Raw genomic sequence first — 72,089 nt, forward strand, 5'->3', positions numbered from 1 at the left:
GATACCCTCATTTAGCCCACCAGCAGTTCGAGACAATAAACAGTTTGAAACAACGATATATACAACATTCAAACACTGACTAGTGACTACTACTGACATAAACAACAAGACATGATACTCCCTTCGTTCCTAAATATAAGTATTTCAGGAGATTACACTATGGACTACATACGGATGAAAATGAGTGAATCTACACTCTAAAATGTGTCTATATATATTTGTATGTAGTTTGTAGTGGAATTTCTAAAAAAGACTTATATTTAGGAACGGAGGGAGTAGTCCATAAGAAGTCTTGCTACACCACCAAAACGCACCCATCTGCAGCGCTCAGACTCTCATGATCCAGACGAGAATGACATTCTAAATAGAGGCAACTATTACATAGTAAGAGTGACATACACGAGGATGACCAAATGACAAGGAATGTGTATAACAAAAGAGAGAACTACCCATCCAGAACAAGCAGCAAAGACAAGAAGTCATTCGAAGAGAGATGATCCAACACCATCATAATTTGCAGCCCCGGATCAGCCACCAGTGATCCGGAGACACCAGTACTCCACCCTTTCGATGCAAACAGCCCAATTACCTATCAACCTAAACGCTTGAACCACATCACTGCCTGTCGGACTCAACACATCCAAGGATCAAAGTTAATCCAGATGCCTTTGTCATTCTCACCTTCTTTTGGCTGCAGGCTGTATCGTTGACAATCAGGGGAGTTTGCTCCCAAACTCCTAGGGCTCGCCGTGTAGAGACAGTTTTCCATAGCAAACAGAGCCTCTCTGCCATCAAGGTCCTTGCCAACAGTGATCTCCTGGTAATCGGACGATTGAGTCCAAGAAACAGAGAGTGTGAACCAAGGCTGTTTACCCGCCTCCAACTCAAAAATCCTGAAGGCCACAACAAGCTGGTATCCTGCTCATAGACATAACAGCCACTGTCCAGATACTCACATATTTCACGGTGCTTGCATACAGTGGGGTTTTCGCAATATAACTTTTCCGGCTCATCTGTCCGAATGGTCATCAGTCTTTTGCCGTCCTCTGATCGAGCGAGGAACCAGTTGTGCTTCCCTGTTTTTGGCAAATGTGGTGTGATTAAAAAGGGTAGTAACTGTAGGGACACTGCATCGTATCAAAAAGGGTAGGCATTGTTAATGTAAGATCAGCATTGTTCAGAGTATGAGTAGGATAATGCAAGAAACAACATTGATATGTCCCTGTTGGAACTAGGAGGAAAAATACAAGGAAATGTATATTGGGTTCGAAAATATTGAAGTGCCATGCATGGTTATACTCATGTTATCTCACAATCGATTCTTCACAGGAAACTACCATATCATGCATGTTATGTAATCATGTTCTGTCCTCACAAACAAATTCTTCAAGGAACCTAACAGACCATGCATTGTTATATACTCATTTTCTGTGGGCAAAATTTTTGTGAGCATATTATTCTAGCCATTGATTGCTGAAGGGCGAACATAGGTATGTACACATGGTAAGCATTACAAGATTTCACTACTTCCAAATATTGAGTTCTCCATATGCACATTTACTTCCCTAATGTGTGGTTAGATGAAATCAACAGTGTGATGCATGTTTCTACATCATGAAAATGAGGAAACTAACATGGCCATTGATACACACTCATATTTAGTAGTATATAGATTACTATAAAATAAGGAGAATATCAATATCTTCCTAACAGTTTGATTATTCAGGGGTACAAATTGGTTGTAATGACATGGTCACAATTGCATGAATTAACTCATTCCAAATATAGCTGATTTACGGTGTCTCTAATACATTGCCATAGTTCTACTCAAATTCTGCTCAAACAGGGATATGTCAATCATCACAAAAAGTTCAAACAGTGTCATGGCGTCATCATTAACATCAGACGGAAACAACTTACACGCGCCGTCCCAGCAGTACGTGGTGCCATCTACTTTGTCGATCGCATAGATGATGCCATTGTGTTCAATAGCATAACAGAAGTGTATATCAGCTTTGACGACGATCCACTGCGAGCTGAGCTGTCTCCAGCTAAAGAAGGCACCGACGGAAAGATAGACGAGTCCCTTGTCGAACAAGGCAATTAGCTTGAAGTCTGCGTAATCCGCATGTCGTGTGGGCACTTGGCAGATTACAATCTTCGGCAAAACAAGGTGCGTCCAACTGACGACGTAATCTAGATGACTTGGACCGCGACGGTAAAACTCTATATCATCCAACGGAGGAAGGATAATCTCAAGGGAGGTCTGGAAGTTCACGAGCACCAACTTTTTCCCCTCTTCTCTGACGGCAGCCATCCAGTGGGAGTTCATGTCGACCCAGTACATACCTGTAAGAAGTTTTGGGCGATGGTGATCGGGTCAAAGTCGAGGGAAATGATGTACGCGATCCACTACATACCTGCAAAGAAGTTTCGGCTAATGGAGGTCGGATTGAAGTCAAGGGGCATCATGTACGCCTCCGTATCATGGTGAGCAAATCACGCAAGACCAGATACCAGCAAGCAGGGTGTCTTGAAAAGCTTAGGCCTCGCTTCGACGATGGCCGTGTGCATGCCCCTCGAGCATGCAGCCAGCTGCAGGGCGCTCAACATATCCATACACGAACAACAGAGGTCGAGGACGTCACTGGGGAGATTGCTCCAATCGCGGCTCATATGGATGCTGCACGGTTCGCGTTCAGCCATGGTGGAGTTTGGAAGGTGGGGTTTTGGGGGGCTTGATTTACGGGGGAGAAGGCTCTCGGTGCTGGATCAACTAGGGAGGGAATAGTGGTACTGGGGGAGGCAGGCAAGGCGAGGGTACGCGGGGCACAATGAGATGATGAAGAGTGACCTCAGGATCTTCGGCGAGACGGAGATGGAGATGGAGTGGTGCTAGGGGAGAGCAAGACGCCGCCTGGACTAGTGTCACCTCGGGCGCAGGGTCTTATCACTTCACTGTGAGGACCGGATGAATAATAGTATTTTGACCATCAAGTGTACCACAGTTGTACTACTAGTAGGAGTAGTAGGAACATGAGTAGTACTCCCGTGCTAGCATGCCTCTGGGTTCACTTCATCCTCCAGGTATCATCCATATTGCAAGCAGAACCAAATTCTCGTGCATGCGGAAGCGCGAAGAAGGACTTTTCTTTTTTGAGGATAATCGCATATTCCATAACTAGAGAATGTTGTGTCTCCCACGCACGCGCCAATATCCATCCGAACCAGCTATGGCACATTTTTTATCCATTTGCATAGGTCCCACCTGTCAGGAGGGGTGCAGAAATAAAAAGAAATCATAAAATGTCTCGCCACGGTGATTCGAAAGAGTGACCTCAACTAGCCAGTGGCACATGTAGCGCTAGAAAGATGGGCACGTACAGGGACAGGCCCCGCTCCTCAGTCTACCCACGTAGCCTTTTCGTTTAGTCTACCTAGCCGTCTAATCAACTGCCTGCAGGCCACTTCTCCCATTTACTTCTCCATCGGGAACCGATTTTCCTCGGCTTCTTCACTAATCCTTGATCTTCATTTGCATCCAAACCACACCGCATTCACACTGTTTTATCCTCTTCACATCCTCCTGGAGTAATTTTGAAGCCCCTATAAATAATCATCTTCTTCAGTTAGACTAGCCATCTAATCCTAATTCTCCAAACCATAGCCCTCCGGTCCAGCGGTTCCAAATGGCAAAAGAGATCGAGATGCAGGTTTTTAGCGTCCAACATGTCCTCGTCGAAGGCTTGTTGAGCATAGTTGTCATAGTCACCGACCACCCAAGGGTTGTTCGGAAGTGGATCAACAATGTATCCAACTCCCTCCAAAAGGTTGAGATGAAGGTCATCGGTCTGGACGCAGAGTACACGGAGCGTGCCACTGGGAAGATCCAACGCGCCGCCGTCCTTCAGCTGTGCCTCGAAGATGATGTTTTGGTGTACCACAGCATACACGCGCCCTCCATACCAGGTGAGCTTCACGATTTCTTGTCTCGGGAGGACATATACTTCTGTGGGGCAGCCATCGCAGGGGACAAACAGAAGTTGGAGCCGTACAACCTTGATTTGAAAAGCATCGCTGACGTACAAACCAAAATAAAAATTCCTGTAGAAGATTGTGATAAACCGACACCATCCCTATTCGACGTACGAGCGGATAAAATATGCTGCCCTCGATGCCCGTGTGAGTTTCGAGATAGCTGCAAGGTCCAGCAGCATGGCATTATGGATGGATGAACTATTTCCTCTCTTGTAAAAAAATATTCCCTCTCTGTGTATATTGATATAGATGGACTATTTCGGTGGTGTCCATGTCTTTGGAACAAGTAGTAGCGTGGGTCCGCTTGACTATAAGGAACTATTTATCCGCCTAGCTTTCTCTACTACTCCTTCTAGTGATCAGTATGCAATGCATGTGTCTGTAGACATGACAACTTGTCCACGGAAGTTCAACTACGATGACCATCACGTTTCATCCACTGCCACTCGCGGTCCCCACGACGCCGCTCCAACCCACGGCACCACATCCCCCGACGTGCGCCTCACCCCTCTCGGCCGCACCGCCCCTTTGCCTTTGTGCGCATGACATGTGGGCCAACTGAAATGCGGCGAGCATCAAGTTTCTACCATAGCCACACGCGATTCCCATGACGCCGCTCGAACCCATGACACCACACGTCCCCCGACCTGCGGCTCACCCCTCTCGGCCACACTGCCCCTCTGCCTTCGGGAGCATTACATGTGGACCAGCCACCTATCGGGTGCACATGTTATTGACTCAAAGGCAGGTGTCGTAAGGCGCTGAAGCTCAGACCCGAGGGGCCCGAGAGGTAAATGTAACTCCTGTGCCAGGCCTTGTGGTGCTACCGCTGCACGAACTCGAGGCAGACTCGAGATTTGTTTCTTTACTATACATGCACACAATGATTTAATGGACATTGTAATCTCAACATGTGATGGGGAGCTCTAAATTTGAATTCGAAACTTATAAAATGAAAAAATTCAAAACAAATAAACTGGGAGAGAGGGAGTATACTGTAGGATGTGTCCCATACGAAACAAGTCCCCTGGTTTGTCACCGCGAAGATGCGGTTAGAAAGGAGCACAGCGTCTTCGTACTCGTACGGCAACAAATCGGCCACAGACAGCATCGTCCACCTTTGACCGCCATGCCCATGTGCAACGTTCGTGCTATCTTCTTCAATCTCACCGTGGTTCCATCGTACCAATTCAGGCGGTGGTCCGTTGCATGGCTGATCCCAATGTTGGACAAAGGTTATACGGGAACGATGTCACCATTGTAAATGTTGTGCAAATTGATGTTGGTACCCTCCCGTACAAATGCAAACCAATCTCCACTCACACCGAGCCTAACCTGTGAAACAGTGGGCATGGGGAGAATTAGGAAATGGACATGGAAGTAGTCTTTAGAATGCATTTACTACGTGATGAAACTCATCTTACCTGCTCATCGGACAAAATCCGAGTGCCCCTCAACGTCGGCATCTCTAGGGGCGTCAACTTGCAACTACGGCCACGATGCGCTGGAGAGTCCCCCAAGGAAACATCCTCGTGCGTTGCACGGAACATCAAGATGCATTTGTATGAGTAGTTTATCTTGTGAGAGAAAAGGATGAACGAGGGACAGCCTTATTTGCAAATGTGGAGAGGGGTGTAGGTTTCTTTTTGTAAAATTGCCATAGTTTTCTTCCTATCCATCAGATATAAATCGGACGGCCTATACTGCAGGATGGCAGGCACACCATCATCAACAACTCTATTTTTTTATAAGAGTAGAGTAGAGATAGAGACTACTACTACCAATGTGCTGGCCCGTGCGTTGCAATGGATCCAAAGTAGTAGAATAATACTTGTTCACGGGCTTGAAATATAAACACTCTAGTTTTGATATACATATATCAGTAAAAGTAAATCATGCGTCACTCAAAATATATTCCTCGGGCTGTTTTGATGGTTTGAAGATAACATGTTTAAAAAAATGGAGCAATTGTGTTTTACATTTTGTAGCGTGGCACGGCATCCGGTGCACCTAAGCGTCTGAAAAAAAATTGAGTTTGGGCCGGTGGAACACCCTCCGGCAAGATGCCCGTGTGGGCTTCTTCTATAACTAGCAAGATGCCCGTGCATTGCAGGGAACATCAAGATGCATTTTTTTTACAAAACACCTGTTGTGATTGACCCTTGCAGGAGTAATCCCATGTCTAAAAACTAATGATATCTCGAGAATTTTATCGGAAAAATGGTATCTGTGGAACAAGTTTTCTCTACTACTGCTCCTTGCAGTGAGCGGTATGCAATGCATGTGTCGGCAGACATGACAGCTTGTCCATGGAAGTTGAACCACGGTGACCATCACGTTTCTTGTTTCTACCACTGCCCCACCCACACGCGACTCCCACGACGCCGCTCCAACCCACGGCACGACGTCCCCCAACGTGCGCCTCATCCCTCTCGGCCCCACCGCTCCTCTGCCTTTGTGTGCATGACATGCGGGCCAGCTGAACTGCGGCGACCATCAACTTTATACCATAGCCACACCCGATTGGACACGGTTTGCCTTCTCCGATCCTTACTCCGGCACCATCGAATTTTCATCCAGTGGCTGTGACACATTTCGTCGTGGGCATCAATCCTCAGCTGGAGTACTTCTGTACTACAAGTAGTACCCGCTGGTGTGTCCATCTACGCCTCGTAACGCCTCGACGTCCAGTTGTGGCACCCTCGCCACGGCCATGCCACCACCGGCCAGTTCATCTCGAACGAGTGAGTCGCGAACCACGCCACCACCATGAGAATGACATGTGGGCCAGCCGCATTTAAGGTCCGCATGTCATTGACTCATATGCTGGTGCACTAAGCCACCGAAGCTCGGTCCCGTGGGCCCCGAGAGGGAAATGTAACTCCTGTGGCAGGCCTTGTGGTGCTCCCACAGTACGAGCTCGTGCCAAAGCCGGATGAGATTTGGTAACCAACTAGTAAGCTCCACATGCATTGCACGCATGAGATTTGGTAACCAAATCTCTACTCTCTTATCTATATCTATATCTATATATACTCTTATAAAAAACAGAGTTGGTGATGATGGTGTGCCTGCCATCCTGCAATATAGGCCGTCCGATTTATATCTGACGGATAGGAAGGAAACTATGGAAATTTTGCAAAAAGATACCCACACCCCTCTCCACATTTGCAAATAAGGCCTTCTCTTGTTCATCATTTTCTCCCACAACATAAACTACTCATACAAATGCATCTTGAATTTCCGTGCAACGCATGAGCATCTTGCTAGTTATGAATAAATAACACTCTATCAACGAGCCCCATCAGACACCAAATTTCTTGGCTTCCGTGCTACAGCTAGATCTTCCCCTCGTTTCTGTTTTCCAACCCGATGGCAGGCGGGGTGCGGTTTGCCAATAGTCGGTTTGCTCAACGGCGGTCCCACATGAAAGTGAAAATGCTAGGCAACACGCCTTCCCTAGCTATGTGGCGTGCCGGACGGGCCGTGGAGTACTCCCGATTCCCGGGCATGTGGGGGTGCGACGCGAACGCGGAAGGCCTTTTCCTTTTACTCGCAATGTGCCCGTGCGTTGCGACGGATCCAAAGTAGTAGAATAGTAGTACTTGTTCACAAACTTGAAAGAAATCACTCTTGTTTTGATATACTCGTAATATATTACTTTTCACTCAAAATATATTTCTCAGGCTGTTTTGATGAGGTGAGGGAGGGATGTGGTTGCTTTCAAGATAATAAGGGGCTTTCTGCAAATTGGAGCAGAGAAGTGGGCTATTGTTGCAAAAATGCCACAACTCACCTCACAGCCGTTAGATGCAGATCTAATGGTCACAAACGACGGATGGCAGACACACCACCATCACCAACTGAGTCTTTTATAGGAGTAGGAGTAGAGAAACATGTATAAATTGTAACATTTGGTTCTGCTCCTTGGCAGGATCGATAGATAGAAATAATGATTGGAAACGTTAGGGCGGGGCTATTTCCGCCAGATAAGCAGGGTACGTAGTAGCTAGGTTGGCGCATCGTCGGTTTGGTCACATGCGGTCCGACATGTTCTAGTGTTTCTAGCAAGATGCCCGCGCGTTGCACGAAGTTGATGGAAAAGGTAAGCACAACTTATAAATTGACAGATGGAGTACTAATTACAGTGATGCACATAATTAAGCAAAGGGATCACACATGTCGGTATTGACTGGAACGAGAATGCAATAGCACAATAAGAATTAAGGCCACGATGATGCGATTGGAGTGGTGGTTACAGGAGGCAAGAAGAAAGATGCATCCATCAACGTACAACATCGTCCTCCTCAACTTAGTGCACCGGGCCACTGAACGGCGGCTAAGGGGCGGCGGCTTTTGTGGCGAGGTCAAGGTGCTTCTCAGCAAAGGCATCCAAGGCTTCCAGACGGTTGAGGAAGGCCAACGTCGTAGCGTCCTCAATGGCCTTGTAGATTGATGTCTACTACGCAACCTTCTTCTCGTAGACGTTGTTGGGCCTCCAAGTGCAGAGGTTTGTAGGATAGTAGCAAATTTCCCTCAAGTGGATGACCTCTCCAAATCCACTTTCATAATTATCACAATAAGATTCAACACCCTCCAAAATAGTGGGATCATTACTTCCTAAAGTTGACACTCTTCCAAACTCACTTTCATCAATATAATCATCATAAATAGGAGGCATGCTATCATCATAATAAATTTGCTCATCAAAACTTGGGGGACAAAAAATATCAAATATAGCATCCCCAAGCTTGTGGCTTTGCATATCATTAGCATCATGGATGTTCAAACAATTCATACTAACAACATTGCAATCATGCTCATCATTCAAGGATTTACTGCCAAACATTTTATTGACTTCTTCTTCTTACACTTTGGTACAATTATCGGAATCCTTATTTTCACAAAGATATTAAAAAGATGAAGCATATGAGGCACCCTCAATTCCATTTTTTTGTAGTTTTCTTTTATAAACTAAACTAGTGATAAAACAAGAAACTAAAAGGTTCAATTGCAAGATCTAAAGATAAACCTTCAAGCACTCACCTCCCCGGCAACGGCGCCAGAAAAGAGCTTGATGTCTAGTACACAAGCTTCTTCTTGTAGACGTTGTTGGGCCTCCAAGTGCAGAGGTTTGTAGGACAGTAGAAAATTTCCCTCAAGTGGATGACCTAAGGTTTATCAATCCGTGGGAGGCGTAGGATGAAGATGGTCTCTCTCAAACAACCCTGCAACCAAATATCAAAGAGTATCTTGTGTCCCCAATACACCCAATACAATAGTAAATTGTATAGGTGCACTAGTTCGGCGAAGAGATGGTGATACAAGTGCAATATGGATGATAGATATAGGTTTTTGTAATCTGAAATTATAAAAATAGCAAGGTAGCCAGTGGTAAAAGTGAGCGTAAACGGTATTGCAATGCTAGGAAACAAGGCCTAGGGTTCATACTTTCACTAGTGCAAGTTCTCTCAACAATAATAACATAATTGGATCATATAACTATCCCTCAACGTGCAACAAAGAGTCACTCCAAAGTCACTAATAGCACAGAACAAATGAAGAGATTATTGTAGGGTACGAAACCACCTCAAAGCTATCCTTTCTCATCGATCTATTCAAGAGTCCATAGTAAAATAACACAAAGCTATTCTTTCCATTCGATCTATCCTAGAGTTCATACTAGAATAACACCTTAAGACACAAATCAACCAAAACCGTAATGTCACCTAGATACTCCAATGTCACCTCAAGTATCCGTGGGTATGATTATACGATATGCATCACACAATCTCAGATTCATCTATTCAACCAACACAAAGAACTTCAAAGAGTGCCCCAAAGTTTCCATCGAAGAGTCAAGACGAAAACATGTGCCAACCCCTACGCATAAGTTCACAAGGTCACTGTCGTGGAATTGTCACGGCAGATGTCCTCGTGCAAGGACTTAGTCGTGGAGCCATCGCAACTAGGAAGCTTAAAGGGGTTTAACGGGACAAAGGACACGAGGATTATATTGGTTCGGCCCCTTACAGTGAAGGTAAAAGCCTACTCCAGTTGAGGTTGGATTACTTAGGGTTTCGATGACCAGGGAGCTAAACCGCTATGCCTGGCTATCGATCTAATCTTCCTTATCCTGAACTGCCGCTGGGTCGTCCCTTTATATAGAGAGGTTAACGCCCAGCGGCTCTCAGAGACCCGGCCGGCTTATAAACAGTGTCCGGCTCGGACTCTTAACTATTCTTGCCTTACACTACAAGTCATGCCTTAACGGCGGTTTATCACTACGGGCCTTAAGCCGCCTCTAGGTCTTAGGCCCATTATTGAACCGCCATCCTCAAGCTTGATATTGGGCTTCATGTGATGATCGTCAGAACATGACCCGGCCCCTCCTGGGCGGGTCACTCCAGTAGTTAGATCCCCAACATTAGGCCCCAGATTGATTTGAACCGGTTCATGTCAATCTTCGATACCTTAGGGAAAGATCTTCTGGCTTCTGTTTGCGCAAAGGCTATAACCCGCCGTGGCGTCATCTTTTGGATTCTTTGTAACCCGCCGTGACGTCAGCCGCCATTAATGCACGTTCTGCCCAACGTATTTCAATGGATCCTTATCTTAATAATTGTCCCAAAAATCAAGGCGTCTCTGCAGCTGGATAATCATGTCTTCAGCCTCCTCATTTCTCGCGCCCATTCATCAGCCGTCCCTTATAAGTAGGCCCGGCCCTCAGGTCTTCGTCATTCTTCCCTTTCCATCGTCTTCCTCCTCTCGACACCTCAGAGCCCGAGCTCCGCCGCCACCGCCGCGCACCCCGTCTGCACGAACCAAGGCCGCTGCATCAACCTGTCTTGACCAGAGAACCGCGGCGCCCCTCCGCTGCTCATCAGCACCAGTAAGTCCTCGCCGTCCCGTATACTAGATCTGCATTAGGGTTCGCGAGTTCTTCTGTGTTCTTCGTGGTTCCTCGCGATTCCTTCACAGTTCTTCCACAACGGCCTCCTTTGATCCAAGAATAGCGCATAACTTTGGCGGTAGTCGTTTCACGCCCATTTCCAATACTAGCAGATCCCCTTTGCTTGCAAAAAGACCTCATTTAGAGCTTATGAACTTCTCTGTATTAGTTTTTAGGTCTAGAAATTTTCTTTTCTGGACGATCGTTTGATCCAAAATAATCCCTGCAATCTGTGAAACTTGTTTGTGCAACACTTAGGCAAAAACTGCATCTGTTAGCCATGGCGGCTCATATCGCCGGCTTAAAAGAGGCCACGCTTTGTGAAATTTCTGGATCATTCATAATAGAGTTAAATAACTTAATTGCTCATGATATCCACGGCGGCTTAAATAACCTAACACAAGTAGCCATATATCATTAGGCCCTTTCATAAGCCGTCATCTTGAATACTGAACTGAAATTTTCCTCCGGCTTAAATTTGAACCGGAATTTTCATTTTGTCATAGGCTTCCATTTTTCATAATGCCGCCCAAGGCTCCCAAAGCACCCATCACATGCAACTGGGCTAGATCCAACATCACCGACAGCATCTTAGCTGATTTCGTGAAAACGGGTTACCTGCCAAAGAAAGAGGTCATGTCCTATCGTGCTCCTGACCCGTCAGAAGAGAGGCCTCAACCCAAGGATGGGGAAGTTGTCATATTTACTGATCACATGAACCGGGGCTTTGCTCCTCCCAGCTCAAAATTCTTCAGAGATGTCCTGCACTTTTTTGATCTGCGACCTCAAGACATCGGACCCAATTCCGTGTCAAACATCTGCAACTTCCAAGTGTTCTGTGAGGTGTACCTCGGAGAAGAACCCAGCTTGCTACTCTTTAGGGAGTTATTTTACCTGAACCGCCAGAATGAATGTGCCAACGGGCCTAGCTTGGAACTCGGTGGAATCTCAATCCAACGACGGAGAGATTGTCTCTTCCCTTATGCTGAACCGCCAAGTCACCCAAAAGATTGGAACCAGACATGGTTCTACTGCCAAGACACTTCTCCGGCTAACGAGAACCCTCTGCCCGGCTTTCGCGCCGTGCGTCTGGAGTCAAATCACCCCTTGCCAGACAAATTATCTCAAGCTGAACGTCAACCACTTACTCCCACCATCAACAAAATCAAAGCTCTTCCGGGGAACGGTTTAAATGGCATTGATCTGGTCCGGGTCTGGGTCGCCTAGCGGGTGATTCCTTTAAGCCGCCGCCCCGGTTTGATGTGGGATTATACGGGCCAGAAGGATGATCCTCTTCGACACAGTCCAGATGACTTACCTGAGGACGTCATTGATGATACAACCAAGTCGCTTCTGAACAAGAGCCTGGCAGATTGCGGGAGAGTGGGCTTAAGCCCTTTCTGCAAGACTAACCCGGCTCCAGCGGTAAACCATTGACCTGAATACTTCTCCTTCCATTTTAACAATTTTGTCTTAACTCACTAACCTTTGTTGCATTTTACAGGCTAATCATAAATTCTGGAGGGTCAAGTATGACCACGAAACCGCCAAGAAAGCCGCCAGGAAAGCCGCTCCCCGTAAGAAGGGGAATAAACCTAGCGTCTCGGACCTGCTTCGTCTGGAAGACACCTCCGAGTCAGAGGTAGCTCTTGACTCTTTAGGCTCCTTTTTTAACCATCTTATTGACACGGATTATTAGCAGGAGGACACCGGAACGAGTCATGAAGTGAATGAAGAGGTAACTATAATTTCCTCCGACTCCGAGCATTTGCCGAGACGGAAAGTCCGAAGAGTAACCCGGAAAGTAAGATTTTCACATCCTTTAGCTTATCAAGACCCTCAATTTCTTTTGAAGCGACAGATTTATGAGAGTCGGAGGCAGACCCGGACTAGCAAAGATGCAGACCTCTCCTCCGGCTTACCCGAACCATCAAGGAAGCGCCGGACTGAGGTTATCTCCGACTTATATTCTTTGTATCCTTTGGCAGGCGCCACTCGTCAACCCCTTAATTCTTCCGATTCAAACTACCAGGGAACTTCGCCTTCCTACGGCGACTCAATGCAGTCCAGCTTGCCGGCTTTCAAAACCGCTCCCGGGTAATGATGATCAGTTTATTTTATGCTTATCTTACTCATGTGTTTGCACTAACCTTTTGACTTACAGTGTACAAGTGAAGCCCAGCAAGAGGGCGAAGAAAAATAAGCCGGCCGAAGAGCCGGTCCTGGCTGAGCCAGAACTCAGAACGGCTGCTCCTAATGTCTCTGCTGATGAGTCGCCGGCTGTACCATCTCCTGATGCCACCGCTGCTCCAACTGTTGAACAAGCTATAGAAGGTTCTGAAAACCCGGAGATCCCCAGCCCGGCTCATCCAGATGATCCGGACGTTGAGATCACCCGGATTGAGTTTGTCGAACCGGGCCGACCTACCGTGCTGGCCAAGTGCTCTGCCAAGGAAGAACTGCTGGAGCGCCGCCAGGCCAAGTTGAACATCACTGATTATGCTCATCTGAGCATTGAAGATATTGTCTCTGGCTATGTAAATCAAGTGCACAACAGCCGGGATCTGGAGATTGACATGGTGAAACAAATACAGCAGAAATCTGAGGTATAAATCTCTTTCTTACTCCATAGTTATACTTACCATGCCAGCCCCCAAGTCTATTACTTATGATAAAATATGTTATAGACTTAATACCGGCTGAATAATTACTGCAAGAAAACCGGCTTACCTGGTAACACTCAAGGTCCGGTTTAATCAGCATACCTGAACCGGTCCTTACCTTGTTTTAATCAAGTAGTTGAACAGCAATATGCATTAGCCCCCAAGTGCCAAGTACCTTTGCTTGCAAAGTGCTTGGGACTTATTTGCATGAACCGCCACTGTAAATAGAGCTCTTCAGCATACATTAGCCCGCAAGTGCCAAGTGTCTTTGCTTGCAAAGTGCTTGGGACTTAATGTTGCATTATAATCACGCTAGCTGTGACCCGGAATTTATACAGGCCGCCGTCAAGCAATTTGAATCGAGGATCTCTGACTTAAAGAACCGCCTGAAGACTCAAGAAAATTGTCGGAGCAAATGGCCACGGGTAGCCTAACCGACTCCCCCTGGCTCTTCGAAAAATTACCAGGCCCTTCAAACCTTCAAGCATACAAAGCATAGGGCCGCCTTCCCCCGGCCGGCCATCGCCTGGGCCGACTCCCAGAAGGCGACCCAGTCTCAGAAACCTCTCCCAAGGAAGATACGAGATAGCCGACTCCAGGGAGCCGGCCCCAAGAGGACCAACTCCCAGAAGCCGGCCATGAAGAAAGCCGACTCCCGGAAGTCGGCCATGAAGAAAGTCGACCCCAGAAGCCGTCCAAGACTGCACCCACAAAGACTGTACCCACATAACGGTGATAGGATGGGGCGTGGCCGCAGTACAGCCCACTACCTCCGAATGCCGGAACAGGAATGGCCACAGGGCGCCGCACGGGCTAGCCATCCCCCGTCCGGCGCGGCACTGTAGCCATGTTGGCCTCGATGTCACCCATGACAGGTGCCAGTACGGCCCGTGGGCGGCGGGCCCCTTTGCCAGAGAGACATCTGAAGACGGCCCGGCCTCCTCTAGTTGGCCAGGGATGTGGCCGGCTCCCAATAGCCGGCTACCTCCCTCCCTCGAAGCATGCGCCCCATTAAGGAGACAAGACGAGGTAAGGCTACAGTGAGAGCCCGCAAGGCGGCGACACTGTAGCCACGCTTACCTCGACAAAGCCCTCGTCATCAGAGGCGAGGCAACAGTAACCAGCCGCCGACAAATCCCCCAAGAGGTGGGGCCGGCGTGCCGGCCAAGAAGCCGGCAGCTGGCGGGACCCACCAGCCGGCGGGCCCCATTGATCGGCGGAGAAGACGGCGAGCATAGACACTGACGGCTGGGACCCGCGCCCAGCCGGATTACCATTGTACCCCTGGGGGTAGGCCTACATAAACCCCCCGGGACACCCATGCAAAGGGTTGGTCTCATAGAGTTTCACACACCATATAGAGAGAAAAGGAGAGCTAGCCTTGCCCTTCTTCTCCCTCTAGCCAGACAGCTCAAGGAGCACTTGTAGCTACTTGTATTGATCTAGTGATCATGCGGAGACCCCGCAGAGCAGGACTAGGGGTGTTATCTCCACGGAGAGCCCCGAACCTGGGTAAGATCCGCCGGCGTGCATGTCTTCGCCTCATCCCGTTTCCTGGAACCGGCAACGTCTTACTGGCTCCCACAACGATAAGCCACCCGTTGGCATATGTCGCACCTACCACCCGACATTTGGCGCCCACCGTGGGGCCAGGTGCACCGTCGTCCGGAGACCTGTTCTGGATGGGAACCCTCTTTCTCCCCCGCGAGCGCAGCCAGCCTGCTGTGCCCGATGGCGCTTGCCCCGACGCGTTGCAAGGCGTTGACGACACCTACGCTGCGAGCTGCCTCGCCGATCTTCTTGGCGAGACTCGCATCTCCGATGAGCTCGCGTCCGACGCGGGCACGGACTACCCCGAGAGTCGCCTCGTCAGCCTCCTCGACCAAATTCACGTCTCCAGCGAGCTTGCTGTAGACTTGGAGTCGGTCGGCTCCACCAACCCGATGCTTGTCGACTCCGACACGGCATCGCTCGACGCCTACCCCTCCGACGTGGTAATCTTCAACGACCCTCTCCCTCGAGCGAACAGCGGCAGCAGCGCTGTCACTGAGGTGCTGGTCATCAGCCACGTCGCCGACTCGGGCGAGAACGCCCACGACGCCCCGCAAACGGCGATGCATGACTTGTCCATCCCCATTCCGGCCGACGCCGACGCCGAGACCCTGGAGGCACGCCGCCTGGCCCTCATCGCGGAGGGCCAGAAGATAGCCTGCATGAGACGCCTCACCTAGGGCCACTAGCGCGAAGTCGACCGCGCCGCCTTCGGTACGCCGCCTCATGACGGGCCGAGCCGAGCCGGCTTCGTCAAAAAGCGCGGCGCGGCCATCGCCAGCATGCTGGGGGTAGACCGCCCCGTCTATGCCACCCCGCTGAATCTGCGAGCCGCTCAGGCGGCCGCTGAAGAGCTAAATGGGCTGGGGGCTGATGAGCTCCCCTACATGACAAGGCGCATCCAGCAGCTGATCGACGCGGCCGCAGAACGGCATGAAGCCGGCGCCCGCGCTGAGAGTGCTCCCCCACGCCGAGAGCACGCCACGACATCCCGGACGCCGACTGCGAGCGGCGCTGGCGCAAGAAAAGACAAGGAGCCGGCTGCTAGCCGCAGTCGGACTCGGATCACCATTGAGCGCGACGCGGAAGGCCACCCTCGAGCGGTGGAGCGCCAAGGCAATCCGCCTCCACCCCCGCCTCGAGGGGAGAGATATCCCGCCCCGCCACCTGACACACATCCGTCTCTCGGCGGCCGACTAGGTCATCGCGAAGGAGTCGGCGAGAACGACGCCCGCCACCAGATCGAGCGCCTAGCTCGATCCCTGGTGCTAGAAGAAGAAGACGATGTCGGCCCGCCATGCTTTGGGCCCCGCATCTGCGACGAGCCCTTCCCCAAAGGGTTCTCGCTCCCCAGAGACACGCCCAAGTACAACGGCTCTGTGAAGCCGGAAGATTGGCTCATCGACTACTCCACCGTTGTCAGTATCGCGAACGGCAACAGGCGCGTAGCCGTGAAGTACGTCCCTCTCATGCTGCAAGGCACAACACGCACCTGGCTCAACAGCCTCAAGCCCTACAGCGTCAACAGCTGGCTGGACTTCACGGAATTCTTCGTCCGCAACTTCACCAGCACGTACAAGCGGCCTCCCAAGCCCCGCCAGCTCTCCCTATGCGTCCAAGGGCCCAACGAGTCGACCCGCGACTACCTCACGCGGTGGGCCGAGCTCCGCAACTCCTGTGAGGGGGTGCACGAGGTTCAAGCCATCGAATACTTCACCGCCGGGTGCCAAGAGGGCACCCTCCTCAAGCACCGACTCCTCTGCGACGAGCCGGCTACCCTCGACGAGCTGCTGGTCATTGCAGACAAGTACGCCATAGCCGACTCCTCGATGAAGACCGAGCTCCGAGTGGACGCCTCTAGGAAGGTGCTCGCTCCGGCTCCTAAGACGCCGGCTGGCGACTCCAATCGGCGCCCCTACCAGAACGACCACAAGCGCAAGGCCCCAATGCCGCCTTCCACCAGTCGGCAGGTGGCCACAGTCGAAGATGAGAAGCCCGAAGAACGGCCCGCTCCCAAGAAGAAGGGCGGCGGGCCGGCTTGGCAGCCGGCTTTCTCCTACGAACAGACTCTCGATGCCCCCTGCAAGTTCCACAGCGGCGCAAAGCCGTCCAACCACACGACCCGAAAGTGCCACTGGCTCACACGGATCTCCAAGGGCGAGGGGCTGGTGCCGCCTCCGCCTCCCAGCCCGCCGCCTCCAGCCCCCTAGTAGTCGGAGCCATTCAAGATGAATTCCGTGATGAGCACGCCGCCTACGTCGTCTTCACGAGCCAAGTCGAAGACAAGCGCAGCCGGCGCCGACAGCACCAAGAGGTCAACGCAGTCGCCTCCAGCAACCCCGAGTTCATGCATTGGTCTGAAAGACCTATCAACTGGAGCCGGGCCGATCACCCAGAGGTGATGCCGTCCCTGGCTCCTACGCATTGGTGTTGGATGTCACCCTCGCAACGGAGAGGCGGGCTGCCCGATTCTCCCGCGTTCTGATTGATGGCGGAAGCAGTATCAACATACTGTACCGCGACACCATGGAGAAGTTGAACCTCAAGGCGAAGCAGCTCATGCCGAGCCGAACCGTTTTCCATGGCATCGTACCCGGCCTGTCCTGTTCCCCGATCGGCAAGATCAAGATGGATGTTCTCTTCGGAGACAAGGATCACTTTCGCCGAGAAGCAATCCGGTTTGAGGTAGTGGATCTGGAAAGCCCTTACCACGCCCTGCTTGGCCGAACTGCTCTGGCCAAGTTCATGGCCGTGCCCCACTACGCCTACCTGAAGATGAAGATGCCGAGCTCGAAGGGGATCATCACTGTGGCCGGCGACTACAAGAAGTCCATCGAGTGCGCTCCGGCCAGCAGCCAACTGGCCGAGTCCCTCGTAGTGGCAGAAGAGAAGAAGATGCTGGATCGAGTTGTGGCCATGGCCGGCAAGCAGCCGGCGTTGTCCCCCAACCCCAAGGAGAATGATGCGCAGGGCTCCTTCCAGCCGGCCAAGGAGACGAAGAAGGTACCTCTGGACCCGGAGAACCCGGAGAGATTCGCAGTAATCGGTGCAAACCTGGACAGTAAATAGGAAGGCGAGCTCGTCGACTTCCTCCGTGAGAATCGAGACATCTTTGCATGGTCCCAAAAGGACATGCCGGGTGTTCCGAAGGATTTCGCCGAGCACAAATTACACGTCCGAGCTGACGCGAAGCCGATCAAGCAGCCTCTCCGCCGACTGTCAGAAGAGAAGAGAAGAATCGTGGGAGAAGAGATAGCCCGGCTCCTTGCCGCCGGCTATATTATGGAAGTGCTTTTTCCAGAGTGGCTTGCCAACCCAGTCTTGGTGTTGAAGAAGAACAACAAACGGCGTATGTGTATAGACTACACTAGCCTCAACAAGGCCTACCCCAAAGATCCGTTTGCTTTGCCATGGATTGATCAAGTGATAGACTCCACAGCCAGATGCGAGCTGTTGAGTTTCTTGGATGCCTACTCAGGATACCACCAGATTAAGTTGGACCCAGCAGACCGCCTGAAGACCGCCTTCATCACACCATTCGGAGCTTTCTGTTACCTGACTATGACATTCGGCTTGAGGAATGCCGGTGCCACTTTTCAGCGTTGCATGCAGAAATTCCTCCTCAAGCAACTCGGCAGAAATGCCCACGTCTACGTAGACGATATTGTGGTGAAGACGGAGAAGTGCGGCACCCTGCTGGAGGACCTCAAAGAAACATTTGCCAACTTGCGCCGACTCCAGATCAAGCTCAACCCCGAGAAATGTGTGTTCGGAGTACCAGCCGGCCAGCTTCTAGGCTTCCTGGTCTCCGAACGCGGCATTGAGTGCAACCCTATGAAGATCAAGGCCATTGAGAGAATGGAGATTCCCACCAAGTTGCGAGACGTGCAGAAGTTCACTAGGTGCCTGGCCTCCCTAAACCGCTTTATCAGCCGGCTAGGAGAGAAGGATCTCCCCCTGTACCGACTCATGAAGAAATCCACTAATTTCGAGTGGAATGACCAAGCAGACCAAGCCTTCCATGAGTTGAAGAAGATGCTGACCACTCCACCTGTCCTGGCGGCGCCGACTGAGAAGGAGCCCATGCTCCTCTACATTGCCGCAACTAGCCGAGTGGTCAGTACAGTCGTCGTGGTCCAGCGCCCAGAAGAAGGCCGAGCTCAGCTAGTCCAGAGGCCAGTATATTATCTAAGCGAAGTACTATCCAGCTCAAAGCAAAACTACCCGCACTACCAGAAGATGTGCTATGGAGTGTACTTCGCCGCCAAGAAGCTGAAGCCCTACTTTCAAGAGCATCCCATCATGGTCGTATGCACCACCCCACTTGCCGAGATCATAGGCAGCCAGGATGCATCCGGCCGGGTGGCTAAATGGGCCATTGCGCTGGCGCCTTACACAATCTTCTACCAACCCCGCACCGCCATCAAGTTCCAAGCATTGGCCGACTTCCTCGTCGACTGGGCCAAGACCCAGTATCTACCGCCGGCTCCCGACTCTACTCATTGGCGGATGCACTTCGACGGGTCCAAGATGCGCACCGGCTTGGGAGCCGGCATCGTACTCACCTCTCCCAAAGGCGACAAGCTCAGATACGCGCTGCAAATCCACTTCGCCGCCTCCAACAACGTGGCCGAGTACGAGGCGCTCATACACGGGCTCCGGCTAGCCAAAGAGCTTGGCATACGCTAGATCCTGTGTTATGGCGACTCAGACTTGGTGATCCAGCAGTCATCTGGCGACTGGGACGCCAAGGATGCAAACATGGCGAGCTATCAATTCCTCGTCCAGCAGATCAGTGGGTACTTCGAAGGGTGCGAGTTCCTTCACGTGCCACGGGCCAACAATGACCAAGCAGATGCCCTGGCACGGATCGGCTCCACCCGACAGGCTATACCAACCGGTGTCTCTCTCCAGCGCCTCCTCAAACAGTCTATCAAGCCGTCTCCAGAGTAGACTCTATCTTCGTACCGCCTTCCCCCGATGCAGCTGGATCCGACTGGAGGAACCTAGCAGGCGGCTCGGGGACTTCGACAACCGGCCCGGGGACTGCCGTAGTCGCACCCGGCTCGGAGACTTCAGAACCTGGATAGGGACAGCAGCAGTCAGCCCGGGGACTGCAGCAACACAAGAAGCGGTGGCCGACTCCAGTTCCCCGCCACCCAACCCACCCACCCGAGTCACAGTGGCAGTACTGACAGTAGAAGAAGTCACAGCTCCATCATGGGCCCAGCCCATCCTCAACTTCCTAGTCAACAGAGAGCTACCGGCTGATGAGATCTCGGCCAGACTAGTGCAACGCCGAGCCGGAGCATATGCAATAATAAACAGAGAACTTGTCAAGCGCAGCGTCACTGGAGTCTTCCAGCGCTGCGTCGAGCCAGAAAAAGGTGTGGCAATCCTCAAGGATATCCACCAAGGCGAATGCGGCCACCACGCAGCCTCAAGATCACTTGTGGCCAAAGCCTTCCGCCATGGTTTCTTTTGGCCGACTACTTTGGAAGATGCCAAAGAGATAGTCAAAAACTGCAAAGGATGCCAAGTCTTCAGCTCCAAGCAACACCTGCCGGCTTCGGCACTCAAGACCATCCCCCTCACCTGGCCCTTTGCCGTCTGGGGGCTGGACATGGTGGGCCCATTCGAGACAGCCCGCGGCGGCTTGACACATCTGCTCGTCGCCGTGGACAAATTTACCAAGTGGATCGAAGTGAAGCCGATCAAGAAGCTGAACGGACCGACTGCCGTGACATTCATTGCCGACATCACTACTCGGTATGGCGTGCCGCACAGCATCATCACGGACAACGGCATGAACTTTGCCAAAGGAGCACTGGCACGTTTCTACGCGACGCAGGGCATCCGACTGGACTTAGCGTCCGTTGCCCACCCGCAGTCAAACGGCCAGGTCGAGCGAGCAAATGGACTCATCCTCTCCGGCATCAAGCCCCGACTGGTCATACCACTGGAACGATCGGCCGGCTGCTGGCTCGATGAGCTGCCGGCTGTCCTCTGGAGTCTGCGTACCACCCCTAACAAGTCAACCGGCTTCACTCTGTTCTTCCTTCTATATGGTGCCGAGGCTGTCATCCCAACTGACATCGTGTTCGACTCACCTCGGGTCACCATGTACACGGAGGCGGAGGCCAAGGAAGCGCGAGAAGACGGCGTCGGCCTGCTGGAAGAGGGCCGGCTATTAGCACTCAGCCGGTCCGCCATCTACCAGCAGGGTTTGCGCCGTTACCACAACCGCAAGGTCAAGCAAAGATCTTTCCAAGAGGGCAACCTTGTGCTTCGGCTGATCCAGCGAACAGCCGGCCAGCACAAGCTCTCGGCCCCTTGGGAAGGCCCTTTCGTCATCAGCAAGGCACTAGGCAATGACTCCTACTACCTGATCGACGCACAAAAACCAAGAGCACGCAAGAGGGATGATTCCGGCAAGGAGTCGGAGCGACCATGGAACGCGAACCTCCTGAGAAGATTTTACAGTTGAAAGCAGTATGTATCACGCTACCTTTTTGTATTAAGTACGAAACAACGGGCCCCCCGAGGAACACTCGGGGACTGCCCTCCTTTACCTATGAATGACGAGTGTCATACTCATGAATGTATTATTACATTTGATTTTATGTCCGGCACCGGGTTCGACTAGTCGGCCCGGGGACTGGCCGCCTTAAGTCATATTAAAAGTTCCACCTGAAGTCAGACAAGTAGTGTGCCGGCACCCGAGCCCTCTCTTGTTGAAAGTCCTAGCACGAAGAACCGACTGTCCGACTGGCAAGAGCCAAAGGCAGGAAAGGATGCCCACACGAAAAACGGCTAAGGACTAACGAACTTGTATAACACAAAGACGGCCTCCAACCACGCCTACCGGCTGTCAAAACAGCCGGCTGGCCGGCCTCCCAGTCACTTTGCTAAAATCCAACAAAGCTAGAGTACTTGCCCTCCCAACTGGCCAAGCACTTCTCCAGCCACAGATTGCAGAGCAACTGTCCGACTGGGGAGGCGGCAACCAAGGGAGGGCGGCAAAGGAAACAGCAGAAGGATGAAAAGCAAAGAACAAGGGAAAGCCAAACGCATGCATAATTATATTTACACATAAGGCCCCAAACCGGTCGGCAGTCAATATAGTTCGAATACACCCAGTGGGTGGAATTGTGCAAACTTAACAAAATATTGTTCCAAGAGTGGTAACACAGGAAAATAGAGGCATTAGACTAGACTAAGGGCGCAGTGTGGGAGCCGGGTTGGTCGGTGGAGACGGCGCCACCGGCTGGAGGAGTGGCCGGCTGGCGGGTCTCGGCTTGGTCATCGCCGGCTGCAGGCAGTGCACCCGCGCGTGCCTTGTTGATGGAGGCACGGTCAAGCTGAGGCTGACCGGCCGCTCCACCATCTGGCCCGGCGTCTTCACCCTCCTCCTCCTCGCCCTCGTCGCTGGAGTCGATCTCCTCCGCCGAGTCCTCGCCGTCTGCCGGGTTCAGCCCGAACCACTCCTCTAGCTGGGCAACACCGTTGTCGTCCACCTCAGGAGAGAAGGCGCTGGTATCGATGTAGTCAGCGATCGCCGATGCCCGCTGGATGATAGCCGGCCTCGCCGGCTCCAGCTCCGTGTCGGCCTCCTGCCGCCTGGTGGCCAGCTGGTCCAGACTCAGCTTGGGATACCAGGCTTTGGCGAACTCCAGTGCCCGCCTGGCGCCGGACCGAGCCGCCGAAGCATTCCAGGCCTCGAAGCGGCCGACCGCCAGCTCCAGCCAGTCGGCAGTCCGACTGGGGGTGCGGGGAATCACCTCACCAGGCCAGAGGGCGGCTAACACCTGCGCCCCAGCACGCTGAAGCCGGCGAAGCATGCGGTGAGCTGGCTGAAGGCGGGCTTGAATCGCCAAGAGCTGCTCCTCCAGCGACCGGCGAGCGTTTGGCGCGATCTCGGCGCCAACCTGCCTCCGTGCCTCGCAGTGGGCCTCGACGACCTGGTTGGCGGCGGTAGAGTAGCCTGGGAAGTACTCTGCGCAAAGAAGAAAGAGAAAGAAGAGAAAAACACCAAGTCAGAAAATGAGCTAAAACGGCAAGCGGCAAGCAAGGACAAAGAGGAAGGCGGCCTACCGTCAACCAAGTCTTCGATCTGGCCATAGCCGTTGACCAGCGTCTGCTTCGCTTCGGCCCAGCTGGCCGCCTCTGTCTCATACTCGGCTTGGAGGGCGGCCTCGCTGTCCTGCACCGCCTTCAGGGCCGCCTTGTGGCTCTTCTCCTGGTCAGCCAACCTCTTGACCAGGCGGTCACGCTCCTGTGCCAAGGCGGCAAGCTCGGCCTCCTTAGCGCGAAGGGCGGCCTGAGCCCCGCCTAGCTGTTCCCTCATATTGGCGTTGGCCGCTGCAGGGATGGCAGACAAGAAAGAAGCAATAAGGAAAGAAGTCGTCAAGGAAGATCCGACCCGACTGCTCAGCAGTCGGCCCGAATCTCGGGGACTACACCCAGTGGGTGCGCTGACGCGCCCCCACGTGAGATAAAAGATGAAGCACTTACCCCGGCTCTCAGATAAGTCAGCAATCTTCTGGGTCAGCTCCCGAGCCTGGGAGTTGAAGGCGGCCACGCGGAGGTTGTGGTAGTCCTGCAAGTCAGGGAGAGGAGCGAATGAGAACAAGAATAGCAAAACAAGGCCTGCTAAAAAGTTCCAAGCCGCCTGCTTTGCACCCAACTCGGAACTCGGGGACTACACCCAGTGGGTGCGCTGACGCGCCCCCACGGAAGAAACCAAAATCAAAAGAGCAAAAAGAAGAAGACTAACCCGAATGGCCGCCCGCGTCGCGAGGAACTCGTCATTATATTTCCTCAGCGCCGCAGCCTGGGCCTGAAGCCGGCTCCGGACGTCCTGCGCTGCCACGTTCACCACAGCCATCCCTCCACCCGGCGTCCACCCCGAGCTGGCGCTGGCCGCCTCAATGTCCTGGGCCGACAAGCTGGAGCCCGCGGCCTTCTGCGGCTCCGATGCGGCCTTCCCCGTGCGTTGGCGCAAGGGCGACTGGACCACCAGATCCGTCCTTGCGACCGGCTCGCCCCCGGCTGATTGCGCAGGCGGCAAGTTAGGCTGGCCGCCCTGGGTCACCCCAGTCGGCGGGGCCGGTGCCGCCTCCCTCTCCAGGACGACGACGTCGTCCTCCCTCTCCAATCCCGGCTGATCGCCTCCGGCTTCCTCTGGCGGGGGCTCTAGGGCCTCAGGCGCCGCGACGCGTAGAGGGGTGACGAGCAAGGCCCCCTCCGCCATCGCCGCGGCCGCTGCCTCCGATTGGGCCTTGGCCGCTGCGTCGGCGCGCGCCTTCGCCGCCTCCTACTCCTGTGCCGCCTTGGCGGCAGCCGCCCTCAACTCCTCCGCCTCCTGCTCCTCCCGCGCCTCCCGCGCGTTTTGCTCCATCGCCGCCTGAAGCCTGGCGCAGGGGTCCACGCGGCAGGTGCTCCCGGATCCTCCCGGCGATCCAACGACGGAAGCGGCAGCAACCCGCTCCAGCGACAGCGGAGCCCTGATTTTTTGAAAAAGAACAAGGATTCAGAAACTACCAAAGAAAAGAAGAAAGAATGCACGAAGGAGTATGCACTTACGCCGACACCGTCTGCGGCTGCTTCACCACCTTGCAGAAGCGGGCCGCCCTCGCGGCCGCCTCATCCCGCCTGGTCGCCGCCGCCCCGCCCTTGGGCTTCTTCGGCCGACTGCCGAACAAGCCCGACGCAGCACGACGCTTCTGCTCGCCGCCTCGAGCAGGCGGCGCGGCGGAGGAACCCGCGCCGTGGCCAGACGCCGGCTGGCGGCGCGGGACGACTTCCGCCTCGTCGTCATCCGGCCAATCGTCGAAGCTGACTCCAAGACCGGAGCCGCCTGCTTCGCCGCCGGCTTCGCCGCCACCCGTCTCGGTGTTGTCCTCCATGCCCGCCGCCCCCAAGTCGTAGTCCTCCAGGTCATGTTCCGCCCGGTCGGGGAGGAATTGGCGCTCCGTCTCCGACCCGGCTGCAGGTCGAAGGAGAGAGCTCTGCCAAGGCACCCCGACTGGTCAGAGACGGCCAGAAGGGATTCGGCAACAAAACTAAGGAAAGAAAAGGAAAGAGAAAACATACCGTGGGCAGAGGATGCGCACGGGAATATGGCTCCTTGCCAAACCGCCACTCTGCGGAGAGCTTGCAGTTCGCAAGGTAGTTCACCATGTGGGCCACCTCGTCATGCGGCATGTCCTTGGTGCACATCCGGCTCGGATCGAGCTGGCCGCTCATCTGACAGATCAGGTGAGGGCGGCTCTGAAGCGGGAGCACCCGACGCACGACGAAGGCGGCCAGCAAGTCGGGCCCAGTCAGGCCCTCCGACTGGATCATCACCCGCAGTCGGGCGACGGCCGCGGCTCCAGCCGGCGTCAGCGACACGGCCCGATAGGACCAGTGGGGCCGCCTCCCAGCCGGCGGGTCGGCTACGTAAGCCGGCAAGTTGACGTAGTCGCCTCGCGGGGCGACGTTCCTCACGTAGAAGTAGGACTTCTGCCAGCGCTTCACTGACTGGATTAACGTGATGACGGGGAAGGGGTTGTCGGCCGCTGGCCTCCGCATCGCGATGAAGGCGCTGCTCTAGGCCGGCATGCCCTGCATACGGGTGCCCAGCTTGGATTGGAAGAACTCCCCCCAGAGCTCGAGGGTGGGGAGAATGCCGAGGTAGCCTTCGCACAAGGTGACGAAGGCGGACAGCAGCACCACCGTGTTCGGAGTGAGGTGGTGCGGCTGGAGCTGATAGAAGTCAAGGAAGGAGTGGAAGAAAGCGCTCGCCGGCAGGCCGATGCCGCGCAGGAAATGCGAGCGGAAGACTACCCGCTCGCCTTCCTCCGGCTCCGGCGTGATCTCCCTCGCAGGCGCAAGACGCACCCGCACCTGGTCCGCGTCGGGCAACCGCCGCGTCTTGCGGAGGAACTCGAGGTGGTCGGTGTGGACGTTGGAGCCGTCCCAGTCCCCGTTGTACTACATGGTGGCGAGGAGCTAGCGAGGAAGAGTGCGGCGGCGGAGAGAGCACGGCCCTGCGGCGGCAGAGCTGCGGGCCGGAGTGAAGAATGGTGGGACAGCGCGGCGGCGAGGCGCTGCTGCGAGGGAAAGCAGGAGGAAGAAGATGGCAGAGAGGGGAGGAGCGTGCGAGCGTCTGCCGCTTCCCCTCCTCCCCCTACTTATAGCCTCGTGCGGCGAAGCCGAGGAGGTGAGGCGTGGGGAGGGACGTGGGATTAACTGCGCCCACTCCCCCACGCCCCGCGATTATTGCGCCCTAACGGCGTGCGGAAACCGTCGCCAGAAGACGTGCAAACGGCTTTGGGCCGCAAGGAATCCGCGCCTGGGCCTAGGCGTGGGAGTGGTGGGCCCTCGGCCTGCGGCGACGTCTTGTCGAGCGCGTGGGTTGGCAGGCTCGCGTCAGCCACGGGACGCCACGTGGTTCGCACGCGGCGAGCGGCCGGCCCGCAGCCCGGCGCGCGCGCCGACAGACTCCCGCCTTCCGACTTTAAAAGTTTCGCCGAGACGGCGCGCCCAACCGAAGCCGGCTCCTTGCTGCTGGCTTGTCAAGATAAGAAGCTGACCGAGCTTCTCGACCTCCACTCAGCCTCGAAGCCCAACCAGCTTCGGGGACTACTGTCGGAGCAAATGGCCATGGGTAGCCTAACCGTCTCCCCCTGGCTCTTCGAAAAATTACCAGGCCCTTCAAGCCTTCACGCATACAAAGCATAGGGTCGCCTTCCCCCGGCCGGCCATCGCCTGGGCCGACTCCCAGAAGGCGACCCAGTCTCAGAAACCTCCCCCAAGGAAGATACGAGATAGCCGACTCCAGGGAGCCGGCCCCAAGAGGACCGACTCCCAGAAGCCGGCCATGAAGAAAGCCGACTCCCGAAAGCCGGCCATGAAGAAAGTCGGCCCCCAGAAGCCGGCCAAGACTGCACCCACAAAGACTGTACCCACATGACGGTGATAGGATGGGGCCTGGCCGCAGTACAGCCCACTACCTCCGAATCCCGGAACAGGAATGGCCACTGGGCGCCGCACGGGCTAGCCATCCCCCGTCTGGCGCGGCACTGTAGCCATGTTAGCCTCGATGTCACCCACGACAGGTGCCAGTACGGCCCGTGGGCGCCGGGCCCCTTTGCCCGAGAGACATCTGAAGATGGCCCGACCTCCTCTAGTCGGCCAGGGATGTGGCCGGCTCCCAATAGCCGGCTACCTCCCTCCCTCGAAGCATGCGCCCCATTAAGGAGACAAGACGAGGTAAGGCTACAGTGAGAGCCCGCAAGGCGGCGACACTGTAGCCACGCTTACCTCGACAAAGGCCTCGTCATCAGAGGCGAGGCAACAGTAACCAGCCGCCGACAAATCCCCCAAGCGGTGGGGCCGGCGTGCCGGCCAAGAAGCCGGCAGCCGGCGGGACCCACCAGGCGGCGGGCCCCACTGATCGGCGGAGAAGCCGGCGAGCATAGACACTGACGGCTGGGACCCACGCCCAGCCGGATTACCATTGTACCCCTGGGGGGTAGGCCTATATAAACCCCCCGGGACACCCATGCAAAGGGTTGGTCTCATAGAGTTTCACACACCATATAGAGAGAAAAGGAGAGCTAGCCTTGCCCTTCTTCTCCCTCTAGCCAGACAGCTCAAGGAGCACTTGTAGCTACTTGTATTGATCTAGTGATCATGCGGAGACCCCGCAGAGCAGGACTAGGGGTGTTATCTCCACGGAGAGCCCCGCACCGGGGTAAGATCCGCCGGCGTGCATGTCTTCGCCTCATCCCGTTTCCAGGCACCGGCGACGTCTTACTGGCTCCCACAACGATAAGCCACCCGTTGGCATATGTCGCACCACCACCCGACAAAAATGAAACCCAAAAGGCCAACTCCAAGTTTGAATTCAGTGTATCTGCTCAAGAGAAACTGAAGAAGAAATTTGAAGCAGAGAGAAAAGCCTGGGCGGATGAAAGGGCAGCTTTGCTCAGTCGGGCCGAACAAGCGGAGGCCACTCTTGCTGGAACAGCCGCCGAGCTATCCGGGTTAAAACACCATGTTTCTCAGATGGTCTCCGCAATTTTTGGTAAGCTACTCTATAAGTGTTTAGCTAGTTTACATCTTTTCCAAAGAGCATCTCAATTGTTATCCGCTTACCTGTCTTTGCAATGCAGGCCCCAGGAGCTCCAATCTTAATCAAAATGTGCTGACAAAATTGAAGGCGGTTTATACCTTGGTAGAGCAACTTTACACCGGGTCACAACGTGCCTTAGCCGTTGTGGCTCTGTCAAATGAAGTTCCCACTCACCTGGCGGATGTACTTAGGCGGCTTGCCGTGCTTCCTCAACGCTTCCAAGAGTTGAGACGGGCTTCTGCAAGAGCCGGAGCTATAGCTGCTCTAAGCCGGGCCAAGGCGTTTCTACCGGAGCTAGACCCCGCCGACATCGCCCTTGGGTATCCCAGCTTGAAGGAAGACGGCACCCCCTTTGACCAGAAGGACTTCGCCGCTTGTGTGAAGAGCGTACGCCCTGTGGCCACTTTGATTGGCAATGACACAGATCTTACCAAATATCAACCGGGCTATGACGCGGAGAATCAGAGAATCCCAACACCACGTTATGAAGCAGTCAGCCTGATTCCTCCAACTCGTAAGCATACCTTCGCCCCTGAAGTTGACCCGGCCGGGTTAATTGATGATGAGGCTCAATTTGAAGCCTTGAGTGGCATTGACTGGAAATCATCAACCTTCCAGGTCATGGAAACAGCCGGAGGAGCGGAGAGGGATGACCCGGAAACCTCAGGCCAACAACGCCCTTGATCTCGCAGGCGGCTCATGGTTATGTCTTAAAAAATGATGCCTCACCTTTTGGACTCGGGGAGTCATGTAATAGAGTAGGACAAACACTTAATTTTGTCATGCCATCGCGCACGTGTGTTGCGCTCAACACTGTTTAAGCTGCCCTTCCATATTCTTCCGGGTTATGCTTGATCCGTTGTTTTCCTTATGTTTAAAGAGCTATCTTTAATTGTCCTGCATAGAAAAACAAATCACAAGTCCCTGGGCGGCTTACCGCATGGAGAGTCATACAATTTACATATAACCCAGAATCATAACAAACCGGTCCTCCATTATATCCTTGAGACAACCATAACAGCATACCTGTGATCCTTCAAATACACCTCCGGTTTATATGATCCGAATAATGAGTAAAAACCCCACTATGTAACATGATGCTGATCATGTGCGATCAACTTTACTGACCAAAGTTAAGCCGGTGGAATAGAGACCACCCTTGAACACTTTAAATATAATCAAAAGAACTTGTTTGCAACAAAGAGACTTCAAAAATTTGGAGGCTTCTGATTCGAATACGACCAGAGAACCGTCCCAAAGGGGTTAAGCTAAGATTCGAATACGATCATATAGCCCCCTGTGGCTTTGGCGTTGCCGATCAAGAGGGTATCGACAGCTATGTTCTCTTTGGTTCGAATATGACCTATGTTTGAACAGGAAGCCCCCAAATGATCTTGAGAGTTGTTTAACGACGCTGATTCGAATATGATCCACGTCGGTTCCCAAAGGGGGTTGAGCTATGATTCAAATATGATCAAGAAACTCCCTAGTGAGCTCGGCAATATGCCGATCAAGTGGGTATCGACAGCTATGTTCTCTTTGGTTCGGATACGACCTATGTTTGAACAGGAAGCCCCCAAGTGATCATGTATTTAACGGCTAGATTCAAATACGATCATAAGCCGGATCAGCCTCCAAGTGATCATGTGATATCATAATGAAAATAACAATGACACATTTACCTTTGGAAGGGAAAAAGGACAGAGGTCCTGCTTTATTATTCATCATAATAAATACATGGCTATAGAAATATGTACATTATGAGAGCCGGTGGCTCAGGTGTAATAAGGCCGAAGCTGAGCTATATTCCACGGCCGGTGGGTCTCCTCCTCCGACTTACGTGAATCTTTGTGCTCTCGAATATCAATGAGGTAGTATGAACCGTTGTGCAAGTTCTTGCTGACCACAAAGGGCCCTTCCCAAGGTGGGGATAGCTTGTGTGCATCTGTCTGATCCTGGATGAGCCGGAGCACCAAATCACCTTCCTGAAAGGTCCTGGACTTAACCCGGCGGCTGTGATAGCGGCGCAGGTCTTGTTGGTAAATTGCCGAGCGAGCTGCTGCTACGTCACGCTGTTCGTCCAGCAAGTCAAGAGCATCTTGACGCGCTTGCTCATTGTCCGCCTCGACATAAGCCGCCACTCGAGGCGAGTCATGACGGATGTCGCTAGGGAGAACCGCCTCAGCTCCGTAGACCATGAAGAAAGGCGTGTAACCCGTAGACCTGTTAGGAGTAGTATTGATGCTCCATAACACAAAGGGTAACTCCTCCACCCAACAACCCGGCGTCCGTTGCAAAGGGACCAAAAGCCGGGGCTTGATGCCCTTCAAGATTTCCTGATTGGCTCTCTCAGCTTGACCATTGGATTGGGGGTGAGCTACTAATGAAACATCAAGCCGAATATGCTCTCGTTGGCAAAATTCTTCCATGGCGCCTTTAGACAGATTGGTACCATTGTCAGTTATAATGCTGTGTGGAAAACCAAAGCGAAATATCACCTTTTTCATGAACTGAACCGTCATGGCTGCGTCACACTTGCTGACTGGTTCTGCCTCAACCCACTTTGTGAACTTGTCCACCGCCACCAAGAGGTGGGTCTTCTTATCCTTGGACCTTTTGAAAGGCCCAACCATATAAAGCCCCCAGACTGCAAAAGGCAAAGTGATTGGAATCATCCTCAACTCTTGAGCTGGCACGTGAGCACGTCTTGAGAACTTCTGACAACCGTCACATTTACTGACTAGGTCCTCTGCATCAGCGTGAGCCGTCAGCCAATAAAAACCATGATGAAAAGCCTTCGCCACAAGGGATTTCGAGCCGGCATGATGGCCACAATCCCCCTCGTGAACCTCTCGTAAAATTTCTTGACCCTCCTCAGGGGAAACACAATGCTGAAAAGCCCAGTAACACTGCGATGATGCAGCTCGCCATTGATAATTACCATTGACTTAGACCGCCGGGTTATCTGTCTGGCCAAAGTTTCATCCTCAGGAAAGTCTCCCCGGGTCATGTAAGCCAAGTATGGCACTGTCCAATCTGGGATAACGTGAAGAGCCGCCACCAACTGTGCTTCTGGGTCAGGAACAGCCAAGTCTTCCTCTGTAGGCAACTTGACAGAAGGGTTATGCAGAATATCCAAGAAGGTATTAGGCGGCACCGGCTTACGCTGAGAGCCCAGCCAGCTTAAGGCATCAGCCGCCTCGTTCTTTCTGCGTTCAATGTGCTCCACTTGATAACCCTGAAAATGCCCGGCGATGGCATCAACTTCACGGCGATAAGCCGCCATAAGGGGGTCCTTGGAATCCCACTTGCCTGATACCTATTGAGCCACCAAATCTGAGTCGCCAAAGCATCTCACCGGGCTTAAGCTCATTTCCTTAGCCATCCGAAGACCATGGAGCAAGGCCTCATACTCAGCTGCATTGTTAGTACAGGGAAACATCAACCGTAGCACATAACGAAATTTGTCACCTTGAGGGGACGCAAAAACAACTCCAGCCCCCGAGCCCTCCAACTGCCTGGACCCGTCGAAGTGAATAGTCCAGTATGTGTTATCTGGCCTCTCCTCAGGCATCTGCAGTTCTGTCCAGTCGTTGATGAAGTCTACCAATGCTTGCGATTTGATAGCAGTGCGTGGCACATACTTTAAATCATGAGGCCCAAGCTCAATGGCCCACTTAGCAACTCTTCCGGTGGCTTCTCTGTTTTGGATGATATCTCCTAAAGGAGCAGAACTAACCACAATGATGGGGTGGCCCTGGAAATGATGCTTAAGCTTCCGGCTTGCCATGAACACCCCATAAACAAGCTTCTGCCAATGTGGATACCATTGCTTGGACTCAATGAGTACTTCGCTGACATAGTAAACCGGCCGCTGAACCGGATGTTCCTTACCCGCCTCCTTGCGCTCCACCACGACGGCCACACTGACGGCTCGTGTGTTAGTGGCGACAGGAGCAGCAAGGACTGGTGGCTCAGCTAACTGTCTTTTCAAATCCTCAAAAGCAGCATTAGCAGCATCACTCTAGACAAAGTCATATGTTTTCTTCATCATCTAATACAGTGGTATGGCCTTTTCGCCCAACCGGCTTATAAATCGACTCAAAGCAGCGATGCGACCCGCCAGACGCTGGACGTCATTTATGCGCGCCGGCTTAGCCAGAGAGGTGATTGCCTTGATCTTCTCCGGGTTAGCTTCAATGCGTCTGTGAGAAACCAGAAAACACAAGAGCTTGCCTGCAGGAACACCAAAAACACACTTGGCCGGGTTAAGCATCATCTTGTAGACCCGGAGATTATCAAAGGGCTCTCTCAGATCATCTATCAAGGTCTCCTTCTCTCTGGATTTGACCACAATATCATCCACATAGGCGTGAACGTTGCGCCCAATCTGATTATGAAGACAATTCTACACGCAACGCTGGTAAGTCGCCTGTGCACTCTTGAGCCCAAAAGGCATAGACACATAACAGAAAGCTCCAAAGGGAGTAATGAACGTCGTCTTCTCTTGGTCCTTAACAGCCATTTTGATCTGATGGTAACCAGAGTACGCATCCAAAAAAATCAAATGCTCACAACCCGCCGTAGCATCCATAATTTGATCAATACGAGGGAGAGCAAAAGGATCGGCCGGACAAGCCTTGTTTAAATCCGTATAATCCACACACATACGCCAGGTGCCGTTCTTTTTGAGTACGAGCACCGGGTTAGCTAACCATTCTAGATGAAAGACTTCGACAATGAACCCGGCCGCCAAGAGCCGAGCTACTTCCTCACCAATGGCCTTTCGCCTCTCCTCATTAAACCGACGGAGGAATTGCCTGACTGGCTTAAATTTTGGATCAATATTCAGAGTGCGCTCAGCGAGCTCTCTCGGTACACCCGGCATGTCAGAAGGTTTCCATGCAAAGATGTCCCGGTTCTCACGGATGAACTCGATGAGCGCGCCTTCCTATTTAGGATCCAGATTGGCGCTGATGCTGAACTGCTTAGAAGAATCACCTGGAACAAAGTCAACAAGCTTAGTCTCATCGGCCGACTTAAATTTCATTACCGGCTCATGCTCCGTCGTTGGCTTTTTCAGAGACGTCATATCGGCCGGGTCAACATTATCCTTATAAAACTTCAACTCCTCTGTCGCACAAACAGATTCAGCGTAAGCAGCGTCACCTTCCTCGCACTCCAAAGCTACTTTTTGGCTGCCATGTACCGTAATGGTCCCATTGTGACCCGGCATCTTGAGCTGCAAATATACATAACACGGCCATGCCATGAACTTGGCGTAAGCCGGCCGCCCAAATAAAGCATGGTACGGGCTTCTGATCCTGACCACCTCAAAAGTCAGTTTTTCCGCCCTGGAGTTGTACTCATCTCCAAAGGCTACTTCCAGCTCGATCTTACCAACTGGATACGCCGACTTACCGGGCACCACGCCGTGGAAAATAGTATTGGACTGGCTGAGGTTTTTATCGGTTAATCCCATACGACGGAAGGTCTCATAATAGAGGATGTTAATGCTGCTGCCCCCGTCCATGAGCACCTTAGTGAATTTATACCCTCCAACCTGAGGAGCCACCACCAAAGCCAGGTGACCCAGATTATCAACCCGGGAAGGGTGATCCTCCCTACTCCATACAATAGGTTGCTCAGACCATCGCAAGTAACGTGGAACCGCCGGCTCAACAGCGTTCACAGCCCTTTTATGAAGCTTCTGGTCTCGCTTGCACAAACTGGTAGTAAACACCTGATACTGTCCACTGTTGAGCTGCTTTGGATTGGTCTGATATCCCCCCTGCTGCTGCTGCTGATTACCCTAGCCAGATTGCTGGTTGAACCCCCCTTGATTACCTTGAAAATTCTAAAAATTGGAATTTGAACCGCCGCCCGGGCCATGAAAGCCGCCGCCGCCTGAGCCGCCGCCCTGCCCATTGTTGCCATTGAAAGTGTTGGAATTTTTGAAAGCTTTCATGATTGCATAGTCCTTCCATAGATGAGTGGCTGGCTTCTCCCTAGAACCGTGCCTTGGACAGGGCTCATTCAACAATTGCTCAAGTGTCGGGCCTGATCCGCCGGATCGGGGAGGTGGTCTCCCCTTGCGTCGGTGGTTGTTACCTTGCGCATTGGTGTTGGCCACAAATTCTATACTGCCATCAGCCTTACGTTTACTACCTCCCTGGTTCGCCGGGTTATGCTGAGGGCCCTTGCCGTTGCCATTCTTCTTTCCCTTCCCTGTCCTTTCCTCATCAGACGCGGGATCCTTGGTACTATCAGAGTCGGCGTACTTGACCAGAGCCGCCATCAGCGTACCCATATCGTTGCAATCGCGCTTGAGCCGCCCAAGCTTCATCTTCAGGGGCGCAAAACGACAATTTTGCTCCAACATCAAGACCGCAGAGCCGGCATCCATCTTATCAGACGAATGTATTATCTCTTTGACCCGGCGTACCCAATGGGTTGTAGACTCGCCTTCTTGCTGTTTGCAGTTAGTCAAATCCACAATTGACATAGATTGCCTACATGTATCTTTAAAGTTTTGGATGAATCGGGCTTTTAGCTCTGCCCATGACCCGATGGAATTGGGCGGCAGTCCCTTCAACCAAGTGCGGGCAGTCCCATCCAACATCATGGTGAAGTATTTGGCCATTGCCGCTTCGCTGACCTCCAGCAACTCCATAGCCATCTCGTAGCTCTCAACCCATGCTCCGGGCTGTAAATCAGCCATGTAATTAGGTACCTTCCTGGGTCCTTTGAAATTCTTGGGCAGACGTTCGTTACGGAGAGCCGGCACCAGGCAAGGGACGCCTCCGGCTCTTGTAGCCATGCCTGCCTCAATAGAAGCTGTCGGGTGAACCGGAAAAGGCTGGTAAGCCGTCATCTGAGCCGCCTGCTCATCTTCCTGACGCGCTCTGTCTTGATCTAACGCATTAAAGGCTCCATTATGTGCCGGGCCATGCACCCCAGGAAAGTCATGGCGTCGGACGTTGCTTGAGCCGGTCGCTGAAGCCATGTGTCGCTATAACTCGGACTCTGGTTTTGACGAATTGCCTGTCGAGGGGTCGAATGAATCCTGTCCCGGCGATATGAATATGCCTCCTGCTGCGCCAAAGCCGTTTGAAGAAGTTCTCCGACTCTGCGGGTTTCGACCGCCGTTGGGGAGTCACCCTCAACCGGAAGAGCCGCTAGTCGCACTGCTGCAGCGATCATGTTTTCCAACGGGTTAGAATAATGACCCGATGGTGTTGGCACGTATGGAGGCGGTGCAGTATTCACACGGGGAGGCCCCATCACTAGTGGCTGAACCAGCGTTCCCGCCCCGGGTGCTGTGATCTGATTCATCTCTGGCAGGTTGCTAGGCCCTGCACTGGGTGTGTTGAAGAGGTTGCGAGGGTCATAAACCGGAGGGAGCCGAGATTGAGCTTTCTGATGCCTCCTTCTCATGACCTCATTGGATGCGTTCTGATCCATCGTGAGCCGGAAAGACTGCGCCTGAATAAACTGAGCCTGGGCGTCCAGAGCCGCCCGCTCTGCAGCCATCCTAACTCCTTCCGCTGCCAGGTCTTCCTTGGCCTGTGCTATGTCCAATTTTAGTTGTGCTACTTCTGCATCATGTTGAGCTTGATCCGCCGGGACGACCGTGGCAGTTAACAGGGTCGTCATCTTATCTATGAGATCCATTAGCACCTGAGCCGGCGAGTGCACAGGGCCTCCTGCCCCAGCGGCGGGGTTTTGAACAGGTTGTGTGCCGGCCATGAATATTCCAACCCGGCTTGGCGGCTCAAAGGGGTCCGGAATACTGTTGCCATCGGAACAACCCCTGAGCCTGCCATCTTGAAGTTGATATAACGAGTTGGTCTCATCTGTGGACGACTCGCCGTCCGAGCGGGCGGCCGTCTCATCGCCAGATCCAGATCCTTCAGAAAGTCCTCCATGGACGCATCCCATGAAAGCACGCTTCAAGGCAGGCAGAGTCCGGGCGGGTCTCGCATGCTGAGCCACCTCGAAAAGGTTGGTGCAGAGGTCCGGCTCAGGGCCCGGTTCGCCAATCTTGCCAATGAAAACGTGGATTCCGCCGAAGGGGACCCGGTACCCGTACTCGATTGAACCGGCGTCGGGGCCCCAGCCTGCGTCGTCGATGTAGAGCTTGCCGCGATGACTCTTGGTCATCCGGCCCACAGCGTATCCCTTGAGCCCTTCGAAGCTGCCCTTCAAGAACTCAAATCCACCGTGCGCTGGCCCCACGGTGGGCGCCAACTGTCATGGAATTGTCACGGCAGATGTCCTCGTGCAAGGACTTAGTCGTGGAGCCATCGCAACTAGGAAGCTTAAAGGGGTTTAACGGGACAAAGGACATGAGGATTATACTGGTTCGGCCCCTTACAGTGAAGGTAAAAGCCTACTCCAGTTGAGGTTGGATTACTTAGGGTTTCGATGACCAGGGAGCTAAACCGCTATGCCTGGCTATCGATCTGATCTTCCTTATCGTGAACCGCCGCTGGGTCGTCCCTTTATATAGAGAGGTTAACGCCCAGCGGCTCTCAGAGACCCGGCTGGCTTATAAACAGTGTCCGGCTCGGACTCTTAACTATTCTTGCCTTACACTACAAGTCATGCCTTAACGGCGGTTTATCACTACGAGCCTTAAGCCGCCTCTAGGCCTTAGGCCCATTATTGAACCGCCATCCTCAAGCTTGATATTGGGCTTCATGTGATGATCGTCAGAACATGACCCGGCCCCTCCTGGGCAGGTGACTCCAGTAGTTAGATCCCCAACAGTCACTGAACCCGCAAGTTGATCACCAAAACATACATCAAGTAGATCACGTGAATATCCCATTGTCACCACAGATAAGCACATGCAAGACATATATCAAGTGTTCTCAAATCCTTAAAGACTCAATCCGATAAGATAACTTCAAAGGGAAAACTCAATCCATTACAAGAGAGTAGAGGGGGAGAAACATCATAAGATCCAACTATAATAGGAAAGTTCGCGATACATCAAGATCGTGCCGAATCAAGAACACGAGAGAGAGAGAGAGAGAGATCAAACACATAGCTACTGGTACATACCCTTAGCCCCGAGGGTGAACTACTCTCTCCTCGTCATGGAGAGCACCGGGATGATGAAGATGACCACCGGTGATGGATCCCCCCCCTCCGATAGGGTGCCGGAACAGGGTCCCGATTGGTTTTCGGTGGCCACAGAGGCTTGCGGCGGCAGAACTCCTGATCTAGGTTTTGTTTTGGAAGTTTGGGGATATATAAGAGGTGTTGGCATCGGGGACAAGTCAGGGGGTCCATATGGCAGCCACAAGGTAGGGGGCGCACCCAGGGGGTAGGGCGTGCCCTCCACCCTCGTGGTGGCCTCGGGACTCTTCTGGTCCATCTCCGATGCTCCGTGGGCTTCTTCTATCCAAAAATAATCTCCGTAAAGTTTCAGGTCAATTGGACTCCGTATGATATTCCTTTTCTGCGATACTCAAAAACAAGGAAAAAATAGAAACTTGCACTCGGCTCTAGGTTAATAGATTAGTCCCAAAAATCATATTAAATAGCATATAAATGCATATAAAACATCCAAAACAGATAATATAAAAGCATGGAACAATCAAAAATTATAGATACGTTGGAGATGTATCATAGATACCTATGTACACGATTTGCTCGTACATGTGGATGTGTAGGTCGACGAATTCTTGCAGGGCGTGGCGCCTCGCGGCGAGCGCGACCTCCAGGTGGACATTCTTCGTGGCGTCGGCGGGCAGTCGCAGGGCCACCATTGCTTGAAAGAGGTTCCGGCCATGGAGGCCGATTAGGGTGGCAGGCAATGAGGAGCCCGGGCGCACGGGCAGGAGGAGTACGGCGATGTCGTCCCCGAGATTTTTGAGGACGGTGAACTTGTTGGTGGTGGCAACAATCATCTGGTCCAACTGAGAGTTGTAGTTAGCATCGACGGCGGCCATCCACCAGCCAGTCGCGAACACCGTCTAGAGACGATCCTCGGCGCCATGCCGCAGGCCGGCGTCGTGGACCATCTGGCACAGCCGCTCGCGCGCATCGCCACCATGGGTCTGGAGTGAGCACTTCTGTGCTTAGTGTAGGTGCTTAGGCAAATCCTTAGGTGCGTACGATGTGGTAGATGCATTGGAATGGAAGGGCGCCTTTGTATGAGTGCAAACTGCGTTGCATTCACATCGTGCAGCCTCTTTTCCCGGTCCTCCTCACATTACTTCCCTGATGCATGCACGATGCTGGCCGTTCAACATTTCGGGAACCGCTACCCCTCCCTTGTCTGCATTAAAGCCGTATCGAGAACTGCGTCGCCCGCTGTCAAATCGAATAGTACTACGCCGCCCGCTGCATGCCTGGCTGAACACGCCTTCTCGCCTCCATCAAACCCCTCCGTTAAACCCGCATGCAAACCGAGAAACCTACTCCGGCCACACATCCGTTCATGAGCTGGCCGGAATTAAAGGCAATACTGGCCGAGCTCCTCCCGTCTTCCCTCAGTTTAAACGAGGGAAGACACCGGCCAAGCTCCTACCGTCCGCCCTCTATTTAAATGAGGCCAAACAGACAGTGGGCAAGAATCGCACCCCTCCGCCGCTCCCCCATCTCCTCCTTCACCATTTTCTCCACTCTTCCGATGGCTTCCGAGGAGCCGCTCTCCAGCATACTACCCGGTTGGGTGGCCCGTCGTTGTAACGCCCACAATGCGGCTATATCTCCCACGTGTCGAGGCACGACTTAGAGGCATAACCGCATTGTAGGTATTGTCGCAAGAAGGGTCATCTTCACACAATCCCATGTAATGAACAAGAATGGGATAACGAGAGTTGGCTTATAATCGCCACTTCACACAATACATAAATTAATTCATACATCATCCAAAATCCACACATAGACCGACTACGGTCAAATCCAAATGAAAATAAGATAACCCCAAATGCTAGATCCCCGATCGTCCCAACTGGGCTCCACTACTGATCATCAGGAAAAGAAACATAGTAACGACCACGTTCCTCGTTGAACTCCCACTTGAGCTCGGTTGCGTCATCTGCACTGGTATCATCGACACCTGCAACTGTTTTTGTAGAACCTGTGAGTCACGAGGACTCAGCAATCTCACACCCGCGAGATCAAGACTATTTAAGCTTATAGGAAAGGATGGTGTAATGAGGTGGAGCTGCAGCAAGCACTAAGCATATATGGTGGCTAACATACGCAAATGAGAGCGAGAAGAGAAGAGGCAAGAGGGGTGCGCCGGTGCATGTGGGAGTGTCGGATTGCAAAACGAACAACGGAGAAAATGCTCGGATGCATGAGACGAACATGTATGCAAAAGAGATGCGCATGATGACATGATATGAGATGCATGACATGAACAAAATGCAAAACGAAAAACAAAACCCAACCACGGAGGGAATATCATAACACATAGCCGAAAATGGCAAGAGTTGGAGTTACAAATATGGAAAGTTACATCCGGGGTGTTACAGTCGAGCCCTCCGGATACGGGCGAGGCCGCTCGGTGCTTCATCAACCTCGCTTGGCCCGACGGAGCCAGTTGCCGCCCCAATCCGGCGCGTGGTTCAGCAACTCGCCGCTCCAGTTCAGCTCGATGAGGAGTGGCGAGTTGCTCCACGCCGGCACGGTGGCGAGCACGCCGGTACGGGTGTCGTCGCTACCGCGTCGTACCGCGCCACCAGTGGCCGCGCCTCCCGTGCCTGTGGGCGCGCCTCCCGCGCCTGCGGCCGCGCCTCCCGTGCCTGCAGTAACGCCATGCAGGCAGAGACAGAAGCCGGGTGCGTGGGAGCGACGAATCGGTGGACAGCTTCTCCGTGTCCGCCGCCATCATCGAGGAGAAGTAGAACATGGGAGGCCGCCGCCACTTGGGTCCCATGAAGGCCACCGCCGAGGCGACGACTGCGCATTCAGGTGGTTTCTTTGCTACTTCGTCTCTTCCGAGGACCTTCGTCGACCCCGCAAGTGTCTGCCGGACATGCGGCCATTTAGATTAGGTACTCCCTCTCCGGCTGGCGGGAAATATTTGTTCTAAGAATGGATAAATTGGATGTATCTATAACTAAAATAAGTCTAGATACATCCATTTCTAGGACAAGTATTTCCGGACGGAGGGAGTATTAATTATACCAAGAGAGCCGGATTAGCACCGCTTATTTCATGTAAATGTAATGAAATCCATCATGTTTATATGAAGATCCGGCTTTTTTATACGAAATCATGCATGCTTATATGAAAACAGTCCGTGTTTGCACAAATTTTATCTGGTTGGTTAGAGTTGTGAAAATGTATGCCGCTGGCGTTTGATGTCGTCCTCCGCAGAAGGAAGCGGGAGGAAATTTGCCGGCTGCCGTTGGAGATGCTCTTATGCTGGAAATAATAGAGTCACATCCAATCCATTTGAGTTAATTTCGTGTATGATTCTCCCTCTATAAAAATTTAATTGCATGTACAGTGTGCACATGACTTGCAGGGTGGCTACAGCTTCATACAGAAAGTTAAAAAGAAACAAGTCCATCCTCAATCTTGTATTCTAAGTACTCTGTGGGTTCCACTGTCAGTACGGTAGCGAAAGAAGTATATATTAAATAAGTAATATATAATATAAAAATCTAAAGTTAAAGACAGAATTCGAACTCAGGTCATCGCGTTGAGAGCATCCGACGCTAACCAGTCCAACACATTTTTGTTGTAGACCATGCTGGAGATATATCTCCATGTCTACTCTTATACTCCATCTGTTCCTAAATATTTGTCTTTTTCAGATTTCAAATGGACTACCACATACGTATGTGTATGTAGACATATTTTAGAGTGTAGATTCACTCATTTTGCACCGTATGTAGTCACTTGTTGAAATCTCGAAAAAGACAAATATTTAGGAACGAAGGGAGTAGAAAACAGAGTTGGTGATGATGGTGTGCGTGCCATCCTGCAATATAGGCCGTCGGATTTATATCTAACGGATAGGAAGGAAACTATGGCAATTTTGCAAAAAGATACCCACACCCCTCTCCACGTTTGCAAATAAGGCCTTCCCTCGTTCACCCTTTTCTATACTCTTACAAGCAATGTGCCCGTGCGTTGCAATGGATCCAAAATAGAATAATACATGTTCACAAACTTGAAACAAAAACACTCTAGTTTGGTGTATATATCACTAAAAATATACTTGTATTAGGTTTCACTCAAAATATATTCCTTGTGGCTGTTTTGATGAGGTGGGGGAGGGATGTGAGTCGTTTCAAGATACTAAGGGGTTTCTGCAAATTGGAGCTGAGAAGTGGGGCCTTGTTGCAGAAATGCCACAACTTACATCATAGTCGTTAGATGCAGATCTGATGGTCAGAAATGACGGATGGCAGACACACCATCATCACCAACTGAGTCTTTTATAGGAGTAGAGATAAAAACAGAGTTGGTGATGATGATGTGCCTGCCATCCTGCAATATAGGCCATCCGATTTATATCTGACGGATAGGAATGAAACTATGGCAATTTTGCAAAAAGATACCCACACCCCTCTCCACATTTGCAAATAAGGCCTTCCCTCGTTCAAACTTTTCTCTCACAAGATAAATTACTCATATAAATGCATCTTGATGTTCCGTGCAACACATGGGCATCTTGCTAGTCTCTCACAAGATAAAGTACTCATACAAATGCATCTTGATGTTCCGTGCAATGCACGGGCATCTAGCTAGTTTCTTTTAAAATAGTTACTGCGATAATTGGGTTGAAGTGATATATTATATGTCTGCCCCGAATGATTTTAGATTCACTAGTAGTAACAAAGAAAAGGTTGTCTTGTTAATTAACAGAAAACAGGGTGAAAACTATCACATGAGGCCAGTGAAAACAAGGCACATTGGGTTCAGCGTCATCGTCACTACAGCTGTGCGCGCGCGAGAAGTCTACATATCGAGGGGGCTACGGAGAAAAAGACGTATCGAGTGGGTCTGAGCGAGGCACAGATACACAATGTTTCAGAGAGAAACCAATTGACAGATGAAGATCAGATCGAGTTGTCACCCTTCTGCTGTCATTGTTGGGGTTGGGGGTGGGGAAGGGGAGGGAGAGAAAGACGTATCGAGAGTGTGCGCGGTAGGCACAGAGGCACAACTAGCGAGTGTGTGTGTATCTGTGTGTGTTTGAAAGAGGAGTAGATAGATTATTATCAAGATCAAGGTGCCACCCTACTCCTTCGGTGTCGGGTAGTGTGTGTGTGTGTGTGTGTGTGTGTGTGTGTGAGAGAGAGAGAGAGAAGCCAGTCGATAGATTAGTATCAAGATTGAGGTGTCACCCTACTCCTTCAATGTCGGGAAGTGTGTGTGTGGGTGGGTGGGTGGGGGCGCAGTGACACTTACATATCTCTACTCTTATAAAAAACAGAGTCGGTTATGATGGTGTTCCTGCCATCCTGCAATATAGGCCATCTGATTTATATCTGACGGATAGGAAGGAAACTATGGCAATTTTGCAAAAAGATACCCACACCCCTCTCCACATTTGCAAATAAGGCATTCCCTCGTTCATCCTTTTCTCCCACAAGATAAACTACTCATACAAATGCATCTTGATGTTCCGTGCAATGCATCTTGATGTTCCGTGCAATGCATGGGCATCTTGCTAGTAGGGAGAAGGAGTTTGTGTGACCCATATCTATATTAAGGGATAGGTAGATAGGATGTGTGCGAGGCATACTTAAAGCATCATAGAGATAAACAAACGGTGTGCATGCAAGTGCCGGAAAAAATGAAGCGATAAACAATGTCTACGCGCACGTGTGTGTGTGTGAGAGAGAGAGAGAGAGAGAGCGAAATCTCAAAACAAAAGGTGCTCTGCTAGAATCCCATTGTATGTATTCATATGGTTCCGGAACTCGATTTAACCTTAGGCATATGTGTGAGAGACATAATTATCCTTTGAGACATTAGTGGTTGTGGGTGGGCGGAATTAAAGGGGTGGGCGTGTTCGACAGAGAGAGCGTGTGTTTTTCTGTGTGAGAGACTTGTAGGACGGAGTAGAAAGATGAATTCTAACCTTGACGGAGGGAGAGAAATACACGAAGTGCGCATGTGTGATTCCAATGCCCACGGGGAAATGAGATATGTATGCGTGTGAGAGAGATTTCACAATTCATTCATGTATCACTATCTAGCGATCGTGGACATGCATCGCTTGAACATAAATCAATATCTACTTCACATCGTGGCCAAAGGTACAATATCGATTCAACGCTATAAAGATTGGACACTCCAATATCATATTTTTTTCTATCTAAATAAACCTTTTCAATTGTGCATGCCAAAGTTACAGTGATGTTTCTTCAAACAACCAATGTAGCTATCATGTACATGCACCATTGTTACTCTTGCATTCAAATTCATTAGTCTTGGATGATTTAAGGTTCTATTATGAAGTAATATATGTAATATTCATATATGAATTCAACAGGTACGCAATTTATGGAATGGAGGCTATGTAATCATATGAGGTCACACTTTTAAGTAGCGGAATACAATATCCATTTCTTTTGTGCGACTACAATATCCATTTCTTTTTGTGAGCCTCTACATTAACACGTCAATGCATTATGTTTAAAGTAAATAACCAACGGCACTAAATTATCTATTTACACGAGAAATACATAGGCTGAGCGTTTGATCCCTTTTTTGTGAACACGCCTCTACACCCGTACGATTGGCCGCGCCCAGTGAACGCCCAAGTTATCGGCGCATCATCCCGAGTTATTGTCTTTTTTCTGGGGTGGACTTCACACCAGTTATTAACTACTGCGTGCCCTGTGTACACAGTCTCGCATGACCTTCCCGCTAGCACGGTCCAAAATTAGTTGAAACTAGATACAAACGACCCCGCGAGCGGCAAAATATCCCGCCTCCTTCTAAAATTTCCTCCACTAGTCTTTAGCATGAGAAATTCCCCTTTTGTCCTTGGTGCACGGAGAACAACAGTAACAATACCGCCCTCATCTACATAATAGGTCGGGGCTGCTTTGGTAACTTCCGGTTCCCCCCCACCACACGGCACCCCCATTTCCTCACCCCCTCCCACAAAAACGACTAACTCCACAGCAGCAGAGCATCTTACATCATGCCGATCGTACTTCATCGGCCTTTCTACCCTTCCTCTCTCGAAACCCTAGACTGCTCATCCACCGGCGTACCAGAGCCCATTCACTGCCAGCGGCGTCCACCTCGCCGGATCTGCTTCTGCGGCCACATCTACCCCTCCCACCTCCACTAGAAACAAGTAGACTGCTCATCCACCAATGTACCATAGCCCATTCAGTGTTGGCCTTGACCACGGCGCCAGATCTGCTTTCCCGGTACTCTCGTCAACCGCAGCGCATCTGCAACGGCTCATTCATACTCCCCACCAGAGACGCTTCGTCCACACCTCCCCCCCCCCCCCGGAGCCGCCCCACCGACGGCCTCTGATCCTCTTCGCCGTCACCTTCCTCAACCCTACCAGAGCCGCTTCGCCGACACCATCGTCAACCCTACCGGAGTAGCTTCGTGTGGCACCCCGGCTCAGAGAAACCAGAATGCCCCGTATTCCAGCCCAGAGATCGAGGAGAAGTCTTCTGGAATATGGCACTGCTTAGCATAGAACAAATCAGCTCTTTATTACAGTCTATATTGGGTACAAGGGGTTCCGATATAACAAGGAATTACATCGGATGGCGACACTACGCCTACCACGGTTGCTCTATGCAGGCAGCAGAACAACTTGGAGCAGCGGAACAACGACGACGGTGGTGAACTCCACTTCGCAGGGACTCTGGCTGGAATGCTTATCCTAGCTCGCAAACAAGGGATCCACGGCAAACAAGCAATCAAATCCGGCATGACCTGGAAACTGGCATGACACGCCAGGTCAGTACATTGAATGTACTAGCAAGCTCACAACAACCAAAGCAATCAAGACAGACAACAACATGGCAATTACACACTACTAGGGAAAACCCTAGTAGTAGCGCGGGTTTAATGCCCACTAGTAGCGCGGGACACCGCGGTACTAATAAGGCGCTACAGCTATTACTTAGTAGTACCGCGTGCGACACGCGCTACTGCTAAGACACATAGCCGCAGCGTTTGTTCTCTCCCGCGCTGCTGCTAATCTAGCTAGTAGCAGCGTGTTTACTATCCATCGCTAGTAGTATTCCTTTTTCATTTTTTTATTTCGAGTGTATTATACGCCGTTATACAAATTTTGGTACAATACCAATTATGAGGTTTATATCATTATGTCCATAACAGTGTGTCAAATGAAGGTGGATTAGGTTCAAGTGGAGGCAATATGTGGTGCATGTCAAAAGTATACTAATAATCCAAACTTGATCTAGTTTGGACTAGTAGTACTTTCGATGTGCACCACATGTTGCCTCCACTTGAATCTAATCCGCCAGCACAAGCTATTTAATCATCATCATAGTCATTACCACCAATAGTAGTTATTTAATCATCATAGTCATACTGTAGCACATCATCATCTTCAAATTCATTCTAGCTAGCTAATCACCACCAAGACTAGCTGCGGTAGCTATCTAATCACCACCAACACTAGCTAATAATAATCATCATAGTCATTACCACCAACACTAGCTATTTCATCATAGTGTAGCACATCATCATCTTCAAACTCATTTCTAGCTAGCTAATCACTCCTGCTGCTCTCTCTCAGGTAAAATAACATAAAACATGTGTCGCACTCCTTCATCAAGTTGGAGCATGCAGATGAACCTGTCTCCTAATTGTGGGCTGCGCTTCTGATTGCTTCCCCCTGGTACTTCTCTGCAATCGTTCACAATTTTGCTCAAGTCTTTCACTATTAAGCATTCCTCGCTATTAGAAATCCTGAATGCACTAAAGTGCATTGTAGGATATCTTGGCCGTAAGCTAACAATTCTCATGCGACCTTTAGTCTCGATCAAATGAGGCACAACATTCATCGGGAGTCCCTGTTGAAGAACATCGTATAGTAACATACTTAGCAATGAAGTTTAGCTTAAAAAATAATGTATGCAAAAGATGCACTGAGGACAAATAGTAAAAATCTTACCATCTTTCCTAAATAGATGTGACCGTAGTTCAGTACGAACACTATTGGTCGCACGTTTTCAGTACTAAGATTTTTATGTCCAGAAAAATAATTTGTCTTGACAGTATGAAGATCCTCAAGCCATGAAACATAATGACTTATCTCCTCGAAGTTTAGTTCAGCCCCGGGACAGTAGTAGGTCCTGTCTACCAAGCGCTGGACATGTTTGCTTGAATGGAAATAAGCTGTCAATAGAAATTAGTTGTCAACTATTTTTGAATAAACAATATCAAAGACATAAATATGGTTGAGAAACTCACATAATGGTATAACTGGAGGCGTCTTCACATCGACCCAGATGTCGATATTACCTTCAATATCATCTTCCGGTCGAATATCAAAGGTGATAACCATATCAGGCTCAAATGCATAAGTCTTGCATAGTGCTTGCGAAGTTTTGCATCCAAAATAGGTGTAGGTGTTTGCGTTGTATAATTTTGCGTGGAAAATACAACCATGCTCGGTCTTCAAGTAAACTCTCTTTACCTCCATAGTAGTTTTCATACGACTGAAACCTATCTTATCCAAGACAAAAACTCTTGCATGGCAGGGGATACGCTAGTAGAATAGTAAAAAATTAAATTATAAGTTGAAGCAAATGAAGCAGATGTCATGCTTAATTACGAAAAAAGACTTGTCGTTGTGACTTACTGTATCCACTTCGAAGTTCTCGTCCAGCTTGATACTGAAGCGCCTATCATCATCTAGGAAGATTCTGTCGCGCAGGCCGTGCTCGTCTTTGCAGTATTTGCAAATACCGAAATCCTTTTCGTCGTCAGACATTTCCTATGTTCATAGTGGAAACATTAATTGAAAATTGATCAAAGACAACTACCAGGATACTCAAAACACAAATCCGGGGCACTCGATATTTCCTACATATTCTGGCATAAGTCATGCCAAAATTCATGGAAAAATCCAGCATGGCCTTTGCTAAAATAGGACATATCGAGTGCTTGAAATTTGCCGGAACGGAAATGAATCAACACTCCGGGAAAACATAGGCCACTCGGAGGTGTAACCTGCAAACATGACCGGCCACTTGGGCAAGCACATATCCTATTTGAGCAACACAAGATATACATTTCAAAATATCTTATAGGACTCATATTGACATGAGTATTCAATAAGCAAAACCAAATCGTAAAATAAATAAGTATTCAAATTAGCATGCATTCAATTAGCAAAAGAAAATCATCTCATGCGTCCATACATCGTCGAATATTATCACTAATACATCCTAAATAGTATCATACATATAACATCACTAATACAACTAAAACCCAAGCGCACGACAGGTCTCGGCGCGGGCGGTGGACACCCAAAGAGAAGGAACCATCACAGGATCATAGCTCCAGTGAGATCCCTAGAGAACCTACCAGGTATTGGAGAACCTGTGCTCCAACGCAAACAAGTAGCGACGGACGTGCGCGTCCTCCTCGCTGACACGGTGACGTACCACCTCCGCAGGGTCCTCAAGCCTCTGCACCGTCACTGGCCCACGCGACCGCCACCAAAGAAGGTTCGGGTCAATGATGGGCTGGCTCCTCACCAAGCTGCGCCCCCCGGTAGGTAGAGCCTCCCAGTACCAGCCCGACGGAGCCCAGTCCCGTACATGGCCCATCTGGTCAAGCAGGTGTCCTCCGCCGAGTCGACGACGAGGATGCGGGATAGGCATCGTCGACGTCGATGCAGGAAAAAATGCTTTAACTAAAAAAATAACAACAAATATGACATGTTCAACTAGTTCTATTAATTTAACTAGTTCTTACTAAAAATAAACTTACTATAAATAAAAATAAACTAGTACCTAATTAGTACCTAGTTCTTACTAACTAATTAGTACCTAGGAACTACTGCCCTAATTACCATCTAATTTGATGAACCTAGGGGTGGAAAGTGGTACCGGATATTCCAAATATCAGACTTAAAAGTGAAATAAGTGTTCAAATTTTACACGTTTTATTATGCATTACAATAGTGTTTATTCATCATCTAAGAAAACATCCGAGCCGCATCCATATCCGATAACATCCACATCCGATTCGTTTCCACCCATAGATGAACCCTAACTAATTTGATGCAACTAAAATTTGAAGAACCCTATGCAGAGGTAGGGGAGGGGGAGGAGTAGGCGTGCTCACCTCGGGTGCCTGCGACAAGGGAGGGGCAGGCGGCGTCGAGGTCGAGGTCGGGGTCGGGGCTCGGGCGCGCGGCGGAGGGCGGCGTCGAGGTCGGGGTCGGGGGCGGCGTCGAGGTCGGGGCGGCGTCGAGGTCGGGGCGGCGTCGAGTTCGGGGTCGGGGGCGGCGTCGAGGGTGTGCGGAGAGTGACGGGAGAGCGCGCGGCGGCCGATGGGCGACGGCGGCGGCGGTAGCGGAGGAGTTGGATTTGGGGGAAGTGGCCATGGGGAAGAACGAACCGTGCGGTTAAGTCAGAAGTAGCAGTAGCGTGTTCCAGGAAGTGCGCTACTGCTAAGCTAGCTACAGCGCGTTCCTCGATACGCGCTACTGCTATTCCTTTCTCTTTTTCCCCTTTTTCATTTATTTTTCTTCGCAATTTATTTTTTCCTTTCACCTTTTTCTATTTCTTTCATTTTCATTTACTTTTCTATTTGCTTTCCATTTAATTTTATTTCCTTTAGTAGTAGCGCCTTTCATCGTAAACACGCTGCTACAAAGCAAGTAGCAGTAGCGTGGTTCTACGTAGATCGCTACTACTATGTGTAGCCTATCGGCTAAGCCATGGGAATTTTAGTAGTAGCGCTTTTATCTTAAGGCGCGCTACTGCTACAACTGTATCTGTAGCGCGGTTTACACTAGCGCGCTACTGCTACTTAGCACCAGCGTGCTTTTTTAACACGCGCTACTGCTAAAGTTCTATGTATAAAGTTTTCCCTAGTAGTGACAGGTTAAGCAGGAATTAACATGAGATCATCACAACCACCTGGCATGAACAACATGAACATGGTACAGCTAGAACAATATGAGCATGGCATGAACAGATGAATCAGACAATACTAGCATGCAACATGGTGACACTATTATGCACCAACTTACTCTGCTCGGGGTGACCTCGTAACCATCACATGCATCACTTACCAGCATTGGACATCACACGATCATCTCAGGGTCAAATCAAGCTTAGTATAAACAATACCGTAGTGATCATTACATGACCACAAGGAGCTTGATTTTTACCCACGATTCTCACACAACATCACGAATATCCATCAACTCGGTATTCTCGATACCACGGTGATCATCTCACGATCACAACCAATCTCTTTCTCATCATCGAACCAGGGTTGTTATTAAGCACATTATTATTATTACTGTTGACCCATAGTGTGACCGACACGAACTGGGCCCTTACCCGCAGGCGCGGCTATCGATAGATTTAACACACACACACACACACACACACACACACACACACACACACACTGCAGAGGTAGCGCACTTTACCCACACCACAGAACCCATGGCCTCGCACTCCCATTCGGGTGGACCAACGGCGTTCCGACCAAACCGATCTACTGCCATGACACTCTCCCAGCCACTCCGACCAACTCCCCACTTGGCTTAGTCCTGGGTGACCCAGCCTACCAAAGGCAAAACTACCACCGTCGTGGCAAATAAACAGTTCCAAACGGGGACACGGTACCATAACAAAAACAGGTTCACAAGGCTTATGCCGTCCTACCTGATCAGGGTAGCGCCCGAGCATAACCTTCCCTCGTTGGAGACACCAACGAGAGGCATGACAATAGACCCAGTTAGGACCGTCCCATACCGGCAAATGTGGTTGCACTTGTCAGCTCGATATGGTGGCACCATGACTCAGCCAACAGTTGTTCAAGTTCAATTTAATCTGGTTAAACTTGAATGCAAATATGCTGAGTCATATGAAAATATCATGATGCAACTACAATACATGAGCATGACATCAACGTAAGCATGGTTGTGCATCATTACTTCTTAACAATACAACTACAATACATGAGCAAGGCTCATGCAAGTGGGTATTGTGGCTTGCCTGGGAATGAAGAAAGCACTGGGGAGAAGTGCGGAACGATCGTGGCACAAATCACCGGAAAAGTTTCTCTCATGAAGGGCGCCGATTAGATGCAAGGGAAAAATGGTCATTTTCAATATGTCAAATCGCAGTGAAAATAATACCAACAGAACGGGCTTGACGAGACGAGGAAGTGGGCTTTGGAATCACCTCATTTGGACTTGGGGAGTAAAAACACATCAGGTGTTTTCTGCCAGGGACCTTTCTGTAAAGAAAATACTTTCCAACAGGGCCTGAACAGAAAAATGGAAAGCGTAATTAGAGAAATACGATTTCACTGAACAGAAAACGGGTTCAGGTCTGAAGAAGAAATAGAACGCGCTTTCAGTGGAGGAAAACGTACTCCTAGAAACACGCTTTCACTTATCCACCTCAGCAGCTCGGGTCAACGTGTGAGACTTACAGGTGGGGTCCACCACTTATCCACGTCCGTGAGGCTGAGTCAATGCCTCAGCGACTGACTGGCGGGGCCCGCGGGCAGGTGGGGTCCTTGGGCGCGGTCGTCGTCTTCAACCGCTCGCCCGCCCACGGAGCAGAGGACGGGGCGAGCTCCGGCGACGGTTGCCGGCGTCGTAGGCCACCAAATGCGGAGCCCGGACCACCCGCGTGCTCAGGGGAGCGAGACAGTCCCGTCCAGACACTATGCAGGTGCGGGGGATGGCTCGCCTGAGCGGAACACCAGCCGTGGAGGATGGAGGCGCCGGGCACTGGAGGGCTCGTGGCCATGGACCACCAGAGGAGGAGGGGAGGGCTAGGGTGGCTTCGGGTTGTGGATAGGGCCCTGGTGAGGTCAGGAGGGAGAATGGAGCTCGGGTGGCCTCGAATTTGAAACGGCCGAGGCGGCAGCCATGGTGGTAATGGTGGAGCAGGAGAGCTCCAGAGGCTCGGGCGGATGGCTGGGGAGGTTGCTGGGAGCGAGGCGAGGCTGATGGTGAGCTCAGAGGGGCTCGGGGAGGGCTACTTATAGCCAGGGCGAGAGGCACGGGCTCGGGTGCTGCCGGGCACATCCGGCCGAAGTGCTGCCAGCCACAGCAGTCATGGGGAGGCACGGGGAAGGCGACGAGAGAGAGAGTGGACGAGCCGCAGAGGTCACAGAGTCGAGGGGAGCATATTTAGAGGCCGAGGCGAGCTCGGAGACAAACGGAGCACAGTGCACCCGTGGGCGAGCATCAGCCAGCGTCGGTGAGGAAACAGAAGGAGGGGGAGTGAGGTCAGGGTGACGTGGTCGATCACGGGGAGGCCAATGGACAAGGTTGCGGGTCGAGACGAGGAGAGCACGGATGAGCACAGTGCCGAGGTCGCGCCAGAGCGCGTTTAATGCACGCCAGAGCCATGGTCACCGCGTGATCTGGCGAGGAGAAGATGCCAAGGGTTGGCAATTGTTGTCTAGTGGGGAGTACATCCAGGGAGGTTGCAACTACGGTGGTAGCTTGGAAAAAGGGGTTGTGGTTAAGTGGGGTTTAACCTCTGAAGTTTGTTGTTGCAAACTGGATCAAGTTAGTGTGATCAGCTGAGAAGAGCTAGCAGCCAAATGTGATGTCTTGGAGGTTTAGGGTAGGAAGGACTACGGTCCTGGGGAGTTTGAAGATAAATTGATCAAGGTTTAACACACTTGCTTTGCAACTGACCAAAATAGTCCAGAAACTTGAGCGTGATGATGCACTCACATGGAGTGTCAACTTGAGCTCAAATTGGGCAAGGCAGAGTCATTTGGTCCTATGAAGATTATCAAGAAGTCTCATACCAATTGGTCAAGCCAAAATGGTACTTGCTTCACAAACATCTCCTTTGGACAGAAACTTGCAAAAATTCTAGAGGAATAATGGCTTTATGGAATATGCCCAAAATGGGTGGAGGTAGGTTATATGGATAATATAAGGCCTAGAAAATTTTTTTGCCTTACTGGAGCAAGATAAAATATACTTGCTTCACAAATTGAAAATTTGGACAGAATCAAAGAATTGAATATGAGCTCCCATGGAGGTATGACATGGAGCTCAACTTTCGTGGAGGGATATGATATGATGATATTGAGGACCATGCAAAATTTCAACTCATTTGTATATGCCTAGCTTGTACCTCCTTCATAAAGTTTCTTTCTGGATAGAAAGTTTGGAAAATCATAATTAAATAACTACTAGGCAAATGAGGTTGCATTTTGTCATGTGGCAATGATATGGACAGGAATAGATGTCCAAGGAGTTTGAGGTCAATTGGGCAAAGGAAAATAGCACTTGCTTCACAATGTGCCATTTAGCGCAGAATAGGAAATGACTTATTTGAGGATTATTTTTTAACATGCCAATGAAAACTTTTGCCATATTTGATGAAGATATGACCCAAACAATTTATGAGAATTATTTGGGAATTTAAGGAGTGATGGAAATATAGGTTGCTTCACAACCTAGGGCAAATCGAGTCATTCCTTTCATAGAAAAGGAATACTCCCAATAAAAAGAATACTGGGATTTGGTCCAAGGTGGAAATGGAAAGGTCTAGGGAGGGATTTGAGGTTGACAAGCCACTCTGGAAGCAAATAAGAGGTCATCTTCTTCAGTTTCCAGACCACATAGCCACGGAAAAAGAAAACTCAGGCAAAAACCTCAGAAAATCAGCTAAAAAGAAAGGGCCAAAAATCAGGCTGTTACACTTCGCCAATACCATTCTTAACCGCTGCTTTGCCAACTCACAAGTCCACGGCCACAGATCCGCTTTGTCGCACCCTCATCCAACCTACTGGAGCAGCTTCTGACGCCCCGTCCACGGCCGTAGATCTGTATCGTCGACACCATCCTTAACCCAACCACCGGAGCAGCTTCACCGACGCCCTTGTCCAGGGCCACAGATCCGCTTCGCCCACACCGTAGTCCATCCTATCGGAGCCGCTCCACAAACACCCTACTCGACGGTTCTAGATCTCCTTACCGGACCCCGACAGCCAGCGCAGCGCCATCACCCTTGACGTTTCTAACCTGATTCCCACCGTCTGGCAAGATGCCAAGCACCCGCCACGGCCTAGGTACTTTTCACCTTTAAATGCGTCTATCATCACCTGCTCAATGTACTTCAAATATACTAACAGGTCGCTGTTACCTGTTATGCAGCTGGCAAAAACTACAAGGACGATGTTTCTTCTGGATCTAACAGCTTGGCCAACCAAGATCCTGGACTGAGGCATTGCTATGATCTTGTAAGTGCCTCTCTCTCTCTCTCTTGTATTGTTGTGTGCCTGCCAACGTGCTTTGCTAGGATTTTCGACCAGTAATCCCTTTGTGCAGACAATGATTTCTACTACTGGCTTCTAAATTAGATATGTAGATGTCATACATGATACTACCTCGTACCTCTGTTCCTAAATATAAGTCTTTCTAGAGATTCCACTATAGGCTACATACGGAGCAAAATGAGTGAATCTACACTCGAAAATGCACCTATATACATCTGTATGTGGTCCATACTGGAATCTCTACAAAGAAATATATTTAGGAACAGAGGTAGTACATTACACAAAATCGTAGGTGACATGTAGGAATTCCAGTGCACTACATTAGGCTCCCTTAGAGTGCCTGCTAGTCCAGCACACATAGTCATGGCTAGTTTATGTTACACACACAATCATTAATTGGTGTTTTAAATATGCGCAACGGATATGCAATGTATTATCATGTAGAGATGTCTGAAATTAGCCGTGTCAACTTGCAGATAGGGTTACACAATGAAAAAGTACAAGATGTATGTGGCAATTTCATGGAACATCGCAAAAAAAGGAGAGGCAGCGGTGAGCCTATACGCAACTGCTTGCTTACTTATACGCAACGTGTTGTCTAAATTTGTAACTTGTCTGTGTTTTGGATTGGGCCCCAACATCATGCTCCTCTGGTGCGCTAAGAGAGATTTCCGTATGCAGGCTGCACAGACTACCTTTTTATAATTTTTAAAATATCACCTGTTTATGCTTCATGACGTGTAACATTATTGTTAGTCCTGTTTTGCCATGTACAAAATAGTCTGTCTTGCTTGCTTCACTGTTGTAACTATATTTTTGCCCTAGTCATCTGTACTTACAGAAACATTTCAAGATGAAGTGACATCAACACAAAGATCTGCGAGCAGTGCAGCATGGCCGTTACCGAATGATTATGGATTGGAATTGGAATGTGTTGATGTTCTCGAGCATCAACTAGAGGTGGCAAGACAACGTGTACATGATTCTCAACGTACAATCAACAAGTTGAGACTGGACATGCAGGTATTAGATGCAGGAGTCAAAAAAATGAAACAAGACACTGAGGTAACCATGAAGGAATTGGAGATTTTGTAGACTGAAATTTGTGCTATCTGAATCCGGCCAATCCTATTTTCTGAAGAGATTATAGTTCAAATGGTAAGTTCTATTGATGCGGGTCCATGATGTATGAGCTTTATTTGTCCAGTGTATGTAATTTGCTGTTTGTGTACACTTTATAATCACTGGTGCTGAATTATAATGCCCAGTGGGTATATTCGGTTGTAATTTCTTTATTGTATAGTGTAGGATTATTTTACGTTTCTATGCCCTAGTCTTTTTATTGTATAGAGGCGATAGTATAGAGTAGGATAATTCTTGAATATGCTATATCGTTGAAATGGAAGCCAACACGCCCAAACATTTCCTGGACGCCATACAAACGAACAAACATGTGTAGTCAAAGCGGGCCTTAATTGGGCTGGTCAAAATAATATGAAGTGGGTCCCAAATGATGTGGCCCACCGTAACAACGGCTCTTAGCAGGCCGTCAACACGCCTAAAGCTCGATAGGGCCGTATAAATGGAAATGGCCCGCGGGCCTTTAGCAGGCCGAAATAAATGTCAATTTTTTCTCGGCCCTTTTACTTTACGGGCCAGTAAGAGGCCGAAAGTGTTATGGGCCAGAGGAGGCCCAATATGCAAACTAGGCTTTTAACAGGCCGAAAGTCGCGTTGGGCTGAAATGATGCCCTGCAGAACATGGGCCCCTAATGGACCTAAAGTCAAAGGCCCAACTGTTGTGCGGGCCGTTAATAGGCCGAGAGACAAAATGGGCTAAGAGTTGGCCATTTACCGAATGGGCCGAGGACAGGCCTAAAGTCACAGCGGGCTAGAATTGGACCAACTACAGAATGGGCCGAGAAAAGGCCAAAAGACGTTCCAGGCCGTTAACGGGCTGGAACTGACGATAGGGTGCTAACAGGCCGAAAGAAGCTCGGGCCGCAATTGGGCCCAAAAACGTAGCAGGCCGTTAACGAGCTTAAACTGACGATGGGCTGGAAATTGTCAAATCTAGAATGGGCCTTTGGTGGGCCGATTCTGTGTAACTTGTATGGGCCGTACTTGTAAATGGGCCTGACACAAGTAGGCCGCTAATGGGTTGGCCCGCTTATTTTGACAGGCCCGGCCTTTTCGCCGGAATGGGCCTCCGTTGGCCGTGCCACGTGTCGACGTATCATAGGCGCCTCCTGTCCAATGAGTGGATGACATCTGTCCCAACGGTGAGCCAACACGTGTTTCCTCCGGCCAATGAGAATTTTACACGTGGAAAATCCCCATTGGTCCGGCTGTTAATGGGTTATCGGATCCAAAACCGGACCCGATAGCTTAACGGCGAGCCATTACGGTCGATGCCACGTGTCGGTCACCCTTGACGAAAGCACTTCTATGACGCGCGATTTATCGTCATGGAAGTGGACACTTCCGTGATGATAATTTTGGTAATGTCATGGAACACTTCTACGACGGCACAGGTATGACTATCTTGATTCTGTCATAAAATCCTCATGGATGTACATGCATGACACAAAACGTGACCTACAGTGACAAACACGTATCATCACGGAAGTGTATTTTTTTGTAGTGTGCCCTCGAGCCTCCTCCTCTCTTTAGCCATCCTTTGGCATTTGCCGTACGCCCACCACGACAATATTCATTTTCTAGAATCGATCATTTCTACTCATTGTATGCATTCCACTTGAACTGTTCTTTCTTCTAATGCACTCCATCCACATGTTTTCCAAATCAGCATCATTTAGCACTAGGATCCCCGTTGATCATTTCCTCTTTGATTTCGATAAAGCCTCTTCAGGCATGTACTCCAAGTGTCCCACGTCTGTTCACCCACCCTTTGCATCTTGGCTCCTTTGACACTCATTCATATCATTCTCCTATTGTTAAAGGCGGGGAACTACTATAGGTTTAGACCTGCTAATGGCCCAAGATGATTATAGGCCCACGTTTTGGCCGATATGAGTAACGGGCCGGCCTGAAGACCGACAACACTGAGATCGACTGAACCTTTCGGCCTAAATTACAGCATACCGACCAAAGAATAAACCTAGACTATACAATAAAGAAATTGCGGCATATTACATCCACTGGGAATCAAAGTTCGCTACCGGTGATAATAAAGCGCAACATAACCGCGGATTACATACACTGGGCATCAAAGGTCGCCACCAGTGCATATAAATGCGCCGACAAAAGAATATACAAAACTGAGAGCACTTCAGAAGGCACTAGGCCTGGCAAGGATGGGCCCCGCAAGCAGCCGAATAAGCTGATGAGACCTCAGTTGTGTCAACGATAGATGCTTCATCCCTAGCTGTATGGCACCATAGTGCGCAAGGCAGTCCCCTGACATCTTCATTACATCTTTGACTTCAAGTCGGAGCTGAGCTGAAGCAAGCCTTTCCGCTTTATGTTGAGACTGAAGAAGTCGAACTGATTGAAGCAGTGACTACACAGAGGTTGTCTCACACCTACTGGTGAGTAGCTTCAACTCACTGTCTTCATCAAGACAGGACCTTGGGGTCATCTCGCTGTCCTCAAGATGGTTTGGCTCACTATCTTCCCTAAAGTTCTGCCTGGCATAAGAGATACGACTCTGAAAGAGAAACAAGGAGACACGTAACAGGTTTCACAATTAGATAAGCAAATAAATGGATCTGTTCTTCATAAGGAACATGTTTTTACAACTACAATTTAAAACTGGTAGTTGTTGCAAACATCCAATCAGATGTAAACAGCAAAGTTTGAAGGCTTGAGAAGGACGAACTTACATTACATGTTAACGCGGGCTGGACAAAGCCCTTCTCCATGTTGATGGAAGGATACTTAAATAAATTCCCCAAAGAAAATTATTTATAAGCGTTGCCATTATTCTACATTTTGCAAAGAGTAAATATAGATCAAATAATATTGGAAGAAACAGAGGATAATGAAGCTCAGGTGCAGACTGATGATACATAATCAAATAGCAATTAATTAATTACAGCGTTACAAGGCAAAAGGTACTGACAAGAGGAATGCAGACATCAACCTGTGCAGTGGCATTGGCTTTATTCAACATTTTGGTAAGAGTAAATGTAGATATGATAATTTGGAGAAAGTGGAGGGTAGGGCAGATAAGATGCAGAGTAATGCTAGACAATCAACTATCTCGTGATGCAAGTACAGTAATACCACCACCATCCGTTATTACTTGTCACTCAAATGGATGTATCTAGCACTATTAAGTTCTAAATACATCCAATTGATCAACAATTAATTCGATACAGAGGGAGTACATGACAACAGGTACTTACATGAGCAATCCAAAACTTCATAACCATTGTGTTAATTCTACATTTATCTAAGAGTAAATATAGATATTATAATTTCAAGCAAAGGGAGGATGAAGAAGCGAACATTTACAGTGATTCTAGATAATCAAACAGCATTGAGTGTAAGTATGCTGACAAAGGGCAAGAGGTACTGACAAGAGCAATGCAGAGCCCAGTATTGTTGTGAGATCCTATGATCCTTTGAGCAAGGAGATTCATCTGAAATTAGTTTTCATAAAAGAGAGAAGGTAAGGCACATCAGAAATTTAGGAGTTCAAATTTTGAATTGATATCATAGACAGTACCTAACGCTAGGCTCTCGGCGGTTCTAATAGGGGTTTGCCCAGTGGAGTAGGGGTAAAGTGTGGTACAGTTGGGCATGTGTTTTCTGTGGCTGCTGACATATCTGATTTAACAGGTATCACTACCTTTTCCAAATACCTAGTTTGTACTCCTTGAAGATCTGCACTCTTACTCTTCCTTTTGGACATCTATTACGAAAGAACAACATTTGACTGGAAAAACATAGTATGATGACACATGGAATAGGTACAGAAAATGGATAGGTATGGCATATACTCATATATGATGCTTAAACTAAGCAGATGGTGCAACAAAGTAGAAGTAATGCAAGAGGTCAGATGCAAAATATGTGCGACCAATACAACCTTGCCAAGTTAGAACAAGCACCTTGATGGGTGAATAAGATAGGCCATCCTCCATCATGCCAAGTTTGTTAGCCAGTGGATTGTTCAGCAATATTCCTCTCGTGCGCCCATTCTCATATTCATTTTGATAATGCTCAATACCTGACATGCATGAAAACATAAAACAAGTGAGATCATCTTTGTAATGCAGAAGTGATTCTAATCCAATATTGCCTCCCTATAAACCCCTTTGTGCTATCTCTGCAATTCTTCTAAGAGGTGCCATGCATGCTGTAATTTGGTGTGTGCATTAATATAATGTGGCCTACTACTCAAAATATGAGAGCTCCAGAAAGTGAGGATACTTCGCAGATGACAGCTTCAACATATAGTAAGAAGAACAAGTCGACCTGACCTGACAGATTCAAAATATACTAAGGGAGAACAACTCAGCCTGACCAGTCGACCGCAAGAGAAGAGGATCATCTTAAAGAAGAGCAGAAGAGCAAGCAGATTGAAGATATTACAAGTCTTTCTATACAATGTCGGTTAGCCACCCATGATGAACCAGAGCGCACAGAGAAATACTATTCCTTCTGGTCTCTCCATATGTGGCTCACATGCATTTCGAAACTAAAGTAAGAACATTTAGCTGACCAATTAAACATCTCTCAATTTTACTAATATCAGCATAATATCATATTTGAATTTGTACAGCTAAGCTTGTTTAGCTCGATGGGTGGAGCAGTGCTATTACGACACGAACCACGTAGGCTGATCGTGGTCATCATAAAATGGGGAAACCGTAAGCATGATGAGTATAGTGTTGACCGTGGCAGTGGGATGGCAGATCTGAAGCTGCAAACCGCGCAAAGGGTAGTTAGCAACCGATGTTTGCTTTGAAATAACAACTAAGATTTGGTATGGACAAGAAAGTACAGTCAACAAGTGACAAAGAAATGCAATTATGCTGTCTCTATGTCGCGACATGCATTTGGAAACTCAAGTGGGACCTTTAGCTAACCAATTAAATGTGTTTGTTAACTAATATCAGTATCATATCACAATCATATTTGAACAACTAAGATTTGGAATTTTGAGTGTTGTGTTGTTTAGCTTGAAGGGTGGAGTAATGCTAGTACGACAGAAAGCACCTACGCAGATCATAGTAGAGTAGATAAAAGGGGAAAACCCTAAGCATCAAGAGTAAAATCAGGAAAGTGGAAGTAGCTGGACTAGTGGGTCGTGCACATGCTTTTCGAAACGAATATAGGAACATTTAGGTGACCAATTAAACGTTCTCTGTTTTAGTGATATGAGCATCATATCAGATTCGTATTTCAAAACGTAAGCTTTGGAATTATGAGTGGCATGTTGTTTCGCTTGATGGGTTGAGGTCTTGAGGATGCTAGCACGACACGAAGCACCTACGATGATGGTAGTCAATATAAAGGGGGGAAACCATAAGCTTTACGTGTATAGTGACCGTTCCATGGCGGATCTGAAGGTGCAAACCGGACAAAGCTACTTCGCAACCAATGTTTGCTTTCAACTAGCCACTACGATTTGGTACGGACAAGAAAAGTACAGTAAATAATTTACGATCTATTTTTCGGGTGAGATCAATAACTTAAGCACATATGGAAGAGTACCACCTCTCTTGCGACGCCGTGTAGGCCCCTGCTGATACGTTGAGGGTGCTGCGGGTGCGATGGCTGTCGGCGGCGGGGAAGAAGACTTTAGACGGTAGACGGATGGGTCGGGGGATAAATCCTGTTGCAAGGTGGAGGATGGGGTGGCGGACGGAGGAGGCTGGCCGCAGTGGGGAGGTTGTCGTGGCGCCGATGGTGTACGAATGGGGAAATGGAGGGGGGGATCTCAAACTTTGGGACGCGCTTGTCTGAAATGTGGGAAAGTTATGAACTTATCCCCCATTTAAAATTTCGGACATCACGTCGGTTGGGGATAGGATGGTAATCTCGCATCTCCCAAATATTTGCCGGTAACGATTTAGGGCGAGGAGAGGGTGTTTTGCCGCCCACGGTTGGCACCCATGGTGTATGAACGGGGCTGACAGGTAGGGCGGTTGTGTCACGTCTGAGGGAAGTTACACATCTGCCCCTATTTAAAATATTAGCCTACATCGATTTCGGACGAGGAGAGTTTGTTTTGCCGCCCACCGTGTATGAATGGGGAAATGCAGGAAGAGACACATGTCTTTCAGATGAGCTTGAATCAAATGAGTTTTGCCGCCCACATTTGGCGCCCACCGTGTCTGAATGGGCTCAGAGGCCGTCGTGTCACGTCTGATTGAAGTTACTAGTCTACCCCTATCGACAGCAGTGTAAATCCGGTCGATAAGGATGTCAAATGTCAGGGGTAGACAGTAATTTCCATCTCGCAAAAACTTGCTTCGGGCAGCCCACAAATGATAGTGGGTGTTTAGCCGCTTCGTTCAAAACTTGGGAGAATTAGCATTCACGTTTGCCCTTGGCCCTGGCAACTAAATCCAAATCCAATTTTTATTCGATTACGAATATCCACAGATAATTCTACGTTTTGTTATTTATTTCTTCAAAACCACAACAAAGATTTATTCCACCTTCATATATGATTATGATTTAGAAATGCCTTGATCTTCGAATTCAGTAGGTTGGATACACTTTGAGTCAAACAGTTATTTCATCCAATACAATATGCTCACACGAAAAATAGTTCACCGTATGTCAATCATACAAGTAATGAGGATTACCTCGCCTAAAAAATTCGGATCATTACAACACATGGACAACATAGGGGGTCTTACAACATAATCCATTCAGAGACATGACACAACATGCAAGTACAATAATCTAATGACAATTTCAACTGGTATCTAAAGAAGAACTGGGATTACCTTGGGCTTCAGATAGCAGAAGCAGCAGGACCTCCTCCGTCTTCAAATGTAACATTCTTACTTCCTCCAATTCTTGGGTTGCTTGCATAATTCGTGCAACTAATTGCATAATTTCCAGCTTCAAGATCGAGATTACCTCATTCATGGCAGCCACACCATCTCTTTCTACCTCTAGTAGAGCCTCAAGAACTATAATATTTGTGCTCAGACTACTCTCCGGCGATGTTGCCTCTGAAATGCTACCATCTAGTAACATGGATGGCGCACTGCTTCCACAAATAGATTCTGGGGTTGTACATTGTGTCCTAGTGTGAACGACATCCTGAAAGGTTTCCGCTGGACATAAGTAAGAGATAGTTATCGCATGATCCAGGCAATAAGCTTACATGGTAAATGACATACGAATTATTGCCGAGCATGGAAAGCTATATTTAAATGGTTCGAAGCAGCATCAGCCGAAAAGAAATTAAAATGGTAAGATGAAACTAGGGATGTAAGTGGCAAATAAACGACATCCGCCAGTCCCATCTAGTTAGTTTTTGCTAGCTCCCTAGTTCATTTTCCTCAAAAAACAAAAACTCTTTTGAACTATCATACCGCTAGTGGACTTTAATCGGGATTAAACGAGACCCAGTTGACATCCCTGGTTGAAAGGGAGTGTACCACCGCTATATTTAAGTATCCAAGGCATCTAAGCAGTTGAAATAATCTGAGAAAGCACTTAACAGTGTGGCCTCATATAAACTACGAAGACAATCTTGTGATGAAGTTCAGAGGAAAAGTTAAGGACTCAAATGAACTAGGCATGCATTTCTTTACGATAGTATAGCAGGCACTGCTGACATATTGGCCAACTCAGGTATAGCGTAACAAGTAACAAACAAGCATTCAAATCAAGCAATACAGCAAAGCAGACAACTGAACTATTTGTAATTCTGTAGGATTATAGGTTGAGGGCACAAGCCAAGAAAGCAGCCCACACGCATTACATTTCACATGTACTAAAACACACTGGCTTACCATATGTTGCTGTGAAGCCTCGCTGCTATTGCAATGTTCTTTGAAGATATCGTCAGCATCCCGTGGTTGCAAATCTAGTTGTTGTAGTTTATTCTGCACCCTCTATTTAGGTAAAATTAATTTTAATCGCATGCACTAGTTCGAATTGATCATCAATGGTTCATATAAACTAATGAAAGAAGGGTGTGTGCATACACGACAATATATCTACTTCCCTCTATTTTTATGCTTGTTCGAGGTGCCAGCCCCAAAAGAACAAATATTTTGCTTGATGGGGTTGGCAGCTCCATAATTAATGGAAGCATCAAATTAGTCATGCAACTTGGGAAGATCAAGAACACACAAAAAAGTAATGAACAGAGGCTCGGAGCAGTGATGTAATAGCTAGCATCAGAAAATGTAGGGTAAAACGAACAAAAAGCAGTGGAACCACATGCTAGTTTGCTTATGTGTAATTAAGCATAGAGAACATGAAGCAGTCTGATGGAACCAATAGGTGGCATCAGAACAACACCATTATCATAAATATGCATGTAAGAAGTAAAATAGTAGGTAGTGATATCTTGGAAGTACAGTAATACTTAGGACAAAACTAAAGCATATTAACTATATGTGCACTGGTATGTAATTTAGCACATGTAACATGTTCACTGCCAGAAGTATGGCCCTACAGGTGCAAGCAGAATAACGCGTCTCATGAAAAAATGAATGATGTCCTAAAGAAATTCAAAGGTGCGGTGCTTATGCTAAGAAAGTGAACGTAGGCGCCAGCCATTGGATAACAGTACCTGATTCTCGGTGGCGTATGGGTATCGTTGTCATACTTGATAGCTAAGGATCGTCGATGGTGCTCGTGTTGCAGTTGAGTTTGGCCGGTTGTTGCCGTCGCTCAAGCGGCTCCGGTGCTTCGGTTGCGGCGCATGTCGACATGCAAGAAAGCTCATCTATGGTAAGTGAACAGTTGCACGATCAAGAGGAGAAAAACCTAAGGAGTACAAATCGAAATAACCTGATGAGGCTGCGGCGTCAGTAAAGGAGGGCCGATGGAGTTGAATATGGCGTCCGTGGAGCGGGTCCGATGCAGTGGACGAAGGCTTCGGCGGGCGCGGTGTACAGTGCTTTCGGTGAGGCGGATCTGTTGCGGCAGACGAGGGCTTGTATGAAGGGCCAGCGATGGGGCGGGCGAGGGAGTCAGTGAAGGGCCTACACTGTGGTTGACGAGGGTGCCGGTTAAGCAGATCCGGTGCGGTGGACCATGATGGCGGTTAAGGAGATCTAGTGCGGTGGACAAGCCAGTCGCTGAAGTGGCTCCGGTGAAGTGGTGAGTTGGCAGTTGGGGGTTCCAAGGTGCGGAAGGTAGATCCGGCGGGGTCTGAGGTCCACCACTGCGGCGGAGGACTAGATTTGGCGGCTTGCCGTGGTTGGGGGGTTGGGGAGGTGAAGGGGGGGGCTCTGGGGAAGAATGTTGGGGGCAAAGAGGGGAAAACAATGGAGTTACCAAAGCAGCCCTTTTCCGTTCATGTGGCAGGGGTAAAACAGGAATATCACAGGGCTAAACTTTTGGGCGCGAGATATTTCGATGTGAGCGGGAAGTTTGAAAGCTTTTGGCGCCTGAAATTATAAGTGTTCTGCTCTTGTACGGCCGACTATGATATCATGGCCGAGAATTTATTTATTTTGCGCGCAAAAAAAAAGTGCAAGTTTTGAAAATCAATGTTTCCAACTTGAAACTTAGATTGTCCATTCAATTCAAATATGGATCATTGAGCTAGTACAAGCAAATACCATCATACGGTCCAATCCAAATGAAATTCCAAATGTGTTTATCCTAAATATGATGACAAAAGGAAAATGTGGATGTGTATGAATAAAGTGGATGATTATAAAGTTTGAACATGCCCGTATGTGTATATCTCTAGGTTTGATATATGAATTTGAAATCACGAAATCCCGGCTTAGAAATGTACCTCCGTTTAAATGAATTACAAAAGCTAATGATGGAGTCGAATTCCAAAATTCCAATCTTAGGTTTGTAATTCTGGTACATCAAGGCATATCACGCATGTTCAAAAGTATCGTTATCTCATAGTCCAAATTGTGAAACAAATTGATCAACCATGAGTGCACACACTATTGATCAAATATATCTCAATTACGCTAAAGTCCCTCAAATATAGACACCTCACTCTTTATCTGAAGCCAACCCCCCCCTCCCCCGCACACCCCCGCCCCCCACACACACACAAGTCATTCTCTCCCCCAGACACGAACACACGAGCACATTAACACCCCCCCCTCTCTTCTAAAGTTCGGACCCCAATATAGGTCTCTATCACTTTGTCTCTCGGGCATGCACACATCTCTTCCCCCACTCTCTAGGTCTCCCGGCATCTCTCTTTCCCAAGCACACGCACTATGTAGAGTGTATCTTTCCCATACACACAAAACGTCGCCCCCAAATGTCTGTCTCACTAGTTATGTGGTTCTCGCACACTCACCTCACACACCACCCCCACTGCAAACAAGCACACTTTGTCTCCTTGTGCACCACTCTCCTCTTTCTATCTCTCCCACATGCGGACCCGCCCCAGCTCCTTCCATGTATACATATATGCCGTGACTCTTTCCATAGCTCCCTAATGTATCATCGTTCTCAATCTCGCACGTTGTTCTCTACACCATCTATTCTAGATCTCTCATGAAGTTCCTATCACACACACGATGACTCGCTTCCCTTGCGTCTCCGTACATAGGCCAATTTCGAACAACATCAACATTGTCTCCCTATCTATACGCCATTTATGGACACAAACGACCCCTCTCCCCTCTCTCTTCCTCTCTCTCTCTCTCTCTCTCTCTCGCTCGCTCTCACACCCCTCTCCCACACACACTCGATGTCTCTTCCAAATAGTCTGCTCCCCGCCCGCACCCATGCTATCCCACTACTACACATGCCTTTGTCTCTCTCTGACACACATGTCACACCATTCCCCCTTCCCTTATACTAGGTTTACATCATTAGTGGTCTCTCTACTCCACATACACACACTCCCTCTCACACACAAATGCGCACACAAACACACACAGACACACACAAACACCCATTTATCTGGATCCTCATCTCTCCCCATGTCCGCATGTGTATCTCACACACTCACTCTCTGATTATGTCTATGTGTCTCCATGTTACACAACACAAAGCCCCATGTACATGTCTCTCTCTATCCTCCACACACATAGACACAAAGAATCTCTTATCATTGCCTCGGTCTCTAGACATATCACACACGCACACACTCTCTCTCTCTCACACACAAACACGCCCAACAAGGGTTTCCCCGTGAATAACTTACCGTCTATTCATCAACAGTCGTGGCAGTACAGGGAACACGAGACATGAAAAAGAATAAATCTACACGTGCGTAGACCACCTAGTATGACTACTAGGACTAGAGCAAGCCGAAAGCGCGCCGCTGTCACCCCCTCCTTATCGGCGACGGGAAAACCTTTGTTTTACACAGTCGAGAAGTCATTGTGCTAAGGCCCCACATGCTGAGGCGTTGAATAGAATGTAGATCCTAGTTTACGGAAACAAGTATCGATAATACGTTTGTATCTCCATACTTATATTTCTTCTCTTATAAAAAACCCGAGTTGGTGATGATGGTACGCGTGCCATCTTGCAATATAGACCGTCCGATCTATATCTGACGGATGGAAATTAAACTAAAAGATACCCGCACCTCTCTCCACATTTGCAGACAAGGACTTCCCTCATTCATCCTTATCTCCAACAACCTAATTATTGAGCAATTAAAAAAAGAAGCCTCTGGAACATACTGGCAGGGTGGCCGCTGCCGGCGTCGTCCATCCCCATGCCTCCGCTTAGTCCGACCACCAATCACCACCACGCCCCACTCCTCTTCACCTTATCTCCTATTTCTCGAGATATCATTAGTTTTTACACATGGGATTACTCCCGCATGGGTCAATCACAACAAGTGTTTTATAGAAAAATGCATCTTGATGTTCCGTGCAATGCGCGGACATCTTGATGGTACTCCTACAGAAGACTAAGTTGGTGATGATGGTGTGTCTGCCATCCATCATTTCTTACCATTAGATCTACATCTAACGACTGTGAGGTAAGTTGTTGCCTTTTCTCACCAACATCCCACTTCTCTACCAATTTGCAGAAAAACCCACAATTAGTATCTTAAAACCAACCACATCCCTCCCTCACCTCACCAAAACAGCCCAAGGAATATATTCTGATTGAAATATAATATATCTCTAGTGATATATGTATATCAAAATTAGAGTGTTTTGTATCAAGTTTGTGAATAAGTATTGTTCTAATTATGATTCGTTGCAACGCACGTGAACATTGCTAGTATTTCCAACCATGCAAAAAAATGCTAGTATTTCCATAGTTTCGAGTTTTCCATCAAGATATTAGTCACTCATGGTTGATATTTACTTTCAATCACGTACACATATGCACTATGTAACTAGCCTTGCTTATTGGCTTCCAAAGCTGAAGTTTCACTCCTACTTACAATATGTAGAGTATTTAACAAAAAACTACCACTTTCAACCAGCCCTAGGAAGAAACTATTGTACAAAAAATAGCAAAAACATGCCCAAAATTTCTTAATCCGCGCCAAAAACTACTACCTAGTGCCGATTAGGCTCGTTTAAACCCGTTTATGACAGGGTTGGCCCACACGTCCGTGCTGATGAGGCAGCTTAAACCAACACATTTTGTTTGACCGTTAACACGAGGGACCCACATCTGACCTTCTATCCTGTTATTCCCGCTCAAATCATTATTTTTCCTGAACATTACTTCAAACAGTACTGATGCGTGTTCGTCGGTGGCGCCGGTGATGAGCGAGTTGGCCGCCGCTCCGCCGGACGGGCCGGACGCCGTGCTGGCCTCCGCACGGGTTGGCAGGCTGGCCCGAGCGTGACTCACGAGCGAGCAAGCCGTCGCACTGGCCTTCGCTCGAGCCAGATGGCTGGCCGTAGCGCGGCGCGCGCGAGCAAGCCGCCGCCCTGCCGTGCCAATCTAGCTAGCAAACCTTGCAGACAAGCGGCTGAATGGAGCTATCTTGGCTAGCTAGCAGCCGCGAGCGCCGGACGGAGCTGGCATCCGGGCTGCCGCAAGATGGGCTCTGCACCGCCGGCGGTTTTGACCTCGCCTTCTGCCGGCGGCGGTAGCTGCGTCCCATGGCCGAGGATGACTAGGTGGACGGGCCGGAGGTAGGAGGTCACTCGGGGATTTTTGTGCAGACTGACATGTAGGTCCCACAAGTCATAACGCCAAACTTGCCGGTCGAATAGAAGGCGTTGACTTAACGGGCGACATGGGTTGAAACATGCCTATAACGGCACTTTGTAGAGTAGTCGTTTCTTGGTAGGGCTGGTTGGTAAGGGCATGTACAATGGTTGATAAGGTAGTCTTATCTTAAGTCTACCACGTATGCAAGTGGTAGTAGTTTCTTGGCATTATTAGTGGTTTCTTGTAAGAAACAATGTACTACTAGAGACAAAATGCGATTCTAGGTTGCATTGTACTCCAACGAGTACTACTAGTGGTCGCGGGAGTGTATACCTCGGTTTGTGGGTTCGATCTCGGCCGAACGCATGGCGGCCTTTTTTTAAATAGTAACTTTGCTGTGAGCCAATATTGTACAGGTGTAGTTTGAGTTTTGAAGTCGAACGGACGTGCCGCACCACAATCTGGGTGCACTGGATAGCCTAGCCACGTGAACGGGTTTTCCTTCCCATCATCTCGTGGCTCGCGTGCTCGCCCTAGCCGCACCTCGCTTGCAGCTTCCTCATCAGCTAGTAGCATATTTAAACTAGCGCCTCCCAATTAAGCCCAAGGAGCTGGAAAATTCTGGCGCGGCATTGGGAATTGTGCGATATGGCTCTGTACGTAAAGTGCTACTAGTACTCTACTACTCTGTAGCTTGTGGCATTGCACGCATGGACTTCACTCCATTATCGGCTCTATAAAAGAAATTCCTCTTGACGTGTTTTTTTGAAACGGAGGCAAAAGTTTTGCCTCATCTCATTCATAAAGAAGGAACTACTAACAAAGTTCGACGAGATCCATTACACCTCCACAAATGGAAGCGAAAAGCCTAGTCTCGCTGTATCAAATAACTCAAATGTTCTGCCCCCACAGTAATCGTCGCTGATAAACAGGCTGCTAGTGTGTGCGTGAGAGGAGCGGCTGAGTAAGCCAGCTACGCGCTTGAATAGAGCACCGAGAGTACCCGCTACGCAGGTGTACTTTCCCTGCATTGATAGTACAGCGATGGTTCTAGAGAACAGTAGTACCCTCCACTTCCAACTGTAGCTCCTTGGCCCTGAGATTCAAGAGTTCAAAACTGGTGCACTATACTAGAAGTACAGTACATCGCACTACTAGTTGAGAAAGTAGTACTAGTACTGCTATAGTACGAGTACGTAGTAAATAATAGCCTCACCCCTTTGCTAAGGAACGATCGAGGAGCTACAGTTGGAAGGGACGAGGCCCTGCGGTTACTACGCTCTTATCTCCTCCTCGCCAGTTCCCCTCCCCCCGAAGAGAAGGCAGTTCGTCGCTGCTCCCATGGATTCGCCAGGCGGTTCTCCTCCTCATCGGGGCTGGGAGACCTTGGACGGCGATTCTATGGGATAAATCGCACGCCGCTCCGACATCCTCACCGCCGCAAGACTCGGTGCTTCCTGCACCAACTTTTTCAAGACGGTGCTTAAACAGGCTTGGGAAAAGGCCATGCTTGTTGGTCTTCCATGCGTCCTCGAGGAGAAGGTTCTTCTATGGGACAATCCTTCAAACAGTCCACCGCTCCTTGGCCATGGTTGCATGTTGACTCCGCTAGAGTTGCCGACGTTGAGAGGTAGTCGGATTTTGTCCGATGAGCAGGTCAGTCATGGAGTTTGATCATGTAGTACTTAGTTATTCCATTTCCATCCCGTAATTTCTCCGCTGCCCACCGTCTTATATATAGGTCTGGGTCGGTGCAAACGAAGATTGGCTTGCATACCTCTGGCCGGATACCACCATCATTTTGCACAACATCCACAGCAGTGCGGCCATTCCCGTAGACCCCTTCTCCACCATTGGGATCGGCCTCCCGAACTAGCTGGGCTTGAATACGTATGATGATGCCTACATGAGATTGAAGAAGATAGCAATTACGGACCCGCCGACAAAGTGACGCGGCTACAACGATTACTATCTCATCGCGGTGTTTGACATAAGGATTGCCATCAATGCAAGAGGCAGTAACGGCAGAGGCTGGCGCATGTTGGCCGCGGCAGATTTGTACCCCTACATGTTCGAAGACGTCGTGCGCCATCTAGGCCGCATCTTCGCGGTGATAAGCCAGGGGACTTGTTTCATATGGTTGCCATCCTATGGTACGGGAGATTACAAACGGAATGCACAAAGCCACAAACCATCATTTGCATCCCTAAGGGTACTCCATTATTTTGCAGGGACCAGTCATCCCCCGATCAAAATAAGATTGCCGATCCAGGATGTGCATTTGCATCCGCGATTCGGTCTAACCTGGAACCTTGTAGTTGACATTGGCATATTGGGATCAACTATCTTAGCAGTCGTTACCCATGGTACCACTGATGTGCAACATGGTCACACAATCTACCACGATCGGACCGTCACCATCTACCCAGGTATTCCATTTAGTATTATATTTTTTAACCCTCTCGCCTTCTCTTTCATTGTTGTACTACTTACTAGTACTAGTAGGAGTACTTTTTACCTTGGAGGACGCGTATAGGTAGCTAGGCCCTTGAAGACTTGAACCCACTAGCTGCCACCATTTTTGTTTTTCCATGGCTTACTATCTCATCCATGTAGCCAAGAGTGGCTATATATATTAAGCCGGTTATTTTACTTCCTCTATACTGGAGTAGTACTATTTGCTGCACAGTATTACTGACTGCCGTATTTGAGCACAACATTATTATGCATGGACCTTGACTATGTACGTCACCATGTGTCCAGATCTGAGATGCCGCGTGTACCAGATGAACGGCGCCGAGTTCGACCCCCATAATGCTACGTGGGTGCCGAGGAACACTCTTGGAGAGTAATCGCTTTTCATTGGGCACATCTACCCCATTGTGAAGCGGATGCCACCTTCCATGCACGACACCGAAGGCCTGCCATTCATGAAGCATGGTTGTGTCTTCAGTGCGCACCGCCGGATGAACGACATGCTGGGACACGCTATCCCTTATTTATGCCGCTTCAGCTTGGATGAGTCTCCATCGTGTGGAACCGGACTAGAAAGCTGCGACAATGATTCCCGTTGCCCACCGCTATGGATCGTGCCATCCATGAAGAACACCTAGGACTGGAACCTGGAGGAGGACATGTAGCCTATCTATAACGTGTAAGTGGAGTATGGTAAATTGTGAACGGTAGCGCTGTGAATATATGTAGACTAGTCGCGCACAAATTTATCACATGAATTGGAGATGAACTTGTGTGGCATACTAGCATTTGTCCTTTAGAATTTATTATTAGTAAATGTGTTATGTGTACGTGCAACTTGGGTGGTTGTTGCACGGGCTCCAACATGCTCTCTGAGAAAAAAAAGGTGGCACGGCTTTGGATACAGGTGACGTGGCGGCATCATACACTAGCATCGTTCGCTATAGTTGTAGTATACTCCTACTAGGACGATAACTCCTATAAAACCTTGCGCTTGGCTCTTTGCCTCTTCGGGAGGTTCAACAGTTCGTACTCGTGTGAACCTTGCACTTGGCTCTTCGCCTCTTCGGAAGGTCCAACGATGATGATACTACAGTATAATATGCTTCTGGCAATCTGACACCGATTGAACTGTTGCACGTCCACCGCGAGGGCGAGGGCGAGGGAGAGGGCGCTGTAGTCAAAACCCTCTCCTCGTCCTGCGAGCCACCACGCGCATGGGCGAGGGAGAGGCGTAGTAAGCAAGCTTCTCCTTGTTCGGCGAGTTGACGGGACACATCAAAGCAGTACTAGTACTAGTCCATACTGCGTCCTTTCCGGTTAATATGGCTTAATTTTAAACGAGAAAAATACACTGGCGGTCAACGTATGTAACAATACGCTCTTTACGGTCACTATATATAGTTTTGCGGTGATTATACGATCACTAGCTCATCGTAGAGCACCGTATTGCACCCTACTGACCGGCCACATAGTCGACGTGGCACTTTGTTGACTGGTTAAATTGTCACCTGGTTTCTAGGTCCAACATGTCAGTTGGCAGAGCAAAGAAATCAGTTAAACAAAACTTTACGCAAGCGCGACAGGAGTCCAACCCTTGCGCG

The sequence above is a fragment of the Aegilops tauschii genome, chromosome 5 (assembly GCF_002575655.3).
Source record: "Aegilops tauschii subsp. strangulata cultivar AL8/78 chromosome 5, Aet v6.0, whole genome shotgun sequence".
NCBI classification, from domain to species: Eukaryota; Viridiplantae; Streptophyta; class Magnoliopsida; order Poales; family Poaceae; genus Aegilops; species Aegilops tauschii.